The 72089-nt window shown below is 41.7% G+C and overlaps 1 protein-coding gene across 1 annotated transcript; it reads left to right on the forward strand.

Moving 5' to 3' along the window:
* The first annotated feature begins 28614 nt into the window (after window positions 1-28614).
* On the forward strand, window positions 28615-56027 carry CXH13orf42 (chromosome X C13orf42 homolog). The gene is made up of 4 exons (XM_023187283.1): window positions 28615-29041; window positions 51084-51231; window positions 53294-53534; window positions 54562-56027. The coding sequence occupies exons 1-4, from the start codon at window positions 28628-28630 to the stop codon at window positions 54734-54736; spliced, it is 978 nt and encodes a 325-aa protein (XP_023043051.1). The 5' UTR covers window positions 28615-28627; the 3' UTR covers window positions 54737-56027.
* Window positions 56028-72089: the final 16062 nt, after the last annotated feature.

Below are 72089 nucleotides of genomic sequence, written 5' to 3' on the forward strand. Positions count from 1 at the left end.
AATAAATCTCAGGTTCCCCAAATCACTAAGCTAAAACGAAAAGTCAAGCTGGGAACTGCTTAGGGCAAACCTGCCTCCCATTCTATTCAAAGTTATCCCTCTGCTCACTGAGATAAATGTGTATTTGATTGCCTCCTTTGGAACAACTAATCAGAAACTGAAAAGAATGCAACCATTTGTCTCTTATCTGCCGAAGACCTGGAAGCCCCCTCCCCTGTGAGTCCTTTGCTTCAAGTTGTCCTGCCTTTCCAGATCAAACCAGTATTCATCTTACATATATTGGTTGATGTCTCATGTCTCCCTAAATTGTATAAAACCAAGCTGTGCTCAGACCACCTTGGGCACATGTCATCAGGACCTCCTGAGGCTGTGTCATGGGCGTGCGTCCTTAACTTTGGCAAAATAAACTTCTTAAACTGATTGACAACTGTCTCGGATATTCGAGGTTCATAGCAAGAAGAGATTTTATTTGCATTTCAGGGGACACAATAGGCTTGTTTTGTTCCATATGGAACGTGACTGACAGATGAAGAAAGGGGTAAGAAATCCGTCAACACAAAAATGAGTTTCCTGTGTTATCTCTGATTGAGACAGGGATCTCAGATGTCCATTTATTAGAGGCTTTGGGTATCAAAGCTTTGGGCGTTCCAAAATAGGTTAACAAATTAGGGTGCCTTTTATATATTTACATTATCTTTTATTTGTCTTCTCTGAACCCCGAAAAGTTGAGACAGGTCTCAGTTAATTTAGAAAGTTTATTTTGCCAAGGTTGAGGACACGCTTGTGACACAGCCTCAGGAAGTCCTGAGACATGTGCCCAAGGTGGTCAGGGCACAGCTTGGTTTTATATATTGAAGGAGATATGAGACATCAATCAATATATGTTAGAAGTACATTGGTTCGGTCTGGAAAGGTGGGACAACTTGAAGCAAAGGCAGGAAGACTGGAAGCGGAGAAGGAGCTTCCAGCTCACCGATAGGTGATACACAAATGGTTATATTCTTTTGAGTTTCTGATTAGTCTTTTCAAAGGAGGCAATCAGATATGCACCTGTCTCAGTGAGCAGAGGAGTGACTTTGAATAGAATGGGAGGCAGGTTTGCCCTAAGCAGTTCCCAGCTTGAGTTTTCCTTAGTGATTTTGGGGGCCCAAGATATTTTCCTTTCACGTTTTCCCCCTTTTCTTTTTAAAAATCTTTTGGAGAAAGCATATTACAAGAAAATGAATCTGGTCTCAGGTTTCATCTGATCTCTCATGGCTAGCATGGTTTACTTCTAGATGGGTAGGTCTGGAAAGCTCATTTTTAGCAGGTTATGAAGTCTCATGTCCTGTGAAGAGAAAATAGGAAGAGAGAAAGGGAGAAAAAACAAAAACAAAAGAATAATCCTGGAAAAAAAATTGATATAGACCACATTACTCTGAAGTCCATACATTAATAGGCAGGTATGAAAGTGTTTTATGTATGTAAGTAGGTTACTGTAATTTTCTGCTGAAGTTAAATTCTCTGGCTTCAGTTCACAGAACTTAAACTTCAAAAAAGCACAGCTTAGTTTTCAGTGACTCCAAATTAGGAAAAATGAAAAAGAGAAGGAAAAAAATTGAAAACATTATTTTGAAGACTCATAGCCAAGAAAAATTAGAATTTGGTCCAAACTGTAAAAAATAATGAAAATTGGAAAAAACATTAGGCAAGACTAGAATCTAACAACAGGTGTACAATCATTTTGAAACAATTTTTTTTTTCTCTGTCCAGTTTCCCATTTTACTGAAGACAAATCATGGTAGGACTGGTTTGCTTATTATGCTTGGCCTAATTATTTGTATACAGTGCAGCAAAAATAATTAGTTTTTACATAAGCTTTTAAATTGGCTTTGATGGGAACTTTGTTCTGTAGGAGGAATCTCAGATAAGACTTTCCTAAAGCCAGGCCCAGCCATGGGTTGTGCCATCGAATACCCATGAGTTGGGTGAAATTTCCTCTCCTCTTGAGGTTCCAAGATAAACCTGGGGCTTCTACACCTGTCGGAAAGTGACATTCTTTAATTACCACAGGTCAGAAACCCTGTATGGGGACTGTGTACACAAAATATGAGGCCAGTTTTTCCAAGGGCTTTATTGGCTCCATAAATCAAGTTTGATTCCTTAAAGGAAAGGACACCATTCCAGTCAAAGCCTTGGTAAAATAACCAGTTTCTCCAGTTGGGTCCTGTTACAAATGAAAACAGATTCTTATTGTACTTACACAAATAACTGTATTGCCATAAGTTAAGAATACTCACAAGTAGTTTCCAATTCTGGAGAAATCAGGTAGAGAGAAACAAATATGCTCTAAATTTTGTTCATAAGAGTACACTAAATTGTTAAAAGCTGTCAATAGCTCAAAAGAAAAGTTTTAAGACTCTGAAAAACAAAACAAAGGATCAGCAAACATATTCAGCAAAAAGTAAAAAAGATTGGTTAACTCCATGCAGTTAATTTCTGTTCTGCTTGATACTCATGAACGTTTTAGCTCTCCATGAATCCTGAAAGATTTTCCTCTATTTTGATGTCACAGTCTCCAAAGTTATCAGAAACCTGTATTCAAGAGCACCTGTTGGAGATTTATAGTTGATTACAAAATCACCTTCTAAAGAGGACCAAAACAAGACAGTAATTGTCCATTGATGAAAAAAGTTTTAAGGCAGCCATAGTTAAAAAACACAATTGACAAGGAAATTAGTTACCTCCGTGGCACACAATTTTAATATAACAATTATGATTATTACTGAAAATATACACTAAGTTATATCAGAATTACAGGAGTTTCCCATAATTTTGGAACACATAACAATAATATATTTATACAAATACAGCCCAAAGAAAACCAAACACCATTTTGTATTTGACAATGCTTCCTATATAATTTTTTATATCAAATAAGTCAGATTATGTCATTTTTGAACTTTATAGAACCTAATGTCTTAAAGGATTAATTAGATTAGAAAAAGACATAATTCATAATTTGATTTTGGACAGTTGGTCAAATATAAAAGGTTTAAAACACTTTATATTACAAAATAGGATTACAGGTCATTGTAAAGTCATTTATTTAACCAAAGTGATAATTCAAGGATTTCAAAAAAGCAAAAACCTTCATTCTTTGAGAGAGGAGACTTAATTTCCTAAACAAGAAGCCCTAGTATAAACAGCACGAAGCCAATTACATTAGTTTTTTTAAATTTTGTAAACAATCTTCATTATATAACTTCCATAAGTCTTTTATAACCTTTATAACCTTTATTAAGGAGTTGGTTAATGCTTCAAGAAAATCTTGTTAATCTGACACAGGGCTCCATATACTGGTTTTGCGTCAGTGTGCCTTTGACATTAATAATTAATTTATAGAGAAACTGAACTTATTTTATCTTTCAAAATCGGCCCTGACAGTCTTATGCGCCCACCTCTTTCCCATTAGTCCCTGAGTCTTGAGGAGTTGAATAGCTTTCGTTTCTTGCTCTGTGTCTCAGGAATGCAGCTTATTTTGATCGGCATCTTCTATGGGGCCTGAAGATAAGCCTTTAATTGCTGTCAGTGTTTAAGATTTAGCAGGACTTGGTGTACTTTTTAGACCCAGGAGTTAAAAGCTCTGTAACTCAATGTTACAAAGACTTTAAAAGCATATGCAGGAGGATACGTGGATGTAATGACCTTAATTTAAAAAATTTTTCAATCTCAATTTTTTTTCCTGAGCAAACCAAAACTTAATAACAATGACAGCTTGATTATATAAAAGCTTCAGGTTTTTTTTTTTTTGTAATATATAGATCCTCTTATTGTGACTTATACTGACCGTTCATGACATTGTCAGACTTTCTGATTTGTTCTGAACATCCCTCCTTTTTAAACAACCAGTTACTTTATTTTAGAACTAAATTTACCATAGAAGATTCTTTCTTATATAAAATTATTTTTCTTTAAGCTTTTTTACCTAAAAAAATTACCTCTTTATTTTTATTACTTTCTTTACATGTTTTATTTCCTGGTTCCTTTTACCTTGTTTTATACATAACTCTTAAATAAGTTTGCATTAGGCAAAACTTGTTCACATTTTTTTATATAAAAAAGGACACACCTCTTGTTTTTCTTTCTTTCTTTTTTTTTTTTTTTAGCAGAAATGTTTCCCTACAATATATATTTATTGGAAAACACCCAAATAATGAAATATCTATTATTTAATTTAATATAACTTTCTATTCTAAATTATGACCAGTTTGTCTACAAGTATCTGTCCCATTACATTTACTTATTTTAGTTGTTTATGTAGATTATTTATGAAAACTGTGATAGTCATGATTTAAAGTTCTGAAACTGCCATTGCAAAATTATAACTAAGACAGTGAAAAAAAAGATTTCACCTAATTGGCTTCATGTTCCTCATAACTTCCAACCTATCCTTATTCATTTCTGAGCATAAGCTGAATTAACTTTGGGAGGAACTTAGTTTATAGTTTAGCTTTGAAAACAAAGGTGGTAACAGCCCTTTCCCAAAACAAACCTACTTATTGTCTGTGGACTAGGCTGCCTAAAGCCACAGGATTAGAAGCTATGGTAATCTTACTAAATTCAAGATGCAGCTATTTTCATTAAACCCATATCAATGTCTTATATATTAAATTACACAAGCAAAGATCATTTTGATTTGGGCTGGGTTTATAGTTTTGTAACCCCTATGCCAATTTTTGACACCTTATAGTATCTGGCAGGGATAAGTACAAAATTGCCTGATTAATAAATGCAAACAAAAATGTATGCTGGCAATTCTTAAGACATTTCTAATATTACTTTACCAACAATTTTAAAGCTGGCTTATTTATTAAAGATTTTACTTAAGTTACATAAACTTGAAAAAGCATTTGACTAATCTTTTTTAGTATCTAATTTAAGTGTTTTTTCATTTGTTTTTGTTTTTTTTTGTTTGTTTGTTTTTGAGATGAAGTCTTGCTTTGTCACCCAGGCTGGAGTGCAGTGGCGTGATCTCGGTTCACTGCAACCTCTGTCTCCCGGGTGCAAGCAATTCTCCTGCCTCAGCCTCCCAAGTAGCTGGGATTACAGGTGTGTGCCATCACATCCAGCTAATTTTTGTATTTTTAGTAGAGATGGGATTTCACCATGTTGGCCAGGCTGGTCTCGAACCGCTGACCTCATGATCTGCCCACCTTGGCCTCCCAAAGTACTGAGATTACAAGTGTGAGCCACTGCATCTAGCCTTTTATTTTTCTTTAAGCCAATTAGAGCTCTTTTATATATATTTAGTAGTGAAACATTCTGTACCCAACACATGAATACATATAAAAATGTATTAGGCCTGCTGATGGAAGTACATTTTATAGATTCATGGAGACCCCCACTTTTTTTAAACAGACATTTCTGAGTGTCTAAACTACATTCTTCCTTAAAAACCCAAGAGTATCCTCTGTTGCAGTACTGTTTTAGTCAAAAAATCAGGTGCAAACAGAATTCATTCAACTGAGAAAAAAATAAAAAATAAAAATAAAAATTTGGCTCAAAAAAAAAAAAAAAGACAAGGTCTTAGGAGAGAAAAACAAAAAATCCCCCCAAAATACAAAGGCCTTTCAAATACAAACATGCATACACACACATACACACACACACACACACACCCCTTCAATGTTAGCCTTTTAATCAAGCTGAATTTTAGCTATTGAGCTCCTTTAACCAAAAAAAAAATTTTTTTTTAAATCTTATTACCATATTTCAGCTAGGACAAAATGCTGCTAAACTAACAATAGTCACACAAATTTTATTATTTCTGAGCACTCTAAGTGTAAGCAGAAATGAACACCAGCTGGTTCTTAATGCTAACTTGAGTCGTTTAAAAAGAATTTGCAAGACAGAATCCCAAACCAGTTTTTTACCTAGTGATGGGTCTCAGTTGTAGATTGTCTCCACCATCATAGAAGCCAGAAAAAACCTTCATCTTCCCTGTTGGAAGCAAGCCCAAACTCCATAAAGGAGTAACTTCCCTTCCATCGTCATGGAAGCAGGAAAACTTACTTTCCTGTTGGAAGCAAGTAAAACTCCAAAATAATAATAATAATAATAATAATAATAATAATAATAATAATAATAATAAGAGGAGTTTTACAGCAAAATAAACTTTAGATCTCGACCTAATTTTGGGAGAGCAGGGATTCTCTGGAGGGGGTGCCCTCAGACCTCAGCAAATTGTCCTATTGGTTTGAGCCATAAAGTTAGCTCATGCTGGTACCAAGCATCCATAGAAGATTTGTCAAAGGTCAGGGGCATCTCCACTCAGAATCCCCCCATGGTTACCAAAATGTGAATCCCAAAAATTTGAGACAGGTCTCAGTTAATTTAGAATGTTTATTTTGCTAAAGTTGAGGATGCGCTCGTGACACAGCCTCAGGAAGTCCTGACGACATGTGCTGAAGGTGGTCAGGGCACAGCTTGGTTTTATACATTGAGGGAGACATGAGACATTAATCAATATATATAAGAAGTACATTGGTTTGGTCTGAAAAGCCGGGGCAACTTGAAGCAAATGCAGGAAGACTGGAAGCAGGGAGGGAGCTTCTAGGTTACAGATGGGTGATACACAAATGGTGATACACAGATGGGTTACATTCTTTTGAGTTTCTGATGAGTCTTTCCAAAGGAGGCAAATCATATATGCACCTATCTCAGTGAGCGGAGGAGTGACTTTGAATAGAATGGGAGGCAGGTTTGCCCTAAGCAGTTCCCAGCTTGAGTTTTCCTTAGTGATTTTGGGGGCCCAAGATACTTTCTTTCACACTTGTTACCAAAAAAGGGTCTCAATCCAGACCCCAAGAAAGGGTTCTTGGATCTCACACAAGAAAGAAATCAAAGTGAATCCATACAGTAAAGTGAAAACAAGTTTATTAGGAAAGTAAAGGAATAACAAAATGGCTACTCCATAGGCAGAGCAGCCCTGAGGGATTCTGTTTGCTCATTTTTATGGTGATTTCTTCATTATATGGTAAACAGGGGTGGATTATTCATGCCTCCCCTTTTTAAACCATATATGATAACTTTCTGATGTTGCCATGGCATTTGTAAACTGTCATGGTGCTGGTGGGAGTGTACCAGTGAGGACGACCGGAGGTCACTCTCATTGCCTTCTTGGTCTTGGTGGGTATTGGCTGCCTTCTTTACTGCATCCTGTTTTATCAGCAAGGTCTTTATAAGTTGTATTTTGTGCTGACTTCCTATCTCATCCTGTGACTAATAATGTCCTAACTTATTGGGAATGCAGCCCAGCAGGTCTCAGTCTCATTTTACTCAGCTTGTATTGAAGATGGAGTTACTCTGGTTCAAACACCTCTGACCTTTGGGAGGCAGAGGTGGGTATCACTTGATGTCAGAAGTTCGAGACCAGCCTGTCCAACATGTGAAACCCCATCTCTACTAAAAATACAAAAATTAGCAAGCATTGTGGCAGGCACCTGTAATCCCAGCTACTTGGGAGGTGGAGACAGGAGAATCACTTGAATTCAGGAGGCGAAGGTTGCAGGGAGCTGAGATCGCACCACTGCACTCCAGCCTATATGACAGAGTGAGACTCCATCACAAAAAAAAAAAAAGAAAAAAAAAGAAAGAAAGAAAACAAATGTCTTTGACATTCCCCCCTCTCTTTTATAAGAGAACCCTTAATCCTAAGGATTGCAGAGGGACAAAGGTCCATCTTCTGTAACTTCTCCAGGTTGAATAGCAGTGATGATATTCCCTGGGTAACTATGAGGGTGTCTTGTATTCAGGGTAGAGAGGAGCTCAGTCAGAAAGCATTAGTATGCTGAGGGCCATTCATAACTCTTAAGTTCCAACAAAAGGTGATATGTGGAAGATTAAAAAGTGTTCAATTTAAGAAAACATTGAGTAAGCTTATCCTGCATTCCTACACAAAGAGTACAACTGGAATATATTCCACAAGAGTAAAGCAAAATAATTAAAATTATCCTAAGTAAACTGAATCAGAAGGCTTTCTATGAACTAGGCAACTGTTGGAACCAGGATGATATGGGGTTGCCCATGTGCCCAGAATTAGAATATTGACTCCAGATTTTTACATTACCCATCCTTTTTGTTTCTTTTTAGCAGCAGCCAGAGATTACTGGTTGGTTTACAGGGATAAGCAGGGTTAGCCTAAATTGTGGGAAAAAACTCAAACAAACGAACAAAAAGGATGAGACTAGAATCTAATAACAAGTGTACTATAGTTCTTAAAATATAATTTCTCTCTTCGGTTTCACATTTATACTAAAGACAAATCATGATAAGACTAATTTGCTATATTATACTTGGCCTGATTATTCATATAAAGTACAGCAAGAATAATTATTTTTCACATAAGCTCTTTTTAAATTGGCTTTGGTGGAATCCTGTTCCATAGATGGAATCTTAGACAAGACTTTTTTAGAGCTGAGCCATGGGTTTGTACCCTTAAACACCTATGAGTTGAGTAAATTCCTCTCCTTTTGTGGTTCCCAGATAATTCGGGGCTCCTAGGCCATTTCCCAGATAACTTGGGGGGGTCATAGGTCTGTTAGAAAGTGACATTCTTTACTTACCACAGGTCAGGAACCCTGTACAGGGACTGTGTAGACAAGGTGTGAGGCCAGTTTTCCCAAGGGGCTTTTATTGGATCTATAAGTCAAGTTTAATTCCTTAAAGGAAAACACACCATTCCAGTCAAAGCCTTGGTAAAATAACCAGTTTTTCCAATTGTGTCCTGTTGCAAAAGAAACAGATTCTTACTGCAATATATTGCCATAAGTTAAGACACTCACAAATAGTTCCCAAATTCTGGAGGAATCAGGTAGAGAGAAACAAATATGCTTCAAATTTTGTTCACAGAAGTATAATTTAGTTAATTGTCAAAAGCTGTAAATACCTTAAGTTTCCTTGACTCTGAAAAACAAAACGAAGAATCAGTAACGTTTTAAGCAAAAAGTCAAAAAAGATTACTTTGATGTTTAATTTACAGGAAAACTGAATGCCCCTTTACCTTTAGCTAATGTGTTCACACATGGAATCTCTTTTACAATTAATTTTTCACAAACCTTCTACAACTTTTTCATACCTTCAGCTTTATCCTAACTTAAAACAACACTTTAACCCTGTAATCTAGGCAAAAAAAAAAAAAAAAAAAAAAAAAAAAAAATCCACATTTTCTTGACTTTTCTTAATTTTTTTTAACCAGAAACACATTTCACTTTCCTTTCGTGCCTTACACATAGAACTCTTTCTTTAGTAGTCTTAACTACATGTTACAATGTTAACTCTTAGTGACTTTTACTTTTGGTGAAAACCTTGGTAAGTCCAGGGTTTTAATTACGTACTAGTGTGGAGCCTAGGACCCAGTCAGAAGTGCAGATAAGGTCTGATTCTTTCCGTTGTCTAACTCCATGTGTCCCAGGTCTTACCTAGCTGTAAAGCAGGCAAGCTGTACATTTAAGAGTCATAGTGGCATTTTTTTGAAGCATTTAGGAGGCCTAATCACCTTTAAATTGTACATTCTTGCATAAATTCCCTTTATAAATTCTTTTACAATGTACACAGACCATCTACAACCCGCTTGGACTTTCTGACTTGTCCTAAGCATCCCTCTTTTTAAACAACCAGTCATTTTATATTAGGACAAAAATTTACCATACAAAATCCTTTCTTATATAAAATCTCTTTTCTTTATAACCTTCTTGGCATAGATAGGGGGCATGGCTAATTTCACATGTCCCCAGGCCGCATCTGGACTCTAATGCTCCAAAATAAATTGAACAATTTTTAAAAGTCAAAGAAGCAGTTTATGACCTTAAAGCATTTAGCAAACTTAATATCTGACCTGCATAATTTAGACCAAATGTCTTTGTTTTACCAATAATCTTTAAAGCTGTTTTTATTACCCAAAAATTACTAAAGTCATGTGAACTAAAAGGCATTACACTTTTTACTTTTCTGACAAAATATTTGATTTAAGCACTTATTTTTAAACCAATTAATCAAAGCTCTTTCATATCACATGCACAACACATGTAAATACACAGACATACAGAAGATAAAGGACTCATTCCATAAGCCAGGAATTGAACCCTGAACCTGGGCTGCCATTGTGAAAAGAGAAAGCAAGGCCATATGGTTCCCAAGGATATAGAAGACAGGAGGGAAACCCCATCCAGTTTTTTTTTTTTTTCAGGCATCTGCAGCAAAGTTTATAACTGACCACTTTGCTAGGCCATCTTGAACAGTAGGCTTATGGGTTCTAAGGCCATGTTCTATCCTAAGGTACCCCTCTTTATGAGGGAACAATACAGAAAGACACACAGAGCACACCAGATTCACTACAGCTTAAGACTAGGCTCACAAATCCTTTTTTCTATTAATCAAAACTTTACAGAGGAGACAAACAATGATTTTTATCATGGATTCAACTGGTTTGCACAGAGAAAGAAAGGAAAGGGAAGGGAGAAAAGCATTGTCTGTGGCAGGGTGGGGAAGGCAAAGTATTCAGGGAGGCCAGAGAAAGACATGCCCATTGCAGCCGACACTGAATCAAAATTTCAGGCGGTCCCTTGTTAGTCATGAAGGGATCTTTTCCAGCCATCCCATCAGCTCTCAAGTTTCCTTTTTTAGGGAGGAAAAAGCTCTCTAAGTCCCACGATCCTATACATGCCTAATTCTGTCACCCCCAGCTGCCAGCATGAAGTATTGCTTCTCACACTTGAGGGCATTAGCTGCAGGTGTCTGCCTGCAGACCGTGACCCAAACGATGGATGAATAAAATGTACACTGACACAAAGATATTCTGTTTTGCCCGTCTAGCTGAGTGTCCGACTGCCTGCACACCAAGAGAGATTTGTCACTGCTGCTTGTCCAAGCATTTATTTGGTATACAATTAACAACAAAAGCTTTGAGTAAACACACTTGCAGATAATTAACATGGTTAAGAGAGTAGTTCTAGGAATGATTAAAGCTCAGTTACCCAGGTTTAAAGTAAATACCATTGGGGGCAATATCCCTGGTCAACCGCCACCTGAGAGGGCCATCTAGCTCAAAGATTAGTTAATGGAGATAGGGTAAACAGACTTAACTGGGAAGCCTCTGTTGTCCCTAGTATTTACCCTATGACCTAATACTCCAAGGTAAGAACCGGCTGCCTTCAGTGTTCAATTATTGCAAGCTGTGTAATCTTTCGGCCTTCCAAAAGGTTTGTGACTATTACCTATAACTTTCCCTAATATTTACCTTTAATATTTCTGCCACCATTCTGAGTGAATCCCAACATTGGCAAAGAGTGCAAGGCAGATTAATTCAAAGAGAATAGCAGTTAACATCCCATAGTGCCAAATCCGTTCTTAGCTGAGAGGGACTTCACTGAGAGGGGCCTCTAACCCCCTAAATCTTAGGAAGGACTCTAACTTTCCTACGTTGAGCCTCAAACTCATGTTCAGTCAAGCATCCTTACCTTTGATTGAGTGGGGCCTTTAGCCCACTTGTCTTAGGAGAGACTCTAACTTTCTTAAGTTGGGCCTGTAACCCAGTCCCATCCTTTACCCAGGTATATGCACCCCACTTACCCAAAGTTGGCCAATCAGTGCTGTAGTCTATTTCCTTTGGGTAGGGGTTCTCCTCAGTGTTGCCCTTGCATGGTTCAACAGAAAGATATTACCAGAATAGAGTCTCAATCCAGACCCCAAGAGAAGGTTCTTGGATCTCACACAAGAGAGAATTCAGTGCAAGTTCATAGAGTAAAATGAATGCAAGCTTATTAAGAAAGTAAAGAAATAAAGAATGGCTACTCCACAGGCAGAGCAGCCCCAAGGTCTGGTAGTTGCCCATTTTTATGATTATTTCTTGATGATGTGCTAAACAAGGGGTGGATTTTTTATGCCTCCCCTTTTTAGAACATATAGGGTAACTTCCTGACGTTGCCATGGCATTTGTAACCTCTCTTGCTTCTGCTGGGGGTGTAGCAGTGAGGACGACCAGAGGTGACTCTTGTTGCCATCTTGGCTTTGGTAGGTTTTGGCTGGCTTCTTTACTGCAAGCTGTTTTATCAGCAAGGTCTTTATGACCTGTATCCTGTGCCAACCTCCTGTCTCTTCCTGTGAGTTAGAATGACTAACTGTCTGGGAATGCAGCCCATTAGGTCTCAGCCTCATTTTACCCAGTCCCTATTCAAGATGAAATTGCTCTGGTTCATATGCCTCTGACATAGGTACCTAGAATGACTGAAATAATACAGCATTTGTTCTTTTGTGCCTGGCTTATTTCACTTAGTGTAATGTTTTCAATATGTATAGTTTTTTAGAAATGTAAATTTTATATTACACTGTCTTATCAGCATATAAATTATTTAAATTATTAGCGTATTTCAAAATTTGAGGAAGTTATATATCAAACACCCAAGACCCCCACCACCTGGATTTCATGGAAGGTAACACTTTGCAGTGTTTGCCTCATAATTATTTTCGTGAAGTTTTCACTGACTGATAAGCCAGTCTTCCTTGTGGTTCACACACAGAAAAGCAGGGTAGTAGAGAGGATAATAAGAGACCCTGAGCTGCCTGTCTGAATTCACATCCAGCTCCCTTACTAGCTGTGTGCTATGGACAAGTTACACAGTTTTTCTGTGAATCCACTTCCCTTCTGAAAAATGGGGATGGTCATACTAATATCTACCTCCTTGTTGCTATCACCAGGATTGAGTGAGTCAGTAAATTGCCTAGACTGAGGCTGGTTGTTATTCCTTCAAGATGTGGCTACAACTTCTCTGTGGCCCTTTCCATTTCTTCCCCCTTGTCTCATATTTTTTATTTTTATTTTTTTAAGACACAGTCTGGCTCTGTGGCCCAGGCTGGAGTGCAGTGATGCTATCACAGCTCACTCTAGCCTTGTTCTCCCTGGCTCAAGCGATCCTCCTGCCTGAGCTTCCCAAGTAGCTGGGACCATAGGCGTCTGCCACCTGCCCAGCTGTCTTTTTGTATTTCTCTTCTGTAGAGAAGGGTTTCGTCATGTTACACAGACTAGTCTTGAACTCCTTGGCTCAAAGAATCCACCCACCTTGGCATCCCAGAGTGCTGGGATTATAGGCGTGAGCCACCACACCAGGCCCTTCTCATCTTTTAAAATTCCTCAGACACCTGGCCCTTGACCACTACTGAATTCTTCATTTGTCAGAAATAATAAGGTGTGGCATTGGCCTTGGTCCATCAAAAAGAAATGGCAACCATCTCCCCCAGTCTTGGGCAGGAACCCCCCTTGGTAATTCACTCCCCTTGTTCCTGGCCCTCAGTCCCTGGGTAGCCACTTCCCAGCCCAGGACAACACAGGCAGCACTCTCAGAAGTTCTTATTTTGGACCTGGTGAGGGGCTTCCTTTTTGCCTGGCACCTTCCATTTGTAAATACATCACTGTATGCAAATAAAGCATCACAGAACCCTGGGTGCATGTGGACAATTTAACAAATGGAGCCGAAGGTAATGCTTTTTAAATTTGTAGGTAAACTCTGGAATGTTTTAACTTCAAGGAAATAACTTTAATATGCCCTCCTGCATTTGTGTCTCATCCCCAGCTCATTAGAGTTTTGCCTGAATGTAATTAATTTAAAAATGTTATTCTTAATAGAAAAGGTGCTTTATAAGCCAATTAAATGGCAGTCAACAGATTAGAGGGAAATGCTTATTTTACTTAAGTGTCAAAACAAATACACCTCAATGCATTTCACTGGCACTGCTCTTCATATAAAATGCTAATTATAAATAAATTCATATTAAAGACAAAAACTAAGGCAAGTGGCACCAGTTTTGGCATATGGCAGGTGCTCAATGCATGTTGAACAAAATAGTGACAATGCCTTTGCCATAGCTTTTAAGATGTGAATATACATCCACCCGGCCACACACGGCACATGAAATTTGCACACATTCGCTAATTCTGACAGGCTTCCTCTCCATCTAGGTACACACGTTATTGTAATGGCCTGAATGATCCTTGCTTTGCTGTTCACACGGAGCAGGACCAGGGCTGAGCCTGTGGACGTGCTGCCCCCTGGTGGAAATAAGAAGACTTGCGTGGTCAGCCACATGAAAGAAAACAGTCACCATGTAAGAGCGCAGTTAGCTGTCGTCATTGCATTTATTTAATGACCTGATAGATGAAAAGAAAACTATGAAGGAGACGGAGAAGGAACAGCCCGAGGAAAACCCTCACAGAGCCTAGGGCAGTGATGAGCACAGAGTGGCTCCCAGCAAATATTTGTTCATTGATGGAAAGGATAAGCTTAGGTGCTGTAGATGTTGATTCACAGACACTGGGAGGTGGAGCTTGGTGCTGGCATCCACAGTGAACTGAGTGATTCTTCACAAACACTGAGAATCCTGCTGAGTCTTGAATTTTTTTAATATTCACTTTCAGCAATTGATTAATCCACCCAGCACTGTTAGAGGGGTGTGTGGCTTCTCTCCATCAGCTTTTTGAGTTACAGCATTGAAAGGGCCAGCCATTTTCCACTCAAAGGGCGTTTAAAAGTGTAGGGATAAAATATACACTCTCGACAAGCACAATCTATGCCCTAAAAACCTAGATTGAACCAGGCATCAATATTTGATGCGAAGTAGCAGTTTCACTCAGGTTCCTTCCAAGATGAAGAAAATAACACGCTTTGCTGAAAGGGGCAAACCAGGGAGCTGAGAATTTAGTGGGAAGATAATGCAATTATAGGTCAGGATAGACACGTTTGCCAATCTTCCTGCAAAGCTTGAAAGATTTACGACCTCTAGCTATACCTGTTCCTAATTTACTTGTCACAAATAAGACTGGCACTTTTGCCCAGCAGAGAGGCTGTTAATGAATGGAGAAGCAAGGCAGACTGCTAGCAGGTACTGCACCTTTAGAGCTCTGAAACGATCTTTAGGCCCTTTTTCCAGTTAAGACTTGAGAAGAAACACACTAGTAAACCTTATATAGAGGGCTTGCCTACAGAGTAAATGTAACAAGTTTCTTTGGAGTGTGACCAAAAGGAAAAAAATTTCGTTTAACTCTCAGAAAAAATAAAGGAAGACCCTGCATTAAAGCCACTCTGTGTGTTATGGGGACAACGAGGTTTAATATAAGAATTAGGGTTTATATGAAGGAACAAGAGCTGGGGGAGTGAAACCAGCTGGAAGGTCATGGAAACAGCTGGAAGGTCAGACTGAACACCTAAGCGGGTGGTTCTCTAACATTTGCCAGGAAACTGCTGCAATTTTCAATTTTCAAGAAACTCTGGAAAAACTCCTACCAAACCTGGTGCTTGACAAGAAGCCTAGAAGCCACTGTGAACCTTCTGTATGCTGTGGCCCCCATGACCTGAGGAGAATTGCCTCTCTTCACTCTCTTCCCAAGCTCAGGCAAGTTTCTCTCACTGGAAAATTGAACTCAACCTGTAAAAGGCAGGAGATTCTAGGAAAGGAAGATCCAGTGAGAAGCAGATGAAAGTGATGTAAAGCTGACAACTAACAACACAGCACAACCTCAAAGCACCTAAATTCCTACATTTGCCTCCTCATTATGTAACCGCCCAATGGGTTCACCTTGTCCGCAGCCTAGACAGAGCTGATTTATCAAGACAGGGGAATTGCAATAGAGAAATAGTAATTCACACAGAGCTGACTGTGGAGGAGACCTGAGTTTTATTATTACTCAAATCAGTCTCCCCGGAAACTTGGGGATCAGGGTTTTTAAGGATAATTTGGTGGGCAGGCCAGTGAATCTGGAGTACTGATTGGTTGGCCCAGGAATGAAACTGTAGGGAGGTCAAAGCTGTTCTCTTATGCTGAGTCAGTTCCTGGGTGGGGCCACAGAACTGGTTGGCAGGTCCAGGTGGGGCCATTCAGTTGTTAGAAATGCAAAAACTGGAAAAGACATCTCAAAAGGTGGATCCTAGGTTCACAATAGTGATGTTACCTTCAAGAGTAAGTTGGGAAGTTGCAAATCTTACAACCTTCGGAATAATGGCTGGTAATATTTAGAATTCCAGCCCCTCTTATTCTAACTTGGTGGCTGGTAGCTTTTCATTTGTTTTACAGGGACAGTTTAGCTTTAAACTATAAACAAAATTCCTTCCCAAGGCTAGTTCAGACTATGCCCAGGAATGAACAAGGACTGTTTAGAGATTCGAAGCAAGGTGGGGTCAGTTAAGTCTGATATCTTTCACTGTCATAATTTTCTCAGTTATAATTTCGCAAAGGCAGTTTCAATTATGTGGGACACATTGTTCCTTCATGCACTCAATAAATAGTACTTGCGGTGTGTCAGGAATTGGGTTAGGTGATGGGGCAGATTTAACTATGTAGAAGACTTTATTCCTGCCCCATGTGAGCTGACATTGAACTGAAAGGGGGAAAAGGTTTGAATACACAAACCGTGATGATACGCGGACATTTTTAGGGCTGTTCACAAATATTCTGGTTCTCCTCCAGGCACAGGCTAAGATTGTACTTCCCCACCTACTTTGAAATTTGAAGAGACCATATGACTTGCTTTGGTCCACAAAGTGTGGGCAGAAGTGATATGTGTAATTTACATTTGGAAGGTTTAGGAATGATCCATGATTCACCATGCTGTCTACCCCCTGCCATGATCAATCTGTTGAGATGAAGTTTGGGTCAGCCTTAGTCCCAAGAGGCTAAGCAGAGCCCCCAGCTGACCTGCAATAGATATGCAATATGATTGGGAAAGAAATCTGTGTAATAAGCCAATAAGAGTTTGGAGTTATTTGTTGTCACAGCAAAAGTAGCCCATCCTGACTGACCTATAACAAGAGTGAAAACAATGTGCGGTGCTGGGGTCCCTGGGGGAGGGGAGGAACTGTTTCCAGATTGCCTTGTACACTGGTTAATCATTCACCACGTGTGGCTTTGGCTTAGCTTGCTCTCTGGAGAAGATCAAAGAAAACAGATAAGCTAGGGAGATACAGCAGTGGGCAAAACAGACCACAAGTATCAATCCATCTTTCTAATGCTATCAGACATCTCCTTTCTCCCCCATTGTTTTCAGCATGCACCGCCCCTGCCTCTTGGTTTGACTTTAGATGACGGTGAACTGATCACCACGAGACTGGTGAAGATAGAATAACAGTGGGTGGGTGTTTTAAAAATTATTTCTAACATGATAATCAGAAACGAACAGAACTGAAGAAAAGAAATGATCAGAATAGAGATCCACAAGGCCCTAAGGATTTAGTATCCAATTTTAAGACTGGTCACAGGTTATTTCAGGGGAATTGATAAGGCTCTAGCTTGGTGTATCAGTCAAACCTACTTGTAGTGGGCAGGAATTGAAGCACAAAACAGCTGAGCTAGCACTTTATAACAAGATGACAGTTTAAAAAAATTTTCTTAAGCTTATACATGCTTTCTTTTCTTTTCTTTTTTTTTTTTTTCCTTTTTAGAACAGTTCTTGCTCTGTCGCCCAGGCTGGAGTGCAGTGGCACAATCTTGGTTCACTGCAACCTCTGCCTCCTGGGTTCAAGCAATTCTCCTACTTCAGCCTCCTGAGTAGCTGGGATTACAGGCATGCACCATGATGCCTGGCTAGTTTTTGTATTTGGTAGAGACTGGGTTTCACCATGTTGGCCAGGATGGTCTCAAACTCCTGACCTCAAGTGAGCCACCTGCCTCGGCCTCCCAAAATGCTGGGATTACAGGCATGAGCCACTGTGCCCAGCCCAATGCTTTATTTTCTAACCATATATTCTGGTCATATATATTTCTGATATATATTCTTTATATATGTAAATAATATTTTCAGCATTTACATTATACTGTATTTACTATTTATATATTTTTCAACCTTCCTTTTTCTCTTAATATACTAAAAATGTTTGTGTATTTAAATATTCTTTTTCTACATGACTTCAAAACAACACATTTGTGTACTTAAAAACAATACATGAAATATTTATTATACAGACACATAAAAGGGAATGTGTTGTATATACTGTTTTACATTGGACTTTTCCCACTTATTACATTGTGAATATCTTTTTACATTATTAATTATTGCTCTAAGACATCATTTTTAGTAACTGCTGTGTTCCATTATATGAGTGTAATTTATTTAGCTAATTCTCAGTTGTAGAAAATTTATGAGGCCAGATGTGGTGGTTCAGGCCTGTAATTCCAGCACTTTGTGAGACCAAAGCAGGTGGATCACGAGGTCAGGAGTTTGAGACCAGCCTGGCCAACATAGTGAAACCCAGTCTCTACTAAAAATACAAAAAAGTAGCCTGGCGTGGTGGCACATGCGTGTAATCCATCTCCTTGGGAGCCTGAGGCAGGAGAATTGCTTGAACCCAGGAGGTGGAGGCTGCAGTGAGCTGAGACTGTGCCACTGTACTCCAGCCTGGGCAACAGAGTGAGACTCTGTCTCAGAAAAAAAAAAAAAAGACAATTTTTTTCAGGCTAGATTACTAGAATTGGAATAGCCAAATCAAAGTGAATACACAATTTTAAGGATTTTGATATGTATTTCCAAAATACCCCAAACAAAAGTTATTCCAATAGATGCTGTCACTTCACTAACAGCATATTAGAGTAACTTTCCCCTGAAACTTTCTCCACCCTTGCAACCCCAGGTATTATTTTTCTCAAAGTCTGGTCTAACAAGTATTAAATGTAGTTTTATTTTAATTTAAATGTCTTTGGTCGCCAGTGAGGTATGCAGTTTGGAATCATTCCACACTTCCCGCGTCACTGTTCTAGGTCTCTGGGCTCTGATCTGCTTGGTGAATCCTTCACAGTGTTCCTCAGGACAGCTCCTAGCCCTTCTGAGTGCAGGAGGGCAATTCCATCCCGCCCTCAACCACACTATAGCTTGTGTGGCTCGAGAATCCTTAAAACCCAACCAACAGGGGGCAGAAGAGGGCAGGGTTTATTATGATGGGCATTTATTTGTTTATTGAGATGGAGTCTTGCTTGGTCGCTTAGACTGGAGTGCAGTGGTGCAATCTCAGCTCCCTACAACCTCTGCCTTCCAGGTTCAAGAGATTCTCCTGCCTCAGCCTCTAGAGTAGCTGGGATTACAGGCCCGTGTCACCACGCCCAGCTAATTTTTGTATTTTTAGTACAGACAGGGTTTCACCATGTTGGCCACGCTGGTCTTGAACTCCTGACCTCAAGTGACGTGCCTGCCTCAGCCTCCCAAAGTGCTGGGATTACAGGTGTGAGCCACTTCACCTATGACGGGCATTTTACTGAAGAAGAAACCAAAGGCTTTGCCAAAGTCACACAGCAATAATTGCCAGATCTGATAATAGAACCCAGGTCTTCTAACTCCACATCTGGTGCCTTTTCAGAACCTCTGAAGTTAGAGACAAATGAAAGAAGCTGGGAAGTGGTGGAAACAGTCTCAAGGCATTTCTCCTTTGACAAATATTCAGATAACCATTTTTTATGACCACAAAAAGGTTGAATCTCATTTAACACATATTTATAAAGCTCCTACTACATATCTAGAAAGGCAACGTGGATACAACAGGGAGCAAGAACACCCACGATTCCTGCCCTGGGGGAGCTTCTCATAATGTGGCAAGGATACCCACTTCCAGTGACACAGCTTCTGCGTTCACACCTCGGCTCTATCACACAAGAGATATAGGATGCTGGGCACGTTACTTAAAAATGTCCGCTTCTAAATGTCCCTATCTCTGTGGTGGGGACAGTAATCATACCTGACAGGTAAAGTTATAGGATTAAGTGAGATGACACATGTAAAAGCCCAGCTTATGTAGTCAGTGCTTGCAAATATTAACCATGATTACTACTGTGATTCTCAAGTGGAATGTCTACAGACGAAACCATTTACATTATTCATAACAATGGCAACTATTATTGAGCGACCGTTTATTGAGTGCCTATAAATCAGCGTGGACTTCAATACTTTCCTAAACTTCCTTGATGGTAATAATCCTCTGGGATGCTTTTTTTTTTTTTTTAAGGAAAAATTCCCAGCTTCTCCAATCTCCTAGAGTCGGGAGTTCCTCTAGAGGGCCTTGGGAATCTATTTGTTTCTAAATTTATCATTTTAGCCATTTTTAAGTGTACAATTCAGTGGCATTAAGTACAGTCACACGGTGCAGTCACCGCCATCCGCCTCCAGAACTCTTTTCATCTTCCCAAACTGAAACTCTGTCCACATCAAACACTACCTTCCCATTTTCCCCTCCCCTCAGCCCTTGGCAACCGCCATTCTTTCTGTCTCCATGAATTTCATTACTCTGGGCACCTCATATAAGTGGAATCATACAGTGTTTCTCTTTTCGTGTCTGTCTTATTTCACTTCACATCATGTCTTCAAGGCTCCTCCATGTTGTAGGATGTGTCAGAATTTCCTTCCCTTTTAAGGCTGGATGCTATTCCATGGCATGTATAGACCACATTTGGTTATCTATGCATCTGTTGATGGGCATTTGGGTTGCTTCCACCTCTTGGTGATTTCCCCTCTCACTCTATACACCATGGCAGCAGGAAAGCATTCAATGCTTTTCTGGCTCTGCTAGAGACAAGCTGATCAGACAAATGAGGACTCTTTTTGAGCATTTCGCACCCACTGATGTCACCTGTGAATTCACCAGGTTTAGTGAAGGTTACTAAATTCCGAACAAACACTCCTTTCCCAGTGCACCCCGGTGCTATTGACCCAGTTCTGAGACCTCTCGCTTCCTCTTGATGACTTGAGGGTCTGCAGCTCACTCCATTCTTGCAGCCACAGGGCATGCCTACACCTAGTCGTTCCATACACATGGGCATTTCATACACCTGGGCATGCCATACGCCTGGACATGCCATACATCTGGGCCCACCATACACCTGGGGATACTGTACACCTGGGCATGCCATACACCTGGGCACACCATACACCAGGGCATGCCATGTGCCTGGGCACACTGTACACCTGGGCATACTGTACCCTTGGGCATGCTGTACCCTTGGGCATGCTGTATGCCTGGGCATACTATACCCCTGGGCATACTGTATGCCCAAGCACGCAAATAAGACCAGGCTGGCTGTGTCACTAGCACCCTAGGCTACAAGATCATCTCTTTGGAGTGCTATTCATAATTATGCCATAGACAAGTAGTAGACAAACTGGATATATGGTCACTCTATGTGCAGGGATTGTTTCACCTACATATGTTCTGAGTTCTTGCTGCTGCCTGAAGAAGAGTCACCATTTCTCATCGATGAAGCAGATAGCTGAGGCTGCCTGTGTAAAAAACCACCACCTTGAATGCCCCCATCAGAGCAGCTTCACTCTCTGCCCCAGTGTTGCTGACACTTGATTCTAGGGAAGATTCACTAAGGCTAATCCATCAGCAAATGCCTGGTGGCCCAACACTTGGAGCCCCACAAAGCAATCAGTATCCCTCCATTGATTGAGGAGGTGAAGATGTGAGGAAGCGTGAGGTAGGAGTCCTGCTGTGCCCCTCTCCAGGTGTATTCTGGAGGACTGTTGCGGAGGAGGCAGCCAGACCAGTTCCCTGTCAGGGGATAAATAGGAAGACTTTGATCTTGTGAAAAGTTAAAAAGTTGTTTTTCCCTCGATGTCACTACTCGAGGTCCAGATGAAGAAAATGTCTTCTTCATCTTCTTTCCCTTCTCTTTCCTAACTCCACAAATGAAACTGAACGATCTATCAGAGATTGCTGGTTGCCTCCCCTCAACCCCAGAGCTGTTATAGCAACAGAAGTTGGAGCTGGACACAAGATCATCCCACAAAAGACCATATGTCTTAGCTCCCCATGCAGCTCTGGGTACCTTGTGAGTAGATTCTGGTCAATGGGAGGTGATTACAAGTGAAAGGAATGTGCAAAGCCTTTTCTTTCCCATTTTTCTATTGGCTGAAACAAGGATACTTCCTTCTGAGCCACTTTTGACCATGCAGGCAAGAGGAACATACTTAGGGAGTGAGGGAGCAATGACATGGAAGGAGCCTGGGTCCCTGAGTGTTCACGTGGAGCAGAGACATCTCCCCTGGATTAGCTTCCTCTGCACTGTTACACAAGAGAAAAATAAATACATATATTCTTATCTGAGTTATGGAAGCCAAACTGATATTCTAATATAATAGCCTTAAATTAGAGAAAAAAGAAAAAAAATAAGGGGAGAGGAAGATCTGGGAAGAGAGGTAGGTAGGAGGTAGGTGCAGGAGGTGAAAAAAATACTGGACAGCAGATACTTCATTTATTCCAACCCCAAAAGTACCATCAGTCTCAGCCTTCTACCTTGGGTTTGGAAAATCACACTCAATTTTTCTGTTGATTGTCATGTAAATGTTTGATAAAGAAGCATAAGCATTCATGAGAAGACTATATCTTTTTTCTACAAGTTCCAATAAAATGCTGCAGTATATTACTTTAAAATGATTGAGGATAAGGCTGAGTTCCTGAATATGTCTTTCCAAAGTATTATATAATCCACTCATAATTATTCACTTTCCTTTTACATTTTCGGAAAATGAGACCTATTCCTACAATGATTTATGAAACTCGATTTTGGGTACTATAATCTATTTTGCTACTAATCTTTGCTGAATACATTTAGAAAAATAAATTGACTAGGATATATAGTATTCTCAAAGTCAACTACAAATAATTTGGAGCTTATTCTTAGAAAAATCTGTTCAGTGGCTGCTTTCCAATGAAGTCCTCCCCACTTCCACCTGGATGGCCATCTTAGCTTCCTAAGGAGCTGTGGCAGTCTACTATACCTGTGGCCCCAATGAGCCATTCTCACACCCTTGTGTAGTCCCCTCCCCTTAATCTGAGCTGGTCCTGTGATTTGACTAAATCAATAGAATTGGGTAGGAAAACTAGGGCGCTAGTTCCCAGTTTCAGCCTGAAGGCTTGGCCGTGTCCACCTTTGAACTGTTGGATGCCCTGAGTAGCCATTTAAGTATTCCAGCCACCTCACTGGAGAGATCATGTGGAGAGGGAGAGGCTTCCCATTTGCGCCTAGACCCCGACAACCCACTACTGATTGCAGCCACACAAGTGCCACTGGCACACCCAACAGAAGCCCAGCTAAATTGCAGATTTGTGAGCAAATATAATGATCGTTGTTTCAAGCCAGGAAAGTCTTGGGATGGTTTGTACATAGTAATAGATAAACAAATCATTAGCCTTTCTTGAATCATATGGAGCTCCTACTTAAGTTTCCTAAATGGAATTTTCTCACAATTCCATTTGCCACATCATCTTCTGTTCTAAGTTTTTAACCAGCCAGGGTCACCATATACTGTTGTGTGGACTGTACACTGTACCAGGGCACCTGCCAAGGGAGCCAGTAGGGACTGCTTAGCTAGCCTTCACCTGGAGAGGGCACTTTTTCTAAATTGAAGGAAAATGTCTTATGGCTCCCAGAGGTCTGATAACAGGCACCTTGTAGAATTGAATCCAAAGTTGTTGAACTGGCCTTTAAGACCCTCCTTTAACTGCCTGCTGCCACCTTTGCCCTTCCCTTCCAACTTTCTCCAATCCAGCCTCTCATTACTCATCTCCAAGCTTGGCTTAGCTGGGTTACTCTACCTCCCACTGTCAGATGTGCCCATTCTGCCTGACGGGCAGCAATGTACACAATCCTCCCAAATTAGGGCCATGCGTTCTAAAGGTGGATATAGTTCCACCACCAGCCCTTTGTGTACTCAGGCACCAGGACATTTTTCAGTCTTGTAAACCTCAGAGGATCTAATGGCTTACAGGTACTTTTTTTTTTTTTTTTTAGAGGTTTCCAAACACGTTAAATTAAGAGGGGATGGTGTAGCAATGTGTTATTCTGCTTTTGGTCTTCATATGTGGAGGGCTTTGGAGCTGCTCTTTCCCCGGAGAACTGTGCTTCATCTGTCAAAGAGCTAAAGCTCAGGCCTTCGCTGTCTGAGCCAGGGAAGCTGGTCTCCAGGGAAAATTCTTTCCTCAGAATTCATATTGCAACCAGAAAGCTAAATGTTCCAATACACTGTGCAAATGGACTTCGTGACATGGGATACACGTTGTCGAACTTTGTAATCTTACCCTTCATTCAATATTCAACACATTTATTTGATCTCTTCCTTTTCTCAGCGTCCCCTTCTTCTGCACTCTTCCTTCGTTTCCCCCACCCCCACCTCCCTGCCTCTGGGAAGGGCTGACTCAGAGTCACCTTCCTGTCAGGGGAGTGGTTGAGGGGATTTCTAGATGTGCAATTAGGGACCAAGGTGTTGATTGTTTTCTTTGACTCGGGACTCTAGGTGAAGTACAGTTGCAGGCTAGTGGGATTAAAGGAGCCATGATCTTGAGAGGTGTGTGCCAGAGACTATTCCAGGTTACACCATGATACGAGGCAACGTCCCCAACTGTAGGCAGGCAAATGATGAGGTGCTCACCTGAATCCATGCCAGAAAGGGACAGGGTGCCTGGTCAAATGCCCTGTACGCAGGTGTGCTGTTCACGATAGGGGGAACCAATGAACATCTTAGGGAGACTTAGCACTATTCAGAATAGTGGGTGAAACTAGCAGTTTCTAGCTGATTGTTATTAAGGCCCATTTGAGCCTGTGATCTCTACAAATATTGCAGAATGAAAGGCCCTTTGAATTATAATTCGATTCCAAATATTTGCCTGGAATAATAGCTTGGCAACTATATGCTGGGAACTGTGAAGTAGAAATCATATTTTTATATTCCTATAAGTAATCATCACTGTGATTGAGCAAATATGCCTATTAAGTGTTCTCTATTATCTCATTTATTTTCATTGTTTTTTAATTGTATATATTTAAGGTAGATGACATGATCTTTTGATATACAAAGTGATATGGATACTACAGTGAAGCGACTTAACGTATCTGTCATCCCACATGGTTATCCATCTCCCTCCTTTTTTGACAAGAACGCCTAAAACCTATTCTTTTGGCAGAAATCTCAAATACAACACATCAATGTACTCCTCATGTTGTACATTAGAGTCCTAGACTTGTTCATCCTACATATCTGCACATTGCAGCATTATTCACAATAGCCAAGATACGGAAACAACCAAAGTGTTCGCTGATGGATGAATGATGGATGAATAGATGAAGAAGCTGTGTGTCTATCTATCTATCTATCTATCTATCTATCTATCTATCTATCTATCTATCATCTGTCTATCTATCATCTATCTGTAGTGGAATCTTATTTAGTTTTTAAAAAAGAAGATTCTGCCACTCACCACAACATGGGTGAACCTGGTGGACATTATAAGTGAAATAAGCCAGACCCAGAAATAAATATTCTGTATGATCTCACTGTATGTGGAATCTTAAAAAAAAAAAAAGTCAAATACACACAGATAGAGAATAAAATGGTATTTACCAGAGGCAGGGTGGGGGTGCAGGGAGGAAGGAGAAGATGTAGGTCAAAGGATATAGTATCTCATTTAATCATTACACCAGCTCTATGAAAAAGGTAGTATCTAGTTTTGGTGGTGATAGATCCAGAATTCAGAGGTTTTAAATAACTTTCTTAAGCTGGTAGGTAGTCGAGCTGTGATTCGAACTCTGAATAAGGCCCATACCCTCATTCTCTCCTGCTACCCTGGCCTGCCCTTCCAGTCATGAGCAGCACCACAAGACCAGGCTCATCTAGGAGCAGGCAGAGGCTCAGTCAGCTCTTCTACGCCTGCTGCCTGTAGCTGCCCCCGCCCAGCACTGCTACACAGCAAATCCTCTGGACTGCTCAGCCGCCACGCTGGGGTTCTGTACTTTACATTTGAGAAATTCTGGAATAAAGCAAGTTTTGTTACACAAGTCACTTTATGCAGATTCTCTGGCCAAGCCTCAAGGTTCTGACACCACCAGGAAGAGGAAGTCTGGTCTGAGCCCAGTGAGGAGCACATAGGCAGTGGGGCTGATGTGGAGGGGCTAGGCTGGGAGAGAGGATGCAGGCTCTTCTCTCTCCCTGCTTACATGTTTGTCCACATTCCACAATGTATAAAAAGAGTCAAGCCTGGAGAGCCTGATTTGGGGTTTGACGGGCATTTGTTGTTTCCTTGTGATACACTTTGTGGCTAGGTATGGTCACTCACTCCTGTAATCCAGGCACTTTGGGAGGCCAAGTCAGGAGGATTGCTGAGGCCAGGAGTTCAAGACCAGCCTGGGCAACATAGCAAGACCCTATCTCTACTTAAAACACACACACACACACGTACACACACACATACACACACACACGAAATACACTTTGAAAAGCCACAAGGTGATTTCACACTCATTTTTTACAGCTAAGGCCATGAGAAAATCTAAGTAAGATACGTTAGAGGCAGTCACTATTCTGGATGAATTTCTTCCACCAGCAGAGGTGACGAGTATTTTGTAGGGAGAAAGCATTCTTTCCCCTCACCTGACTAAGTAGGAGCTTCAGGAGGGAGGCGGCTTCAGGACAGGACTGGCATCGGAGGTGACTCACGGGAGTCAGCTGCTGGGCCATGGCTGCTGCTTAATGTCCTGTCCATTTCGTGTTCACGAAATGTTCTGCAGGGTTGATGTCAGTAGAATTTTCTCAATTTTCTTTCTAGGTCTGACCCTTGGGAAGAATCCAGCAGGAGGTAGGAGTGAAGAAAGGAGAATATAGAGGAAGACAGTCTTATTCCCTTTGTGATCAAGAGATTAGGTCGCTTGTGGCATTCTGGATATGGAGGGAGACTTCATCTTTATTGATTTAAACTCTCTAAATCCATGTAGAATAAGTGTAATCATAAACCCACTGGTACGAACTACTGAGAAAGAATGTGTAGTCATAGCCTGTGGATACCTCTGAGAAGAAGTTCAGTCAGCACTTATCCATCCCGGGTGCTTTGATATTATGCATTAGTTCAGGTAGAGAAGCGGGTCGGAGAGAGATTCCCCCTGGATACCTGGGAACTCGGTGACTTTATGAGTTCATTGCAGTGAGGGGGCATTGGGACCAGCATAATGGGTTGGAAGCCGGACAGTTGGGTCTGGGGACTGGTTCTGCAGTCGCCTGATTGAGACCACAGACAAGTCTCATAACCTCTCCAGGGCGCCCCTTCTTCATCTGTGAATTGATGACAACTAAAGATGATAATGGAAATAATGCTTCTCTGCCAAGGAAGCTACAAATATTCAATAAGTTAATATGTGTGGGAATGCTTTATCACCGCTAAAGCATGCTGCAACTGTAAAGCTGAAATGCTCCACATATGAGGGGCTGTGCCACCCCCGTGCTCAGAAGAATGCCACAGGCAGAGGATGCCCTCAACAGGAGAACATTTATAATGATATTTTACAGTCATATAAAGAAAAGTATGGTTATTGTTCTGATGCAGGATAGAAACATTTAAAAATGTTTTTATTTGCATCACAGACCTCTGAATATCTGAAAAAACCATGAATCTTTTCATTCTCTTAAAACACACACACCCCCCACACACAAAGCAAACAGCAAAAATAAACCATGCTAATACATTCATTCAGTAATGCTTTACATACAATTTCTGGGGGCTCATATTTTCTCTTAGCTCATAGCTTAAAAAAAATGACTGAACTAGAGACTGGTGCAGGCTTCTACTCTCTGACTGTAGTCTAGGAGAGAAATAGACTGCATAGAAGAATGAACAAAAAAAAAAAAAAAACAATGTTTAGCACCTGCCCAAGAAAAATGCTACAGAGAACATCTCTGGAATTCTAATAGATTCATACAACCCTCTTGAAAAAATAGTTTATGTCTCATCTTAACTAGTCGAAGTTAAAAACGTGCTCAGGCTAAAGAAAGGGTCTACCCCACATATGTGGCCACCCTTCAGCTCACTGATGCTTTTGTGCAAAAAGTCGTGGTCCGGATATCTGAATCCTCCTCCTGCCTCCACAATGGGCTGCTATCCGGTAACGGCTGCGAGGTCCCATTACCGCAGGGTGAGGCTCCTCCAGGACGCTCAGATGCCTGCTCAGAGCCCGGCTTATCGGGGGATCTGCGAGCTCCTGCCAACGCCCTGGTGTGTCCACCCTGGCCTATCTCGGGAGACTAGATTTTACCCTGAGCAACACATGAATTTTGGGTAAGGGCTGTCCCTGCTAAGTAGAATTTCATTTTGGATTCAGAGAATTCAGAACTGGAGCCAGCTCAGCCCAGGTGGAAATGTAAAAATCCACACCAAGATGAGCTCAAACTGAGTGAAACCATGGCCAGCGATGGAAAGTGAAAAGGAAAGAAAATAACTGAGCAGGCAAAGCTCTGTCCCACTTTCTCCATCCAGCTGGGGCCTTCCACGGGAGAGCACAGAAGCTATTTGCACCAAATGCTTCATAAAGCCAGCCAGGGCACTCGTTTTGAAGCTCACAGTGCACTACCTTCTATCTTCGGGTTGTTTATGGCGTCTTGGTCATAGGATGTAAACATCCCCCATGGGAGATGTGCAGGTCACCCACCTGATCAAGCCGGTGCTCCCTGGGATCCCAGAGATCAGAGGCCTCCTGGAAGGCAGATGGTGCGAGGCCTGGATGTCGGCTTCTCTCCCAGCATCTAGATCAAGTGGCGGCGGCAAGGCAGCTGGAAGGTACCCACAGAAAGAAATCGAGCGCTATGTTCAGAAAGATCCACTCCATCTTTAACTCCAGCCCGCAGAGAAAGACGGCGGCCGAGAGCCCCTTCTACGAAGGAGCCAGCCGCGCAGTGAAGCTGATTCGAAGCAGCTCCATGTATGTGGTCGGGGACCACGGGGAGAAATTCAGCGAGTCCTTAAAGAAGTACAAAAGCACCAGTAGCATGGACAGCAGCCTGTACTACCTGCGGCAGGAGGAGGACCGGGCGTGGATGTATTCGCGCACCCAGGACTGCCTACAGTACCTGCAGGAGCTGCTGGCCTTGCGCAAAAAATATCTCAGCAGCTTCAGTGATCTGAAGCCCCGCCGCACCCAGGGCATTTCCTCAACCTCCTCCAAATCCTCCAAGGGAGGAAAAAAGACCCCTGTCCGGTCTACTCCCAAAGAAATAAAGGTGAGTGCTGCTGAGCTGTACAATTTAGATGAGGGTTCTTCCAAGAGCCTTGGACAGCTGTTTGAAAGCTTCTTCCCACCTCTGCGTGGCTAAATTAATCTGACACATTCTGAGCCAGGCGCAATAGTCCTCAGATGCTTTATGTGGCCATCTCCCCAGCCTGGGGAAGGGTGGCTAAGCTCATGTTTATTACTCATTTATTTATTATTAACTTGATTTTAGGTTCAGGGGTACGCACACAGGTTTGTTATATAGGTAAATTATGTGTGACAAGGTTTTGGTGTACAGATTATTTTGTCACCCAGGTAATAAGCATAGTGCCTGATTGGTAGTTTCTTGATCCATGTTTATTTTGAATACCCAGGAAGCGAGAAGGAGCAGGGAACAGTGTCCACAGAGCAGCTCGGGGGGGAAGACCCGGGTTTTGGTGTTAGGCGGCACCGTATTCGCGTTGCACATCTGTCATTTACTGCCAGTGTTCTAGGTGAGATAATGCTCGCATGGCATTTGTATGACAGCAAATCATTTTTCAACAAATCATTGGTTTTTAAAAAAATTATTGTTGTCACATCTAAAAATCCTGGTGAAAAGGAAAATCATCATATGACTAGATGTTTTCAAATATTGAGGTGCTTAGCCCCATGCAAGCCAAACAACTGGAAGATTCCTCCATCTGTACCTCAGACCCAGGTATGTGGTGGCTCAGGTGTAGCCACAGGGAGAGTCTGTGTCTCTTGGGAGATTTCCGGATGGCTTCAGGCACTGGAGGTCTCCAGACAGTCACAAGCGTGAAATGAGTGAAAGAAATAATTTGCATTTATCTCTCTGTTTATGCTTATTGCAGTGTTTTGTATATATCATCTTTTCTTGAGCATCCCAATAAAGCCAGTACAGTAGGTGGGGAGGAACTCCTTCAGTATCACAGAAGGGCAAACTGAGGCTCGGTGACCCGCCTCTACGTGCTAGGTCGCCTAATTTTAATTATGAGCCGGCAATTCATTCCGTTATTCTTTCCTTCATTTCCTCAGACTTGTCTTTATTTATAGACAGAGTCTCCTCTGTTGCTGAGGCTGGAGTGCAGGGGCATGCTCATAGCTTACTGCAACCTCAACGTCCTGGATTCAAGTGATCCTCCCACCTCAGCTTCCCAAGTAGCTGGGGCTACAGGCACCTGCCACCACATCTGGCTAATTTAAAAAAATTATTTTGTAGAGACGGCAGTCTTGCTTTGTTGCTCAGGCTGGTCTCAAACTCCTGACCTCAAGCAGTCCTCCCACCTTGGTCTCCCAAAGTGCTGGGGTTACAGGTGTGAGACGCCAAACTCAGCCTGCTTTTATTTATTTCTAATGCCTGTAGGTTGAGGTGTTTTGCTGTATACTTCCATCAGTCATTTTCTTGATGACTGGATGAGATGTCTGAAGCAGCAGGCCTGTCTCCCGCTTCCTTGCTTTCTCCCCAGAGTGTCTTGTAGGCCGTGCAAGTTCCATTAATGTTGAATGACTGATTGGCCCACTATCAAATCTCTAGGGCTTGGCCTAACCCAGTTGGTTTCAACTGTCTGCATGTTATACCAGGTGGGAGCAGTTTAAATCATCATTTTAACTCTAAAAGTATGTCAGTGTTGGGGGCCCATACAAAAGGGTCCTAATCGCGTGTCCTGGTGCTGACTCTGTGGCCGGTGAGCTGTAGATTTGTGGGCCAGCCGCCTCTGATGACAGAGGGGGTTGCAGTGGTTTCTGGACTCCTTTCCAGCTTGGATATTCCGGGGTTCTAGGCACTGGCTAGATTTCCTTTAGGTGCTACATTTCCCTGCAAATGGAGCTCTTTCTTATAGGACCTACCTCCCTTCCTTGTTGAGCTATCTGAAGATAGAGGGAGGGAATAGAAGCAGAATGACCAGCTCTAGCCCTCTGAATGGCTGTGCAGAGGCACATGGGCCTGCTATGATGTAGGGATCTCCTTCAGAGATGCCTCTCCACCACAGCGCAATCAGGAAAGAGTTTTGAAAGGACACTGAAGTCAATCAGACCGAGATTTGAATGTTAGTTCTGCTATTTACCAGCTGTGTGCGTTTGTTAAGGGAAGGTCACCTCTCTGGGTCTGTTTTTCTGTCAGGTAGTAATGGAAATGATAATGTGAGGACTGGGCTCCTGCACGAAATGGTTCCTAGCACATACCAGGCACTTACTCCAGTGCTCACTGACCCTGAAATGTTGGGTACAGCAGGCTCTTAGCAGTCTTTTCAACTGCTCTCTTTCCCCATGGCTCTGACAGAAACAGCTGTATGCCAGGCCTGCCTGTGAAATGATGGGTTCAGGCTTCATGGCTGGAGGGGTGGCCCATGGCTGCCTGGGTCTCTGCATCGCCAGGGCAGGGGACCAGGAGGACTCCTTCACCCTGGAATGCCGTTACCCCATGCTTTGGGAGAAAGCTCTGCTGACATTCCAGATTTAGGGAGAACACCATTCTTTCCCCTGACTACCTACTGTGAGTTGAACTGTGTCCCCTCACAATGTATATGTGGAAGTCCTAACCCCCAGAACCACAGAAGGTGACCTCAGTTAGAAACTAGGTGATTGCAGATGCAATGAGGTCATGCTGGAGTAGGGTGGGCCCCTAATCCCATAGGACTGGTGTTTGCATGAGAAGATGACCATGTGAGGACACAGAGATGCAGGGAGAATGCCACGGACAAAAGCCAAGGACCTACCAGAAGCCAGGAGAAAGGTCTGGAACAGACCCTTCACCAGCACCTTCAGAGTGAGCATGGCCCTGCGGACACCTTCTGGCCTCCAGAACTGTGAGATCTGTAGCTCTAAGCTACAGAAGCCACCCAGTTTGTGGTGCTTTGTTACAGTGGCCCTAAGAAGTGAATATACCCCTCTATAGAATTAGCCTCTTCTCTTCTCCAGCATTGGTCTGAACGCACCTCTATTTTAGCTTTCATCATGTTCTACTGCGGTTTGTTAAAATGTGTGTCTCCCCTGGTGGACTGCAGTGAACTTGGTGAGCTTGAAGCTGAAACAGTATCTTGCTCATTTTTCTATCTCCAGAGCATAGGAGTGAATACTATCAGTTATTTGTAGATGCTTTATAGCCTTTGAAAGTCTGATGTCTTTTGTGCCATACAGAGGGGAGAGCCGGCCTCCATATAGGGAGGGAGCAGTGTTCTCTGTGGCTCCAGGGCACCATGTCAGGCCCTCGCTTCTGCCCTCCCTCCATCCAGATGCAAGCCCCTGGCCTGGCCACAGGACCTAAGTTCCCTTGTCTGTCCCTCTTTTGTGGTAAGATAGTGGCTTTTAAACTATTTTGATTAGGATCCATTGCAGTAAGAAACATATTTTGGATATTGACCCAGTTTACCCAAACACACAAACAAAACGAGTTTTATGAAATAGACTTACTCCTGTTCCTTGCTTAGCACTCTGATGGTTTCCAAAGCATTCTATGCTATTCTTTTTTTTTTTTTAAACATTGTCATGACACAATAACTTGATTTCACAAGCCATTACTGGATCAAGAAAAATGGCTTTCATACTCTGGAGTGAGGCTTTCTAACAGGTCCCATTGACATGTGAATGGCATCCAAGTCCAGGGTACCAAATGGTCTGTTATCCCAGCCCCCTGGAGATACCCAGAGCCTGGAAGACCACCCATGTGGGTCGATGGGAGGAGGAAGTCAGGACATGCTAGAAACGAGGTGAGCCTTGGGTGGGTCTGGGAGCTCCTCCTGGGACCCTGCATGGTGGGGGTCTCTACCGGGCCCTCTGGCAATGTACTCCTCCCTCACAATAGGTCATTATAAAAATGAATGAAATACACTTTTTGCAACATTTTAAAATAAAAAAAAACAACAAAAATCCATATCTGAGGATTTTTGTGTCAGCGTTGGGAATGAGCTGCACTTTGGGACTCATTGTTTGGGTGCTAAAAGATGAGAATTTCTAACTCAGGGCATAATGTGTGTGGCAGAAGGATGGTATGTTTGAAGTGTGTCTTGTCAAGGAATGTAGTCGCTGAACCAACAGGACAAGCCTCCTCCTGCTCTGGGCACCTTGGGTGTTTCTTGCCAGTGAGGAGGAGCAGTGATGTTCTCCTCTACACCCACTTCCCCTGCTGCTGTGCCATAGCCCAGGCACAGTCAGGAACAGTCAGCTGTTATTCCTGACTTCTAATCACCCTCCAAACCTGACACGTTGGCTATTAGCCCCATTCTACAAAGGAGAAAACTGGGGCCTGGGGGCATTAAGAGATTCGTGTAAGGCTATGCAGTTGATGAAGAGAAAGCCAGGATTTGATCCCAATCTGTATCGTGTCAGAACTCACACTGTAGTCAATGTATCCACAGCATCTTTTGACTGGAAAACATGTTTTGATCTTGTATAACATACAAGATTCAAGAGTGTGCACCTTAGGATGCAGTGCAGAGGCTGCTTTATCCTGCACACCTGGTCCAGGGACAGTCATTAGGGAGGCAGCTGCGTCATACTGCACATGGATTCTGTGTAGAGTGAAGCCCTCCCAAAGTGGGAGAGACTGGGCTTCTTTTGTTCAGGAGAAACCTGGCTGAAAGGGAGTGGCCAGAAGGTATGCTTTAAATTGTTTTCTTTCCACAATCCATGGATGAAATTTATCTCCATCTTGACTTCTCTTCACATGGCCACATGATTCCAGTTTTACTCTAGGTCTCCATGGCACTGAAATATTGAGTTTGTATATCATCTACTTTTGCACTTCTCAATACACACTAGGAAAAGAGCTGAGGAAACAGTGTAAGCACAGCTACAATCAGAACTTCATGATGGGTAGATATTATGTCCTGAAATCATTTTTCAACAAAATACTCTCATATCTCCCAGCTCATCCTACAAAGTATCTGATATGAAGTATCTATGGCAGCTGGATTAGCTTCTGCGTAGCTGAATTAGCTTCTGTATCATATCAGAACTCACACTATCAATATATCTACAGCATCTTTTGACTGAAAATGTATTTTGATCTTGTATAACATATAAGATTCAAGAGCATACAGAATTGTTAAGTAGCAACAGAAATTGGAAAATCGGGAGAGAAAAAAAATCATAGAAAATCAAGACCACTCAAAATAATATGCAGATCATAGAAGCTAATTCAGCTGCCATAGATGAGCCTTAGATTTGGCTCTGTCCTTGCTGGAAGCTAAGATAAAAAGAGCTGGACTTGTTTCAAAATTCTAATGATCTGAGAAGAACCATACCCATTGCTTAGGGGAGTGAGATTTTTCTTCTGGCTTTGAATTTCAAAATATCTCATATGGCACTTGACTAAGGGAGTCTTGTGTGATGTGGTTAGTAATGCCCTTAATAATATTTTAGTAACAGTTTATTACTATATCACTCACTTGTCCCTTAACGTATATTTATTGAGCACATACTATGTGTCAGGAGCTGTTCTAGATGCTGGTGAAGAAGACAAAATCCCTGTCCTCATGGGGGGAGTCAGTCTTGTGAGACAGCAAGACCAGAGTTCCTACGGTGATTTCTCAGAGTCCCAGCTGTAACAACACAGGATGTTGTCCTGAACTGCATCTTAGTGAGAGACTATAGATTGGCAGCTTAGCTGAGCTCAGTAGCTTCTGCCAGTCCCTTCTGAGCCCAGGGAAGAATTCTAATGCCAGAGGTATGGATAGATCACACACCCTTCCAATGGCCTTTGTCAAAATCCTTTGAAGAATTGGTTCACCCCAGGAGAGAAAAATGTCTGTGAAAAGTAACAAATTGTCCTGTGTGATTTTTGCTCTTCCCACTCCACCCTGCATCCTAGCATGTTAGATAGCCGATTGCTCCCTGTGCAGTTTGTTCCAGGGTTACGTATGGGGCGTGACTGGCTTCAGACTGTGTGTGTGCCTGTCCTCACTTTCTTGTTCTTGTTCATTTCTTCAAGCTGCAGCCCTCTCCTGCTATGACGAGCCCTGGGTTATTTTACTTCTCTCTTTTCTCACCTACTCATAAACATCACTTTTCTTAGCTTGGCTTTTTTTGTTTTTTTAAATAATAGCTTTAATTCACATACCTAAAACTCACTCTTTCAGAGTGTGCAAGTCAGTGGTTTTTAGTCTATTCAGTATTGTGTAATCTTCACCACCATCTAACTTGAAAACATTTTCATTACAAATTTAAGCTTTATGTTGGTGTGGTACAACAAATGTAACATAACTTTTACCATTTTCACACAGCACTTCATGGTTCCTGAAATGAGTGCTTTTTAGTGTCCTCAGATTATGGGTAATGAAGTCTATTACAGCTAACAAATTCTTAAGAAATTAAATACTTTTCTCAAACTCCTGAACTCAGGCAATCCGCCCACCTCAGCCTCCCAGAGTGCTGGGATTACAGGTGTGAGCCACTGTGCTCAGCCCAGAACTTCCTTTCTATGACTGATCAGTCTTGGTTTCAATGGGAGGTGAAGAGGAAAAGTTGAAGCCTGTGCTCTGCATCTGACCAGCGTGCTTGCTGGTATTTGGGGTCCTGCCTGAGGACAGCTCCCCACACTTTTAGGGCCAGAGAAACAGCAACAACCACAGGCCACTTTGAGAAACAGGCCACCTAAGTGAACCCAGGCCTGGCTAGATCACAGAGAAGAGGCTCGGGAGGCTGGCGACAGAGCCAGGCTGCTGTTTTGGGGTTGGCAGCAGAATCCTATGGAACCCCATGGCTCCCACACAGTCCAGATGGTTCACACTGGACATTTTCTCAGGCGGGGGTTACTTGTTGATATGGCTTGGCTCTGTGTCTCCACCCAAATCTCATCTCAAATTTAATTCCCACGTGTCAAGGGAGGGAGGTCACTGGATCGTGGGGGCAGTTTACCCCAGGCTGCTCTCATGATAGCGAGGGAGTTCTCATGGGATCAGGTGGTTTTAAAAGTGTGACACTTCCTCTCTTGCTTGCTCTTCTCTTTCCTGATGCCTTATGAAGAAGGTACTTGCTTCTCCTTCACCTTCTGCCATGATTGTAAGTTTCCTGAGGCTTCCCCAGCCATGCGGAACTGTGAGTCAATTAAACCTCTTTCCTTGACAAATTACCCAGTCTCAGTTATTTCTTTATAGCAGTGTGAATAAGGACTAACATGCTGGTCACCCACCACAGTCAGAAGAAACCTCATTAATTCTCTCATGGATCCCTGAGTAGCTTGGATTTCTGATATGTCTGCCTGGATGAACTAGTTGCAAAATATACACCCCTCCCTGACCCTCAACTAATGAAACTCACCTGTTATAAGAATGGTTTAAAAAGAGCCCGCTGAATTCTGAAGAATACCTGTCAAAACTGATTGATTTTTAGTGAAAATAGTTTTATTCTGAAAATAGTTAGCTTTCAGAATTAATTTTCTATTAAGGCCACTCAGCCTTCGTTCATAGAATGAGACCATATCAGCCTGTAGAGGCTCCTTCTCCTCTATGGCAGGAGGGTCTGAATCCAGTTCATCTAAAAAGACTCCAAGTCATCCATATATTAATTGCATATGTGATAGGAAGCAGGTTGTGGATCTGTTTTATACCATTGAGAATTATTTTTCAGATCTGTTGAGAATTTCTGCAAACACAGTGATATTAAAATGCAGGTTTTCTGTGAGCATCAGTTACTGGCAGAGGCTGGGGAGCTGTCTCTATCACTTGGCCAGTGTCTGGTTTACATAGTTGAAAGGCAGTAAAAATTCAATATGAATTGCAAAAAATTTCCTATTATGCTTGGCAGAGCTCTCCGCAAGATGGCAGATAGTATAATAATGATTGATAACCGTGCATATGATTCCTGCAGTCCCTCTCAGTCAAGCTGCAAGACGTGTAATTATATTCCTAATCTATCCTTTGAGCACAAGCTGTTTGCTCTGCCTAGAAACAATACTTCCTCCTCCCTTTTTTCTCTCCCCTACACCACCTTGTTCACCTGGCTAACTTCTTGTCCTTTGAGACAGCAGATACAGTACTTCCTGGGAAGCCTTTTCTCACATCCACAATTCAACACAATGGATTTCCCTCCCCCCTATGTCTGAGCCTTGTTTTAGCACTCAGCATACTGTAATTGTCTGTTCTTTTGCTTATCTATGCCACCAACTGTGAGCTCATTGAGCAGAGGCATTGTATCTTATTTATCTTTTTAACTCCAACCTCTAGTATGGTTTTAGGCACATGGCAGATGCTCAGTAAACCAATTACCTGAGAAACTCCAATTGTAATTTAGGAAGGAAACTGTTACAAACTTTGATGGAAGATCTGGAAAAGTCATAGATGTGTGGTTTTGATGAGTAGAGGTTTGCCTTTTCTTTTTTTTTAGTGGAATAGAATATAGTTTGAGTATATTCGTGTGGAATCATGTCCCGATAATTAAAACAGCCACCATGTAATTGATTAGAGCCCACCATCAAAAACACATGGTATACATTTTTTCTGATAATAAACTTATATTTGCTTATAAGATGAAATTCATAACACACAGAAAAGTATAGGGAAGAAAATAAAAATATCTTAGAACCCTACCATCTAGATAGAGATATTCACTATATAATTTTTAGGTGTATTTTCTTATAGTCATTTTTTTCTGTGTATTTGCACATATGTGCATTGAGGTTGTAAGATAAAATGAAGAATGTCTAGCAAAAATTAGAATTTTTTAGTATAAGGATGTCCCATGTAATATTTGACATGTATTTATATGAAAAATTATTCATTGTTTACCTGAAATTAGTCCTTCAACTGTCATGCTTTATTTTCATTTGTTAAACCTGGCAAACCTATGTCCATATATGTATAAATGTACTAAATTTGGTTCATACCATATATACATCTTTGTATTCTCTTCTCAGTTAATGTTATATATTATGGGTTCTTTTCCATCTCATTAACTACTTTTTGTAAACAAAAGCTTAAAAGGCAAATTTAACAACTCACCTTCTTTAAACAATTGCTAAACATTATAAATAAACACATTTTACTCTATGTCTATAAGGCATTTAGCAGAGATTCCTAAAGTGTGATTAATGGGTTGAAGGCCAAAGGTCATTATTTTTTAGGGATTCTTTTACATATGACTTTTCAGAAACATTTTACCAATTTATGCTTTTCATCAACAGTAGGTTTCTAATAAACTCTTCTTACTGCATTTTATCAGCATCAAGTACTGTCGTTAATTTTAAAAGTTTGCCAATTTGATAGATAAATTACAGTATCTTAAGGTACTTTTATTATTGCTTGCATAATTACCTTTGCAAAGGGTCATTGAAGAATGACCTTTTTTATCATTATAAAAATGCATACTTCTTATTTAGTGGATTGTTCATTCATGTCTTTATACATTTTCTTTTGGCTGTATTAAAGTTTTGTTATTCATTTATAGGGACTCTTCTTATATTTTGTTATTTACAGGGATTTTTAAGGATATTAGTGCATTGTCTTCCATATGTGTTAAAATATTTTCTCCGAGTTATTATGCATCTTTTCATTTATTTGACGTTTTCTGATGTGCAGATGCTACTTATTTTTTTGTCATCAATTTTCATCTGTGATTTCTTACATTGCTTTCATGCTAAGAATGTCCTTCCATGTTTCAAGGTCAAGTGCATATTTGCCATATTATCCTTTTTATAATAGTTTCATTTTTCTTTTTTCTTTTTTTTAAGCCAATCCCTTTGTCTATCAGCAATTTGTTTGGATATGTAGTAGGAACTGAGAACACAACTTGAATTTTTCCCAAATAGCAAAGTTTTCCAACACTATTTATTGACAACTGGCATGTATATAAGGGTGTACATTCCTTCTCTTAATGGATTGTGACATTTCACTTACTGTCTGTGAAGATTTTACACTATGCTTTAAGTCTATTAATTCAGTTCTATCAGTTAGGCTTCTAACAGTTTGATATATATGAGCAACATTTTATTAACTTAGTGTTTTGTTAAAGCCAAATGATCATTTAGATGACATATAAGGCCAGGAGTTACAAGGGGCTGGCAAAATAAATAACGGCTTTAAGATTATAAAGCTGGGCCAGGTGAGATGGCTCATCCCTATAATCCCAGCACTTTGGGAAACTGAGGTAGGAGGATTGCTTGAGGCCAGGAGTTCGAGGCTGCTGTGAGTGATGGTCACAGCGCTGCACTCCAGACTGAGTGACAGAGAGCTATTCTTCCTCTAAACAAACAAAAACAAATATTACAAAGCTGGGGAAAAAGTAAGCCTAAAACTGTCGGTTGGATCCAGTGAGTCTACAACCTCTATTATCAGAAACAAAAGATACGCAGCTGGTCTCCCAAAAACGTTTTAATGTTTAGCTATAATAGATAATACCATAGTTCAGTTATACTAGAGTTTCTGACAAACTTCTTATTTTTATCTCTTTGTGATAATTTTCTCAGCTCAATTGTCTATTTCACTGATTTTTCTTCAGTCCTGGCAAGTTGACTATTTAGCTCATCTGTTGAAAATTTGTACGTGGCTATGTGTGCTTATGTATTTAAATTTCAGTGATGATACTTTTTTCTAAGATTTTTTCTTCTCAGTTTACAGTTCTTGTTTCATAAACTCCCACTCTTTTTCTGTAAAACCCTATTCAATTATGAGCATACATTTCCTTGGGTGTTGTAGTACAAAAGAAATAGATAAGTATCACTTTTGACTTGGTCCTGTATCTCCATCCCAAGGATAGCAAGAGGCAAAAAAGATGCACTAGATGGAACTTTTAAGGTTTAAAACCAGAAAAACCTTATTTGGTAATATTAAATTGCTTGTGGGTACATTTGACTTGTTTTGCATTTAATTTCACCTAGCTGAATGATCCAAGTATAAAACAACCTTCAATTGGTCAGGACCAATTCTACATTTGACCCTGGAAATTTGATCACCAATATTGACATTCAGATTCCTAGGCATGATTATCCCAAGAAAGTATTATTAGTACTTCGTAGAAATCAGAAGTATAGAGTTCCTAAAAATTTGCCAAATTAAGTCCTAAAGTATAAATTAGCAACATATGAATTGGTTGGAAAATATAATTAGGTAATGGCATGTATATAATGGTGTACATTCCTTCACTCAACACATAGTTATTACTCCACATCAGGCACTGAAATAGATGCTTGATGTTCATACATAAAGACAATATATTTGCCCTAATGCAGCCCATAGCCTGAGGCAGCAACTCCCAGTGTCATTGTTTGAGCCACACTGGTGTGTTGAGGTGCCTTGGATGAGAAACAGGTGGAATTACAACCAGAACGTTGGGAGTTGTGAATATCCTACAACCTGTCTCATGTTTGCAGCTGGCAGTGTGCATTTATCAATAAGGGTATGTCATATTCATGAGTGTTATTTGCCAAAGTCATCTCACAGAAGAGGTTGAGGTCATTGGTCCAGTGTGAATTAATGCAGGTGTGCAATGTGGATCTAGCCAATGAGATAGAAAATGTGCATAGAAAAGATGTGCCTGGGTCTGTCCGTGGCAATTGGTGAAAGCTTCAGAGAGGAGTGACACATGAGCTGACCTCTGAGGAGATGAGGGGAATTGCCAAGTAGAAGAGGTGAGAGGGGGCTGGATGCTTAGCGGTGGTCTCCTTGGCATTGGCTGGGTTCTCCTTTCTGACAGAATGTTGCTGTTTACAACTGGAAGTTTATTTTGTAGAATTTAGATCTCTTGCAGAAAAATACTGACAGAGCCCAGAAGAAAATGAATAGACTGGAGAAGCGGGCAGCCCAGGTACTCAAAGGGTGGTGAAGACAAACAGGATGGCAAACTGATATGAAACGCAAAAGAAAAAATAATATAAAATTAGAAACTGCCCTCAAGGAATTAGAAATTGACATGAGAAATACAAATGAGTTTTGTTTGGAAAATGCAAAGGATTCCATCTGAGAAAAGTAATCTGAGGCTCAGGCCTGGGGTGGGGAGATGGAGCAGGGAAGACGTGGAAAATGATAACCCTAAGGCCATGGAGGGTTAAATGTGAAAGGCAAACTGGAGTGGAGCTGGCAATGCGATGCTCTTAGAGAAAGCTTCTCCCTGGGCTACTTCAGGGCTGATGGCAAAGGTGGACCCTGTGAAACTCAGCCAGGAAGGCTGCAGCAGGAAACATCTTGCATTACATTTGGCATTTCCAAAGACCAAAAGGTCTGGGCTAGGAAAAAAAAAAAATCAAGATTGGGAGGGAAGCAATCCACTTTTGCTTGGGGTTGTGAGTTCAGGGAGGGAAGACTATTTTGGGTTTCATCTAGGGGTGTTGATGACTGAAGTCTCATTTTGTACAACCACCTCTTTGTAAAGTAGATTTTCCTGTGACAATAGCCTGAGCCCTGAAGGAATCATTGCGGGAATGTCATAGTGTAGGTTAGAAAGCCCCATGGAAATTGTGAGAAGGCAGAAAAAACTGAGCTCAGCCTGAGTTCACTCCAGGAATAGAAAAGACTCAGCCCTGACTTGTAGTTTAGACTTGGTACTTAGAAAATCATCATACAATCCATTTGATGACCTTTAAAAGTGTAATTTATAAAAGGACAATAGAAGCTCTATTAACAAACCATACTTAATTAACTTACCAGATTACTTGATGCTCACCATTCTCTCAAGACATCCAGAGCAAGTTGGGTATTTATAAATGGAAGCCTATCTCTAACTATAGTATTACAGGCAAAATACAAAATGACATATGACAAGACTTTTCATTGCTGCAGTAATAGCCAAAGATTGCAAATTACCCAAAGATGTATCAATAGGGGACTGTTGTTTGTATCTATGCCTGTCTGTACAATGGAGAACTATGCGGCTATTAAAAGGGATGAGGAGGATTTCTATTTACTGCTATAGAGTGATCCTCGGGATACACTGAGTGAGGAAAGCAATACTCACAGGTGTACATGGTATGCTCCTTTTTGTTTTTTTAAAAGCAGTAAATACAAATTTACTTGCTTGCTTATATTTTTGAAGAAATGATAGAAAGATAAACAAAATACTAAAGCAAAGATAGAGGAAATGAAGAGAAGGGACTGACATGAAAGCAAGCCCTCTCTTGAGTGTTAGTTATAGTTTTGGTTTTGGAGCCATGCATATTATTTACATAGTTTTAACATATTAAAGCAAAAAGAAAAAGCAATCCTTAAAACATGAAACCCAACTGAAGCATAGGAATCTAACAAATTACCAAGTCAAAAGCATAATTACACAGCAAAACGTTATTTCAAGAGACTTTAAAACAGAATTTTCGTTTTTCAGTCCAAAGACAAAACACATAACACACACACACACGCACACAGATGTACACATACATCTTAAACTGCATTCAGTGGGCTTACTATTGGTAATGTTGGTGTTACTATTTTGAAATGATTATATATAGTAGGGTAAAATAAATAATATTATGAATGTTGCATGGAACTAAGATATTCAGTTTAATAGAGATACAAATATGAATTAAAGAAGTTAAATATGAAATCTCTACTATTCACTTTGAATTAGAGAGACTGTCAGTTTCTGCTCAGGATGTGTACAATGGGAAAGAATATCACTCTCAGCCTTTCAAGGCCATGGAGAAGGCCGCATCCCCAGGGACACAGCGCCTGCCTGAGGCCGGGGCTTTATCAGAAAACAGTGAATGCCCTCCTGCCTCTCACCACCATCCTAACAAGCATCAGGTAGAAACTGACAGTGGAATGCTGCTAACAGAGGGGCAAAAGTGTGGAGGGAGACCGTTTCTTTAGGAAAGCACGAAGGAAAGACCTAAAGCTGAGGATGCAGCAGACATTGAGGACCAACTCTCTGGAAAATTAGCCTCTACTTTAAACACAAGGTATTTCTGGAGAGATTTAAAGTCTGTGATGCACTTGGAGTAACCATAGCAACAACAGGCCCAGTCCCAGCTAAAATCTTATCTAGATTGACTCAAAGCCAAACTAAAGGCCTAGCCAAAGGAAAGACCATTTGCAGACATAAAAACTTCAGTGTCTACTGACCTTCATAAAATGCCTGGCTTTCAACAAAAAATTATGAGTTATATGAAAAAGCAAGAAAAGAACAATGCAGTGCCAAGCTACAAAGCAACTGATAGAACCAGACTCAGACATGAAATGAACATTGGAACCACCAGATGGGAAAATTTTTAAAAACTATAATTAAGATGTTAAAAGCCCTAATGGAACAGGTGGAAAACACACAAGATCAGATGGATAATTCCAGCAGAAAGATGGAAACCATAAGAAAGAACCAAATGAAAAGAGTAGAAATGAGCAGCCAGAACAGAGATGAAGAATGCCTTTGCTGGGCTTATCAATAGATTTGACACAGCTATGGAAAACATCAGTAGACTTGAAGATGGGTCCAAAGAGACGAGCAAAACTAACACAAAAAGAAGATATAGTTAAAAAACAAAAACAAAAACAGAGCATCCAAGAACTATGGGATGACATCAGGGGGTCTAATATAAGTGTAGTTAGAATCCCAGAGAAGAAGAAAGAGAGAAGGGGGTATAAGAAATATTTGAGGGAACAATGGCTGACAATTTCCCCCAAATTAATGACATACTTTGAACCACAGATCTAAGAAGTTAAGAAAACACCAAACAGGATCAATAACAACAACAACAGCAACAACAATGATAAAACCAACATATATCATAATAAAATTGCTGAAAAGACAAAGAGAAAAAAGACACATTACACAGTATAACTAAGATAAAAATTACAACAAATTTCTTAGCAGAGATGATGCAAGCCAGGAAACAATAGAGTTGTATTAGTCCGTTCTCACACTGCTAATAAAGACATACCCAAGACTGGGTTATTTATAAAAGAAAGAGGTTTAATGGACTCACAGTTCCACATGGCTGGGGAGGCCTCACAATCATGGCGGAAGGCAAAGGAGAAACAAAGGCACATCTTACATGACAGCAGGCAAGAGAGCTTTTCATGGGAACTCCCCTTTATAAAACCATCAGATCTCAAGAGAATCACTATCATGAGAACAGCACAGGAAAGACCCACCCCCATGATTCCATTATCTCCCACAGGGTCCCTCCCATGACACATGGGAATTATGGGAGCTACAATTCAAGATGAGGTTTGGGTGGGGACACAGCCTAACCATATTAAAAGTGGTATCTTTAAAGTGCTGAAAGAAAGAAAAAAAAATACTTGTCAACAGAGTTCTATACTCAGTGGAAATATCTTTTAAAACATGAAAGCAAAAGAAATATTTCTTAGACAAGCAAAACCTGTGAGAATTCATTTTTCAGCAGACTTGTAATGCAATAAATAGTAAGGATATTTTTTTGAAGAGTAAATGTGGTACCAGATAGAAACTTAGATCCACACAAAGAGGTGAGGAGGACTGGAAAAAGGTAAAAATACAATTTGTGGGTTTAAAACATTTTAAAATTCTCCAAATTATAACAAATTGTCTAAAGCAAAGAGGGTAGCAATGTATTGTGTATTTACAGCATAATTAAAAGTGAAATGTATTGTAGCAATAATACAAAGTGTGGGAAGAGGAACCGTGAACACGCTATTTTAATTTGAGTTGCAAATATCAGTATGAACTCAAGATGTTTTATTTCTAAAAAATTAGTATTTCCTCATTTTTTTGCACTGAAAAGGCCTAGAAGTAATGACAACCCTGTAGCAATAAAATCCCTAACATGTATATTGTGCTGTCTAAATACCACTTCCAACTAAAAATTAAGGTTTTTTTTGGAGCAGTAACAGAATCTAGGTCTGGAGTAGAAAATGTACAAGATGAATATTGGGCATTTATGTCTAAAAGTTTGGAGGTTCTCAAAGATACTAGAATTGTGTCAAAGAGACTCAGGATCCACCTTGAAAGAGTTCTTGCTATCAAAATACAGGACAGTGTGAGCATCAAAAAGGATACTTACAACAGATGAAAATACATCAAATATGTTAAAAATATGTGAATTTTAAATAATATCCCCCTCCAAACAAGCAAGTGAACCTTATTGGTTACCTTGAAAACTTTCTAGGGTATCAATTTATTATATGAGAGAAAAAAAGCAAGTATTCTGCCATTCCTAAACAGACCATGTGGTTGACGTGGGAAAGTTCTTCATACCAAAAGCACAGTTAATAAATGCGGGAAGGTTGAAGAACTGGAAAAGCAATATTTTGCAACTAGTAGTAAAATAATGAATCTAAATAATGATTGCTAAAAGCATTAAGTAAAAGGTAGATGGCAAATTTTCTAGTAGATGGATCCAAGCAACATCACATAAACCCCCAATCAATGTCAACATTGCATAAAACAGGAAAACATGTGCTGTGTGCCTCCTGGTGTGTGATACACAAAACCACTAACCTTATTATTAAAAAATTAAATCTGAATTGAATTAACCTTTAAATCTGAACTTTGCAATTCAGTAGCCACCAGTCACTATGGCTATTTAAATTTAAATTTAAGAATTAAAAGTTCAGTTCCTCAATCACGGTAGCCACTTTTCAAGTACTCAATAGCCACACGTGGCTAGTGGCTGCCGTGTCAGACAGTGCAGATGTAGAACATCCCCAGCACTACAGAAAGTACTACTGGACAGCCCTGCTCCAGATCTGAGTACCAGATATAGGGAATTTGAGGAAGAGAGAAACATGTGAACCAATACCCAGAAGAAGGAGTCTGTCAAATCTAGAATGTGAGAAAGTTTGTAGAATAAAAGACGCAGATTCTTCAATTAAATGACCTGCATAAATCATTAAAGAGACTTAAACAGGTAGCAACTAAATGTGGACCTTGTTTGAATCCTAACTTGAACAAACCAACTTGCACAAGACATTTTTGAGTCAGTCAAGAAAAATAGAACTAGGTGCTTGCTGATATTAAGTGTTTGCTGATATTAAGAAATTATCAGTTTTGTTGAGTATACGAATATTGTGGATAATGTTGCCAAAAACTCTTATCTGTTAAAGATACATTTTGAAGTATTTATGAGTAAAATTATCTTTAGGATTAGCTTCCAGAAAAAAAAAGTGAGAGGTTGATAGATGAACAAGAATGGCAGAAAGGTGATAGCTGTTGCTGATGATGAGTATATGGGGTTCATGGTTCTATTTTCTACAGTTTTTGTATTGAAAAATTGTTTGTAATAAAACATTTTTAAAACTAGTATATGTCTATGTACTTCTCAGCTTCACAAGTTGAATGACATGCTTATTAAAATTAAGTTATATTTGTTCCCAAACTGGTTTATATAATTTGGACTTATTATAATTTATAATCATTTATTTTAATTAAATATTATAAAATATGAATGATAAAATCTAATTTCTTTTATGGAAACTAAGTTGAGTGTTTTAGAAAGATTCACTAATAGAGAGTTGCTTTTTAAAAAGCAACAAAGTGAGGTTTGGACAAAGCAAATGTGACAGACTTGGAAAAAATATATAAAGAGCTAGGATTTTACACTCAAGTTTTTTTCTCGGGTGCCTAGATCACTTTAAATAAACCAAATCTGAAAATTTTAGATGAGATATTGTGGATAAGATTTAGGTGAAAACAAATGAATAATTCAAAGGAATAAATCCTATTCAAAAGATTGGTGATCAAAAAATATGGATTAAAGTGAAGAATTTAGGAAAATGTTATGCATATTTATAGTAACTTGATAATAAAATGCAGCTTATTGCAGGTGGTAACAGACTTGGGGGAGTCAGGAGGTGGCACAACTTGTGGTTTACATGATAAAGGACCAGGTGATTTATCCCCCAACTAGGGACATGTTGGAAGAGTGAAAAGAGGTACTATGCATAATCCCACTGGGATAACAGGCATAAACTGAGATGATTCCTCAGCACACCAGGATGTTTGGTCCCCTGGACAATAAGAGAGAGGATCAGAATCCCAAGCCATTTGTAACACATTAGAGCAGCAGCTGTTTCTAGCCAGAATGAAGTCTGGCAGGGATGAATGCCAAACATTAAATTCAGGAAGCAAACAAACCTGCATGAATATAAGCAGAGAAAATATCTGCCCAGGAGGTGGCTTAGGTAAAGTTTGGGAATGGGAAAGTGCGCCCCTATGGGTGAGATGTTCTCATACTTCGGGCCAACAGGAGAGAGCAGCAGGGGATGGATGGAGTCCCATTACCCGGGCCTCTCTGTGAGCTAAGTCATAGGAAGGACACAAAGACATGAGCAGTCTGGGCCTCTTAACCCAGAGTTTTGTTCTCATCCCTCAGTGACCTGTATCCTGTCCCCTTGGGTCATGTCCCTTGTGTTCTTGTCATGGAGGAGACACTCCTGTCTGCTCTTGCAAACCCAGGGAGTAGAACCAGGATTTGAGGTTTTCCACTGTAAACCAGACATTGAGGTGGAGATCGTGGGCCCCTTTGCTGTTTCCCCTATGTTTAGGTCCCTGTAGAGTGATAATTCAGCCACTGTGTATTAGAATCACTTAATTGTCTAAATTCATTGCTTTAGGAAAAGGGCAAGCATAGATATTCTTTAAAAGCACCCCAGGAGAGTCTAACAACCACTGGGATTAGGTATGACTGTTACAGAGTCACCCTGACACTGATCGGGGATAGCATTATCATTCTCAGGTCTGGGATCTCAGACTGAGTCAAGGGCCAGGGAAAGCAGGCAGGGAAGGCAGACAGGGCTAAGTAGGAGAATAAAACAATTTGTTTATTCACTTACATGTGTTTATGCCCCTGCCTTATCCCATAAAGGATTTGGGGCAAGGCAATGGGGGGACTAATGAAGATAATCGGACAAGTGGAGGAAAGCCCTTTTGTGTGACGAGAGTTAGTCACACAAGCGCATATGGGTCAGCCACAAATAATGTCACCAGTGTGCCACCACTGACTGACTCCCCAGCCACAGCAGGATCCAAAAGCTCTTTCAACAGAAACCAGTTTTATAATGACTGTGGATTGACTGGGCCAGCAGAGCCTGAGAAGTGGGACCTGGAAGAACAGGCTCTTCAGTGTCACCCAAGGAGCTCACTTGTCAGTGTTTCTGAGTGATCCTGGGATGGTAATTGCTGCTGAGCTTAAGCAGAAATGACAAAGTGTGGGAAAGTGACCCAAGTCTTGAATCCTAAAGCTGAAGTGTTTGAAATAGGTGACGTGTTTGAATATTTGAAATCTCACCTCCAGCAAAGGTGAAGCTTAAAGGGCTATTGTCTACTAGCTTGGATGACAGAGAGTTCAGCGGCTGAGGTGGTGATTTCTATGCTAGTGTTTTCTTTTTCTAGTTTACAAATGTTATCCTCAGAGGATAATATTTGAGGAGATTCAGGAGATTCACAACAAGACAACATTCATGTTAAGCTGCCAATGGCAGGATGCTTTTTTAGCCTTTAATAGCTAAGACACCAACATTGACTCTTTTCCTAACTCTTTAACAATTGACAGCAGCTGACTCAGGCTGCTTTGAGCTGCTAGCCAAACCCTCCCTCCAGAGACACTTAGGACTGAATCGTTTAAATCAAGTAACAGGGTAACCCAGATAAAAAAGAATATGATGAACACAAACAAGATTGAGACCTTTGCATTAAGCTAAACACTGATGATAGTTGCCTTCTGAAGACTTGGAGATGTCCCCTCCATGTGGAGGTGGGTTTTGAGGTGCAAAACCACCATGGACCTTGCGTTACTATTAAATAATACTCATCCTTCCTCAGGGGTCAAGCTGGGTTAGCCTGACCCTCAGGGGTCAGCCAAAGAATGACTTTATCCACTCTTTGTTTCTCTCTTCTCCACTTCACCAAAATCTCTAAAATGATATCTGTCATCATAGACTTAGGTTAGGTACTGAAACCCATGGGAACCTAGAGGATGGAAACTTAGCCCAGGAGAGGGGTAGGCTTCCTGGAGAAGGAGCAGTCTCAGCCAAGATTCAGTGGATGAATTGGAAGTCAGCCAATGAGAACATCCAAGGCAAAGGAAGCAGCAAGAGAAAATGCAGGGAGAATGAACAAGTGTGGACCTACCTCCAGGCATGAGCCTTCTGTCACTTGCCTGCAAGAAGGATGCCTGGCAGCTGGGCCCGCTGCACTCAGAGACTGGGCCTCCTGGTGTTTTAGTCTCATCCCATGCCCGGCCCTTGTTGCGCCTGGTGTCACCCAGTCTAGAGTGTCTCCACTTCCTGAAGGTTGAATTGTCCCTCTTCTCAGCTGCCACCCCACCCATGATGCTCTGGGACCTGGTACTTCTCCATCACATTGGTCACCTCTCCACCTGCTTTCTGACTGGCAGAAGCTTTTGGAAATTTTTCTTCCATGGATGGCCTTTCTCTTGTTCTCTATGTTCTTGAAGTTTCTACTTTTCCTCTCCTCAGTTTCATTTTAAAAGAGAAAGGCCATCCGTGGAAGAGAGATTTCCAAAAGCTTCTGCCAGCCAGAAAGCAGGTGGAGAGGTAGCCAGTGTGATGGAGCAGAAGGACCAGGAGACACGGCTGTAAAGATCCTGCCCCAGACTGGGTACTTTGTAAATAAAAGAGGTTTAATTGACTCGCAGTTCCGCATGGCTGGGGAGGCCTCAGGAAACTTACAATCGTGGTGGAAGGTGAAGGGAGAGTAGGCATCTTCGTCACAAGGCAGCAGGAGAGAGAGGGTGACCAAAGGGGAGGTGCCACACTTTTAAACCATCAGATCTCAAGAGAACTCACTCACTATCACTAGAACAGCAAAGAGGAAACCGCCCCCATGATCCAATCACCTCCCACCAGGTCTCTCCCTCGACATGTGGGGATTACAGTTCAGGATGAAATTTGTGTAGGGACACGGAGCCAAATCATATCAAGGTATATATTGTGATCCTTCAACATCTTCCTCTAAGAAAGCTCTTAGAGCTTTCCTTTGATATTTTGCAATTATAAAAGGAAAAAACTTCTCTATTTAAAAATGTTTCTTAGTAGTAGAAAATGCATACACTTAATAAACATCTTGTACAGATAGAGATGCTGTCATTTTCTTTCCTGACACACCTGTCTATAACTAAATCATATTCACTTTTAATACCATCCTATTTTCAAAATGCCCGTATAAAATAAAATTACATTGGATCAAAAGTGCCCATGTTAACACATCTGTCCCTTTTTTTCTCTCCCCAAGTCCTCTTATTTCCTAAATTCCTCAGAGAGTTTTTTATTAGTACACATATTGATTTGGTCAGTTCTAGAGACCATGAGTTCTCCATTGAAATCTATCTTGAACTTCCATGATGTCAGTCACTCATGACAGGACTATTGTGAAGATCATGAAGGGAATGGTCAGGAAAAAGCCTGGAACCTGGTTAGCTACTGAACAGATTCTTGAAACTCTCTATTTTATTATTCCTTGTACTTTTCAAACAACCATACTAATTTTAATTTATTCCATGATTTGAGTGTAAATTTGGTTCCTTTAGAAACTGAAAACATCTTTATTTAAAAACAAGTTTATTTTTAATTTTTGTGGGTATATAGTAGGTATATATTTACAGGGTATGTATTTATAGGGTACATGAGATGTTTTGAGACAGGCATGCAATGTGAAATAATCACATCATGGAAAATGCGGTATCCATCCCCTCAAGCATTTATCCTTTGTGTTTCAAAAAATCCAATTATACTCTTTTAGCTATTTTAAAATGTACAATTGAGTTATTATAGAAACTGACAACTCTTAGAGCATTTTCAGCATATCTGGAGATCTATCATTTATTTTCTGCTGTGAGCATCTCACCACCTACCTAAGGAACTGTACAATCTCCTAATTGGGTGTTTATCAGCAAGGAACAAGGCTAAAAAAAGACTATTTTGCCTAAGGTCTGACAGCAAATCTGTGACCAAGAAAGAAGTAGATCTTGTCCTTTCACTCTCCCTTCTTGAGATAATTAGAAATCCATTGACCTACAGCAATTGTGGACCTGGGGTATCTACTCTCCTTCCACAGGGCACTTATTCATAGTTACCTTTGAAACCTCACAAATCCCTAACCCCATGCACATTTCATTTTAGCAACATTTCACCCTTTTCTGAGTCTCTGGCTTACTGCCTCACGCAACTCTCTCTTCTCCCCTTCACCTCTAGCAGAAAGCAACCCCAAAGAAATACTCCCAGTTCAGTGCCGATGTGGCCGAGGCCATTGCCTTCTTTGACTCCATCATTGCAGAGCTGGATACAGAGAGACGACCCCGGGCTGCTGAGGCCACCCCACCAAATGAAGACGTGGACTTTGACGGTGAGTTCCAGGAAGGCAGTGGGAAGATGGTGTCTGAAGGTGGATGGGGTTGTGATGCTGTGAAGACGGGCTGGGGGCTCTGCGGTGGACTTATAGGGTAGGCCACCAGGAATCCCACCTCCCTGATTGAAGGGAAACCCTGCACCTCCAAGCTGGAGCCAGGCCCTCAGCCCATCCTCTGTGGGGAAATCTTACTTCCGTTGTCTCTGCTGCCACCGCTCCAGCCTGTCCCTCAAACACTCTGGCGCCATGTTTGGACAATGTTTTCTCTGTGGTCCACTTACCATGGCTGAGAAAGTTAAGACTTTCCTAAGACTCCAAGAAGGACAGCAATAGGGAAATGATGAAGGAAGGAGAATCAATGAGGGGTGTCATTTAAAGGGTACAGTTTCAGTTTTTTGAGATGAAAGAGTTCCAGAGGTCGCTTGCACAACGATGTGAATATACTGAACGTTACTGAACGGCACACTTAAAAAATGGTGATGATGGCAAATTTTATGTTCTGTACGCTTCACCACAACTTAAAAAAAAAAAAGGGAATGGACAAACTGTATTTGAGAATCTGGCTTCGGACCATACCTAGGTTAGGCAGTAGCGTGGTGCGTAGCGCAGGAGAGGCCCACCGTGGCTGCCCAGACCCAGCCTGGACTGCTAGAGCTGGAGTGGGGTGAGGCCTGAGGCCATGCTTCCCTCCTCACTAAGGCGTGTCCTGGGGCATCCCTCCTGATGGAGAGCAAAAAATCCAAACACATCAGCTGAGCCCCCTTTATATTCCGTTGTGAGACTGTCAGACAGTTTGTTTAATCTTTGACTTGCACCCCATGGTGTAAATTAATGATGGTTTTATTCAGGGGGCTCACTGGCCCCTTATACTAAGGTCAAAGCTTTTGGTACCAATATTAAATAATTCATGAGCATTTTCTCTAATGCTTGAAAGAAGCTTGTGATTTATTGTTGTTGTTCTGGCCTTGATAGATGTGTGTCTGTGGGATTTGGGGTTTCAAATTGGGTTCTTTGCAGTTTCACAGAAGGTTAACCCTCTCCCCAAGCTTATTCTTATCCTCCTCCTCTCCCACGCAGCCCCTCCAGTCCCTGACAGACAGCAGCCCTGCCCCTGGGAGTGAGGAGGCCTAGGAAATTCAGGATATTGGTGAAGGGATGACAAAATCCACTAAGGGTGCAAGGGTCATTTTCAGAGTTATGATTTTTAATAAAAATGAGTGTGACCAAGTCATTTTTATTCAGTTCATGAAATGGCCACTTTTCTCCTCTGATAACAAAAAACATACCAAAGCATAAAGAAGAGAGCAAAAGAAATATGACCTGGCAAACTACACCCAGAGATAATCATCACCGTTAACATTTGGGGATATGCCATTTTGAGTGTGGTTTTAACACACACACACACACACACTCTCTCTCACACACACACACAAACTCACAGACTCATTTTAATTTTTTTGAAATAAAACTAGGATCTCCTTTCATTTAACAATTTACAATACATCTTGGGCTACTTTCCAAGTCAATAAATACAGATCTGTGTCTTCACGTTTTTTTTTTTTTTTTTCTTTTTTTTGAGATGGAGTCTCGCTCTGTCATCCAGGCTGGAGTGCAGTGATGCGGTCTCGGCTCACTGCTACCTCTGCCTCTCGGGTAGCTGTGATTATAAGTGCCTGTCACCACGTCCCCAGTTAATTTTTTTATTTTTAATAGAGATGGGGTTTCTCCATGTTGGCCAGGCTGGTCTCAACTCCTGGCCTCAGGTGATCCGCCTGCTTCAGGCTCCCAAAGTGCTGGGATTACAGGCGTGAGCCCCCGCACCCGGCCTATGTCCTCAATTTTAATGGACATAAATTCCATTGCATTCCTCCTGCACCACAACTGCAGAGTCAAATCTGCTTTGCTTGGCTATCAGGCCTTTCTAAGAATTCATTATTAGGAACATGGTTGCCTATACCCATTTCCTGTGAGTGTTCAGTCCAATCCGCCCTCTCCTTTGCCTTATGTGCCTCCCGGTGGCAAGTCCTTCCTTCCCGGGTCACATGCTTTTCTCTTCTAGTGGCCACCAGCTCCCAGGAGCACAGCTTGCATTCTAACTGGATCCTGCGGGCGCCGCGCAGACACTCCGAGGATATCGCAGCTCACACTGTGCATACGGTGGACGGCCAGTTTCGAAGGAGCACCGAGCGCAGGACCGTGGGCACTCAGAGGAGACTTGAGAGGCACCCCATTTATTTGCCCAAGGCTGTGGAAGGGGCCTTCAACACCTGGAAATTTAAGCCCAAAGCCTGCAAAAAAGAGTAAGTGCTTGGGCTAAATAGCATGATCAAGATGTTCTCATGGCCTCCAGACACTTGGGGTGATCCTTAAGGTGCCCCGAGCCCCATCTTACATGCCAAATGTTATTTATATATATGAATATATATATATATGAATATATATATATTTATATATATGTATGTATATAGTGTTGGGGAGGTCTTAGTTTCAACATTTTTTTTGGTAGTCTGCACTCTAGCCTGGTGCACTGCTGTTGCCTGCTCCCAACTTGCTTCTTCCTGGGTCTGCCTCCTTTTCTTTCTGGCCCACTTAGCCCATGCACTGTGCCATCCATCTTCATGGATTCCCCCCGGTGCCAATGACGCATTGCGTGCTACAGACTTATAATGAGTTTGAGGTTGAACAGAGCATAGCACCAAAAGGAAACCAACATCAAATGAATCAGATGCCCCTTTCTAAAAGGCACCGGGCAGGCTCCGAGATGTAGAATTTCTTGCTGGCCAGGCCCCTCTTGGGCCATCTTACCACCATCTCCTCTGGCCTCTTTCCTTTTAGATCCTCTTCCTTCAGGCCTAGTTACCATTACTAACCATCAAATTCCTGTTATCTACTCACTCAGAGAGGTAAGTTCTTTCTGGGTTTGGGCAACCCAGGCCATGCTGCAGGGCCCCTTGCCTGTCACAATGGAAGGGCCTGTCAAGCCTCACCAGCTGTCTTTCTTTGCTTCTACAAAAGCCACTAAACCCTGTTGGACTTAGGAGTTTTCTAGATAGCATTTTCCTCCCACAGTAATAGACCACGCACTGGACATATTAAAATCACAACCCAGCCCTCACCACCTATCCTTCCCCTTCAAGGGGGGAAGGCCAAGGTCCAGCTGATGTCCACCCATGGCCCCCATGGTGACACCATTTGGTCCTCCCCAAGACCCAGGACTAGGGCAGCAATCTGAGGGTCTCCATGAGAATGGTGGTAATCGAGCATCCCTTCCCTCTGTGTGGCCAGCCAAGCCGAACTTAAACCTCCTGCCTCATTCCTTCCTTCCAGCCTGGGGAGCTCCAGACAGATCCTTTTCAACTTCTCAGGAGAAGATATGGAGTGGGACGCAGAGCTCTTTGCGTTGGAGCCCCAGATGTCTCCTGGGGAGGACTACTATGAGACAGAGAACCCCAAAGGACAGTGGCTGCTTCGAAAAAGACTTTGGGAACGGACAGTGCCCTGACCCCATCTGGATTCCTTGACGTGTCTCAGGCTGGGTCCCTGAGAAACTGTCCACTTTCAGTGCAGCACGAGGTGTTTGGTAGAGTTGAAAATGCAAATTGTAACACAGTCAACCCCCTTGGCACACTGCCTGCTGGTGCCGTGCTAGTGCCAAACAGACCTGTGGCTTCCCAGGGGACGGGTCTCAGGACACTCTCAGAGCTTGAGTTTCTCTGCATGGGCTGATGAGCAGGGACTTACAGCCTGGCTGGTCTTCAAGAGCTGAAGGAATGGAAGCTGTTGAGTGGAGTGTCTGGGCTCACTCCCCTGACCTCACCCGGCCTGTTCCTCATTCTCCACGTGTCTGTCCAGGTGGCTGCTGGCGATGTGCTCAGTACCAGAGATGAACTCACGCATAGATTTCTGGGCCAAAGCTTCAGAGAGGTAGCTCCTCTTTCTATGAGGCTCAGAGACCCGCTGGATCTGCACTGAGGTTGTCCTCTTGTGTGCAGAATGCAGTTGAGAAAGCAGTTCCCTTTGCTCTCTTTTCAGAGTTTTCCAGAAACTCCTGCATTAGGCTAAGATGAGGCTAATGCCCTGGCAATGGGGTGAGGGAAAGGGTATGTCAGGGGCCTGCCTGGGGGCCACACTGTTTCCGCAGGCCCAAAAACTTAGCCCCCTTCCCGTAGGCAATTGACTAGAGAAGAAGGAAGATGTGGTGATTCTTTTTCTTCTAATTCTTACCCAGAAAAATCTCTTTAAATATCCATGGAACCAGTTTATGACAGGCCATGACTTTCCCTTTCCCCAGTTAAGAGAACAATCAGAATCATTATGTTCTTTTGGTACAGAAAGGATTTCTGTATTTTAGGAAGTATCTGAATCAGAATTACATTTAAAATATATTCTTTGTATTTCTAAATACTTTTTGCATTTTTGTAATAGTTGTGCCCATTCAAGCTTGAGAACCACTGGTTTGGAGAATATACTGAACTTTATCCATTCTCACTTCCTTTTTTGGCACTTTCTTGTAAACCAGTCTGTGCATGTATAAGGGCCTTTGGGCAGAAGGAAGGGAGAGAGACTAAAAAACAAAAACAAAAACAAAAATAAAAAACAATCACTTAAATTAAGCCAAGGATGTTCTAGGCTAAGGTCAGGCTAAGAACTGAACAGAAGCTTCCTTTCTGCCATGACTGTGGGATGATATTCTTATTGTTCCATTTTTTAGGAAGAACCTTTTGTTTATGTGAACCTGATCATATGCATCTAAGAATATGTAACTCTTACAAATAAAAGACAGCTAGTAATTATATTGCATTCTTAGAAATTTCATCTCAACATGTTTTCAGAATGAAACCATGCTGGAAATGTTTTAATACTTCTCTTTATTATTTTTCAAGTGCCAATGTCAATGTTTGGAAGGATTCTTTCATTTTGTTGCTTGTACTAACCCAACTATAGCCAGAAGCTTGTCTGGAAAATAAATGTTTAGGAGATTTGTTTTATAAACTGCATTAAAGCACTGCCATTTATCACCACGGATCTTTTCTTTTCTCTAAATGTGGCCTTGTTTGAAACCCCATCTATAAAAGTTCATTGTTGGGGATAAACTCAGGATAAAGGTGTCTTTACTCTGCCTCTTATCAAACTACAGTTTATCATAGATCCACCCTGAAATTATGTAGTGAAGATACTGTGTACATTTTGTTTTCAAAGATAAGAAAAAATAAACATGGCTGAGAGGATATTTGGAGTCCTGTTTTTTTTTTTGTTTGTTTGTTTTTTGTTTTTTTTTTTAAAGCATTTATTGCTTATGGGACATGAAGCTGTGCCATCTTATTTTGCTTTGTTTTTCATTAGACTATACACAGACAACCTGAAAAAATTCCATGATTGGGAAACAGAAGGTTGTCTCATCTTTGGGGATAATTTTTAGGTGTTTGAAGTTGGTGATAAACCCAAGGATCTGGGCTCTGCCTGGGGAATCTTGAGATGGTGTCTGGTGGGGTTTGAGATAAATCAAATCTGAAACAATAAAAGTCAATTCAGAAAACCCAGTTGAGTCGACGGATTCTTTTCTTCCTTGGATTGGCCAATTATTCAATGGAATCAAGCTGGTCACTGGGACTATGTTAGCATCTCTGGCTTTCCCAGGATTCTGTTTTGATACATAAAAATCTACCTATCCCCAGACAGAATGTCAAAAAGAGAGGATGTGCGTCCCTGGCATCTGGCTTGTTTTTTAGTAGCCCCTGGTTTCTAGCTCCTGCTACAGACTGTCTTCTGCTTCATGGGGCAAGATGCATGGAGCTGCTAGTTCAATTTGAATCGTGTGTACCCAGCCACGAGCCATGCAACTGAGAGCATGGCTGCTAAGACTGACCTTCCTGGTGCCCATTCTCAGACACAGAGCCCAAAGTGTGTCTAATAGGACACTGTGTTCCTCTTACCATTGATCACCTTTGCATAGAGGATGTGTTTCCTGTTGCTGCTATAATAAATGACCACAGATTTTAATGCTTAAAACAATATATATGTATGCTCTTACAGTCGTCTGGAAGTCAGAAGAACCTAAACCAGTTTCACCAGATTAGGTCAAGGTGTTGGCAGGGCTATGTTCCTTCTGGCAGCTTTAGAGGAGAATCCATTTCCTTGCCTTTTTCAGCTTCCAGGGGCTTCCTACATTCCTTAGCTGGTGACCCCATCCTTGTGTCATTCCAACCCATTGATTCCATCATCATGTCTCCACCTGCTCAGTCTGTGTTCCTGCTTCCCATTTATAAGGGATTTTTTTCTTTTTTGAGACAGAGTTTTGGTCTTGTTGCCCAGGCTGGAGTGCAATGGGCTTGATCTCAGCTTACCACAACCTCCGCCTCCCGGGTTCAAGTGATTCTCTTGCCTCAGCCTCCTGAGTAGCTGGGATTACAGGCATGTGCCACCACGCCTGGCTAATTTTGTATTTTTAGTAGAGACAGGGTTTCTCCATGTTGGTCAGGCTGGTCACAAACTCCCAACCTCAGGTGATCTGCCCGCCTTGGCCTCCCAAAGTGCTGGGATTACAGGTGTGAGCCCCCATGCCCAGCCTATTAAAAGGATCTTTGTGATTACATCGCTCTCATCTGAGCAATCTAGGGTAGTCAATCCATCTCCAAATCCTTACTTTAATCAATTCTGCAAAATATCTTTTGCCATATAAAATGACATTCACAGGGCATTCGGATGGAAACATCTTTGGGGGGCCATTATTTAGCCAACCATACAGCATCACAAGATGTTCTAGTCCTTCTTACAGACCCAGCCCAATTCCCTTTTAAGCTTCATTATAAAAGCCTAATATCTGTGACTAATTCTGACTTTACATTTACATTCTCTCATTTACAAACTCCTTTGGTTCCAGCTCTTCCCTTGTAATCTGGTTAAGGTGAAATTCTGTCTTGTCTGACAGGTTCCAATTTCAGAAAGACTTTCAATTATACAAAATTCCCAAGTGGAAAAAACATGTCATTTCAACCCTATAAGGATGAGGAATGGGCAATGGTTCTAGATAAACATTGCTGCTGGTCAAGAGTGATGTTTTCCTTCAATGAGTCCATCACATCTTTATTAAGCAACTGCTATGTGCCAAGCAAAAGAACACTTGATCTGCTTTCTGCCCTTCAGCAGTTGGTGATCCAAATGGAGAAAACAGGATGAACACAGAGAATCTGTGCTGAGCTCCTTCTGCTTCACTGAGTGTCACTGTCTACCTACAAAAGGAGCTCTGGGAAAGGAGAGAGCCCACAGAGCTTGAGGTGTTAGGGGAGAATGTCATGGCTGGGGTGAAACCTTGAAAGATGGATTTGGACTTTAACAGAAGAATGCTGGTGGGGAACAGCATGCAAAAGCACAGCTATAGAAACAGTAATGGAAAGGGTAGGGGACAGTAAAGAAGTGCCCTTGACTGAAGGGCAGGGTTTCTATCGAGCAGCCATGGAAAATCAGACTGAAAAGGTTGGAGGAAGTCAAAGGAGGGGCATAGAGTTGGGCAGACAGGGATAAAGAATTGCACCATTATTGCATCTCAAGTTGGACAGTGGAGAGGTAAAGTAGAACCCGGTATAGTTAGGGGGAGGAGTAGGATCCCCAAGGCTGTCCCCTGAAACATTGTGGGCTTAAACCAATCCAAACTGCCCATGTCCCTAGCAGGAGAGACTCTCTAGCCCTTGTCCCACTCCTGACTGTCCCCTGCCTCCCTTGGTTTCTCCATCCTCTTTGACTTCTTTCCTCCCCAGGATGTGGTGTTTGCCCCTAAACTCCCCAGGTCTGGCCGGATCAGACTCTTATGGCAGCTCTTACCCGTGGTCCCATGTCATTTGCCTGCATCCTCAGGGACTGCCTTCCTCCAGTCGTTCCAGCATCCCGGATCAAACACTGGGTGCTCAGCACCCCCCAGTTCTTCATCAACACCCTGGTTCTATGCAGGTCTCCTTGCAAGGAGGAGGGAGAATGTGGTGAGATGAGTAGAGGTTTGGGCAGGCACACTTTGTAAATCAATTCACATAGTCATTCATAGCCATTTTGGATGATCTCACAGGCCACAGAGAATGCCAAAGCCTACTGGACATTCTCTTGGGAGAATTGCCTATGTTTGTTTATCCTTTCATCTGTCATTTGACAAATACTATTGAGCATGTGCTATGTCCCAGCCCTGTGTCTGGGATATATCATAAACAGAGCCTCTCACAGAGCTTCTAGTCTCACAGAAGAGACAGATGTTAACCAAAGGATTGCACCAACACATATGAATCAGAAATTGTAGTATGTGCTTTGCCACAGGCCCAGGGTGTCTCCAAAAGGTTGTAACAGATAAATCTGAGCTAGTCAGGGCAGGGTGCCTTGGGAAGAACATTCTAGATCCCACATGGTTTCATTTTTTAGGCTCCAGCACTCAACAGTTGCCTCCTCAGAGAAGCCTCTCCTATCCACTGGATCTCAAGCATCACTGCTTCATCCCTACAATGCTGAAGTTTTATTTGTTATGTTTACCATGATCTAATGCATGCACACACACACACACACACACACACACACACACATGCATCCATGTCTATGTCCCCATCAGACTGTGAGCCCCATGTGGGCAAGGGCTTAGTCTGCTCTGCTCACTGTATCCCCGGGACTTAGAACTACACCAACTGTGTGTTGACTGAATAATTGACAGATTGAGTAAATGAATGAAATGACCATGAGGTGAGACCGGCAGGAGACCATGAAGCATCAAAATGTCAAGTGTTGGAGGTCACTTCCAAGATGGCCAAACAGGAATAGCTCTGGTCTATAGTTCCCAGTGAGATTGACGCAGAAGAGGGGTGATTTCTGCATTTCCAACTGAGGTACCTGGTTCATCTCACTGGGACTGGTCAAACAGTGGGTGCGGCCCATGGAGGGTGAGCCAAAGCAGGGCGGGGCATTGCCTCACCCTGGAAGCACAAGGGGTTGGGGGATTTCCCTTTCCTAGCCAAGGGAAGCCGTGAGTGACTGTACCTGGAGGAACGGTACACTCCTGCCCAAATACTGTGCTTTTCCTATGGCCTTCACAACCAGCAGACCAGGAGATTCCCTCCTGTGCCTGGCATGGCAGGTCCCACACCCATTGAGCCTTGCTTGCTGCTAGTGCAGCAGTCTGAGATCAACCTGGGACACTGGAGCTTGGTGGGGGGAGGGGCATCCACCATTGTTGAGGCTTGAGTAGGCAGTTCTATGCTCACAGTATAAACAAAGAGGCAGGGAAGCTTAAACTGAGTGGAGCCCACTGCAACTCAGCAAGGCCTACCACCTCTTTAGATTCCACCTCTGGGGGCAGGGCAAAAGGCAGCAGACAACTTCTGCAGACTTAAACATCCTTGCCTGACAACTCTGAAGAGAGCAGTGGTTCTCCCAGCATGGTGTTTGAGCTCCGATAATGGACAGACTGCCTCCTCAAGAGGGTCCCTGGCCCCTGTGGAGCCTGACTGGGAGACACCTCCCAGTAGGGGCTGACAGACACCTCATACAGGTGAGTGCCCTTCTGGGATGAAGCCTCCAGAGGAAGGATCAGGCAGCAATATTTGCTGTTCTGCAGCCTCCACTGGTGATATCCAGGCAAAAAAGATCTGGAGTGGACCTCCAGCAAACTCCAACAGATGTGCAGCTAAGGAGCCTGTCTGTTAGAAGGAAAACTAACAAACAGAAAGGAATAGCATCAACATCAACAAAAAAGTCATCTACAACAAAACCCCATCTGTAGGTCACCAACATCAAAGACCAAAGGTAGATAAAACCACAAAGATGGGGAGAAACCAGAGCAGAAAGGCTGAAAATTCTAGACACCAGAATGCCTCTTCTCCTCCAAAGGAACACAACTCCTTGCCAGCAAGGGAACAAAACTGGATGGAGAATGAGTTTGACCAGTTGACACAAGTAGGCTTCAGAAGGTCGGTAATAACAAACTTCTCTGAGCTAAAGGAGCATATTCTAACCCATTGCAAAGAAGCTGAAAACCTTGAAAAAAGGTTAGACTAACGGCTAACTAGAATAACTAGTCTTGAGAAGAGGTTAAGTGACCTGATGGAGCAGAAAACCACAGTACGAGAACTTCGTAAAGCATATACAAGCTTCAGTAGCTGATTTGATCAAGCAGAAGAAAGGATATCAGTGAATGAATATCAAAGTAATGAAATAAAGCTAGAAGACAAGATTAAAGAAAAAAGAGTGAAAAGAAATGAACAAAGCCTCCAAGAAATATGAGACTTTGTGAAAAGACCAAATCTATGACTGATTGGTGTTCCTGAAAGTGACGGGGAGAATGGAACCAAATAGAAAACACCCTTCAGGATATTCTCCAGGAGAACTTCCCCAACCTAGCAAGGCAGGCCAACATTCAAATTCAGGAAATACAGAGAACACCAAAAAGACACTCCTCGAGAAGAGCAACTCCAAGACAAATAATTGTCAGATTCACCAAGGTTGAAATGAAGGAAAAAATGTTAAGGGCAACCAGAGAGAAAGGTCTGATTACTTACAAAGGGAAGCCCATCAGACTAACAGCAGATCTCTCGGCAGAAACCCTACAAGCCAGAAGAGAGTGGGGGTCAATATTCAAAATTCTTAAAGAAAAGAATTTTCAACCCAGAATTTCATGTCCAGCCAAACTAAGCTTCATAAGTGAAGGAGAAATAAAATCCTTTATAGACAAGCAAATGCTGAGAGATTTTGTCACCTTCAGGCCTGCCTTACAAGAGCTCCTGAAGGAAGCACTAAACATGGAAAGGAACAACTGGTACCAGCCACTGTAAAAACATGCAAAATTGTAAAGACCATCGATGCTAGGAAGAAACTGCATGAACTAATGGGCAAAATAATCAGCTAATATCATAATGACAGGATCAAATTCGCACATGACAATATTAGCCTTAAATGTAAATGGGCTAAATGCCCCAATTAAAAGACACAGACTGGCAAATTGGATAAAGAGTCAAGATCCATCAGTGTGTTATATTCAGGAGACCCATCTCACGTGCAGAGACACACATAGGCTCAAAATGAAAGGATGGAGGAAGATCTACCAAGCAAATGGAAAGCAAATGGAAAGAAAAAAAAAAAAAAAAAGAAAAGAAAAACAAAAAACAAACAAACAAAAAAGAAAACAAAACAGGGGCTGCAATTCTAGTCTGTGACAAGACAGACTTCAAACCAACAAAGACCAAAAGAGACAAAAAAGGCCATTACATAATGGTAAAGGGATCAATTCAACAAGAAGAGCTAACTATCCTAAATATATATGCACCCGATACAGGAGCACCCAGATTCATAAGGCAAGTTCTTAGAGACCTAAAAGAGACTTGGACTCCCAGACAACAATAATGGGATACTTTAGCAACCCACTGTCAGTATTAGACAGATCAACAAGACAGAAAATTAACAAGCATATCTGGGACTTGAACTCAGCTCTGGACTAAGCAGACCTAATAGACATCTACAGACAGAACACTCCACCCCAAATCAATAGAATATACATTATTCTCAGCACCACATCACACTTATTCTAAAATTCACCACATAATTGGAAGTAAAACCTCCTCAGCAAATGTAAAAGAACAGAAATCACAACAAACTGTCTCTCAGACCATAGTGCAATCAAATTAGAACTCAGGATTAAGAAACTCACTCAAAACCACACAACTACACGGAAACTGAACAACCTGCTCCTGAATGATTACTGGGTAAATAACGAAATGAAGGCAGAAATAAAGATGTTCTTTGAAACCAATGAGAACAAAGACACAACATACCAGAATATCTGGGACACATTTAAAGCGTGTGTAGAGGGAAATTTATAGCAGTAAATGCCCACAAGAGAAAGCAGGAAAGATCTAAAATTGACACCCTAACATCAAAATTAAAAGAACTAGAGAAGCAAGAGCAAACAAATTCAAAAGCTAGCAGAAGAAAAGAAATAACTAAGATCAGAGCAGAACTGAAGGAGATAGAGACACAAAAATCCCTTCAAAAAATCAATGAATCCAGCAGCTGGTTTTTTGAAAAGATCAACAAAATAGATAGACTGCTAGCAAGACTAATAAAGAAGAAAAGACAGAAGAATCAAATAAATGCAATAGAAAATGATAAAGGGGATATCACCACTGATCCCAAGGGAAAACAAACTACCATCAGAGAATACTATAAACACCTCTACACAAATAAACTAGAAAACCTAGAAGAAATGGATAAATTCCTGGACACATACACCCTCCCAAGAATAAACCAGGAAGAAGTTAAATCTCTGAATAGACCAATAACAGGTTCTGAAATAGAGACAATAATTAATAGCCTACCAACCAAAAAAAGTCCAGGACCAGATGGATTCACAGTCGAATTCTACCAGAGGTACAAAGAGCAGCTGGTACCATTCCTTCTGAAACTATTCCAATCAATAGAAAAAGAGGGAATCCTCCCTAACTCATCTTATGAGACCAGCATCATCCTAATACCAAAGCCTGGCAAAGACACAACAACAAAAAAAGAGAATTTTAGGCCAATATCCCTGATGAACATTGACGTGAAAATCCTCAATAAAATACTGGCAAACCAAATCCAGCAACACATCAAAAAGCTTATCCACCACAATCACGTTGGCTTCATCCCTGGATGTAAGGCTGGTTCAACATATGCAAATCAATAAACATAATCCATCACATAAACAGAACCAATGATAAAAACCACATGATTATCTCAATAGATGCAGAAAAGGCCTTAAACAAAATTCAACAGCCTTTCATGCTAAAAACTCTCAGTGAACTAGGTATTGATGGAACATATTTCAAAATAATAAGAGCTATTTATGGCAAACCCATAGCCAATATTATACTGAATGGGCAAAAACTGGAAGCATTCCCTTTGAAAACTGGCACAAGACAAGGATGCCATCTCTCACCACTCCTCTTCAACATAGTATTGGAAGTTCTGGCTAGGGCAATCAGGCAAGAGAAAGAAATAACGGCTATTCAGTTAGGAAAAGAGGAAGTCAAATTGTCTCTGTTTGCAGATGACATGATTGCCTATTTAGAAAACACCCCATCGTCTCAGCCCAAAATCTCCTTAAATGGATAAGCAACTTCAGCAAAGTCTCTGGATACAAAATCAGTGTGCAAAAATCACAAGCATTCCTATACACCAAGAACAGACAGAGAGCCAAATCATGAGTGAACTCCCATTCACAATTACTACAAAGAGAATAAAATACCTAGGAATCCAATTCACAAGGGATGTGAAGGACCTCTTCAAGGAGAACTACAAACCACTCCTCAACAAAACAAAAGAGGATACAAACAAATGGAAGAACATTCCATGCTCATGGACAGGAAGAATCAGTATTGTGAAAATGACCATACTGCCCAAGGTAATTTATAGATTCAATGCTATCCCCACCAAACTACCAATGACTTTCTTCACAGAATTGGAAGAAACTACATTACATTTCATATGGAGCCCAAAAAGAGCCTGCATAGCCAAGATAATCCTAAGCAAAAAGAACAAAGCTGGAGGCATCACACTACCTGACTTCAAACCATACTATAAGTCTACAGTAACCAAAATAGTATGGTACTGGTACCAAAACATATATAGACCAATGGAACAGAACAGAGGCCTCAGAAATAACGCTACACATCTACAACCATCTGATCTTTGACAAACCTGACAAAAACAAGCAATGGGGAAAGGATTCCTTATTTAATAAATGGTGCTGGGAAAACTGGCTAGCCATATGTAGAAAGCTGAAACTGGATCCCTTCCTTACACCTTATACAAAATTAACTCAAGATGGATTAAAGACTTAAATGTAAGACTTAAAACCATAAAAACCCTAGAAGAAAACCTAGGCAATACCATTCAGGACATAGGCATGGGCAAAGACTTCATGACTAAAACACCAAAAGCAATGGCAACAAAAGCCAAAATTGACAAATGGGATCTAATTAAACTAAAGAGCTTCTGCATAGCAAAAAAAACTATCATCAGAGTGAACAGGCAACCTATAGAATGGGAGAAAATGTTTGCAATCTATCCATCTGACAACTGGTTAATATCCAGAATCTACAAAGAACTTAAACAAATTTACAAGAAAAAATCAAACAACCCCATCAAAAAGTGGGCAAACGGTATGAACAGGTTCTTCTCAAAAGAAGACATTTATGCAGCCAACAGACATGAAAAAATGCTCATCATCACTTGTCACTAGAGAAATGCAAATCAAAACCATAATGAGATACCATCTCACACCAGTTAGAATGGCGATCATTAAAAAGTCAGAAAACAACAGATACTGGAGAGGATGTGGAGAAATAGAAATGCTTTTACACTGTTGGTGGGAGTGTAAATTAGTTCACCCATCGTGGAAGACGGTGTGGTGATTCCTCAAGGATCTAGAACTAGAAATACCATTTGACCCAACAATCCCATTACTGGGTATATACCCAAAGGATTATAAATCATGCTACTATAGAGACACATGCACACGTATGTTTATTGTGGCACTACTCAAAATAGCAAAGACTTGGAACCAACCCAAATGTCCATCAATAATAGACTGGATAAAGAAAATGTGGCACATATACACCATGGAATACTATGCAGTCATAAAAAAGGATGAGTTCATGTCCTTTGCGGGCACATGGATGAAGCTGGAAACCATCACTCTCAGCAAAATATCACAAGGACAGAAAACCAAACACTGCATGTTCTCACTCATAAGTGGGAGTTGAACAATGAGAACACATGGTCAGGGAGGGGGAACACCACACGCCAGGGTCTGTTGGGGGGTGGGAGGCTTGGGGAGGGATAACGTTATGAGAAATTCCTAATGTAAATGATGAGTTGATGGGTACAGCAAACCACCATGGCACATGTATACCTATGTAACAAATCTGCACGTTGTGCACATGTACCCTAGAACTTAACGTACAACAAAAAAAATGTCAAGGACCATGGGCCATGGAGAGAGACTCAGGCTGAGGGAATACCATGGTAAGGCATCTGTGCTGGAGGGATGTGGCTCATGTGAGGCTGCTCCAAGATGTCCCTTATTGATCTGCAGTGCATTACTGAGAACCTGTATTTGCCAAGCACTCTTCTAGGCCCTGAAGGCAGAATAGGACCAGATTCCTTCCTTCAGAGCTTTCAAATTTGGGGGCAGAGGTGTACAGGCAATTAGCAGTCATCTATGACAGGAATATGTATTTACATAGAATAAAGGGCCAAGGGTGAAATGCTGTGAAGTCTGGTGGAGAAAGGCACAGAGCGTAGAGAGGTGGAAGGTGGGGTGTTCAGTCAGTGGAGGCCTCTCAGAGATGGTGACACTTGAATGGAATGAAATAGGGGATTAATGGAGACCAGAAGGAGAACTGCCCAGGCAAAGGAAGAGGAGAACTGCCCAGGCAAAGGAAGGCTCCACGTGGAACAGCATCAAGGGATCTTGAGGAGAAGAAAGGAAGGTGCCCAGGAGTGCTCGAGGGTTCTGAGCAAGGGAATAACATAATCTGATCACGTTTTTAAAAGATGATTCTGGCTGTTGGGTGAGGTTTTGACTGTGGATGGGGGCGGGGTGGGGACAGCTGTTGAGCAGCTCTGTCAGGTCCAGATGGAGTAGCTTGATCAGGGTGGGGAGAGGGAAGTAACAAAAGACGATTGGATTTAGGATCAGCTCTGAAGGAGAACCTTCCAGTATTTAGGTTTGCTGTGAATTTGATATGGAGACATGGGGTAGTGATAGAGGTTCGCTTTATTGAGTTGAATGAAGGATGGGTTGATGGGCAGGGGTGTTTGGTGGAGAGGGAAATCAAGAAATCTGTTTTAGGTGTGTTCACTTAGAGCTTTCTGTAGACCTCCAAGTAGAGACGTCAAATGGGAAATTAGATACCTTTGTGTAGAGCTCGGGGGAGTGGCTTGGTCTAGGGTGTAATCCCGGGGCCATCCTTGCAGAGATGGAATTTGAAGCCACAGGGAGGTGAGGTCACCTAGGTGCTGAGCAGAGATGTAAGAGGGAGGAAGCTGACACCTGAGGCCTGGAGTACCCCAGCATGCAGAAGCTAAGCAGAGGAGGAGCAAGCAAGGTTTGAGGAAGAGTGGGCTAATGAGGAGGAAGTGCTCAAAGGGTGTGGACTGAGCCCAGAGGGCGACAGGGAAGCGGCTTGGGAGGCCGGCAGGGTTGGTGGAGCAGGCTCCACAGCCAGGTGAGAAAAGCAGTCTCAATTTTGATTCAAAATCAGACTATCCACAGCCCAGAGAGCTCACTAACCTGTCTCATGAGACACAGTCTGCACTACTTCTGACTCTTTCTAAAACTCAAGCCCTGCTGAGAGACAACTGCCTGTAGCAGGAGCCCATGGGCAGCTGAAGCGTCATTCATGACTTAGGTGCTCCTTTCACTGGGTGGCCTGCGCCAGGTGGGAGTGCGGACGGACTCTGGGTCCCGAGCACCCCCTCGTGCAAAGAACAAACTACCCAACCTCACCCCATCTCACACGGTCTCATCCAAGCTGCAGGCCTGAGGCCCTGGCTGTGTAAAAGTGGGCAGATGATTTAGGCTCTCTCTGCCTTATTTTTTCTCAAATGGGAATTGGGCATGATAATAACATTTCTTCTTTTTTTTTTTTTTTTTTTTTTTTTTGAGACGGAGTCTTGCTCTGTCGCCCGAGCTGGAGTGCAGTGGCCAGATCTCAGCTCACTGCAAGCTCCGCCTCCCGGGTTTACGCCATTCTCCTGCCTCAGCCTCCGGAGTAGCTGGGACTACAGGCGCCCGCCACCTCGCCCGGCTAGTTTTTTTTTGTATTTTTAGTAGAGACGGGGTTTCACTGTGTTAGCCAGGATGGTCTCGATCTCCTGACCTCGTGATCCGCCCGTCTCGGCCTCCCAAAGTGCTGGGATTACAGGCTTGAGCCACCGCGCCCGGCCAATAACATTTCTTAACACAGTGTCATGGTGAAAGTTAAATGAATTTACACTCGTTAAGGTGCCTGGTAGATAGTAAGTGTTAACTATTGTCATAATGAAAGAATGTTGATTTGCTATCACTTAGGATATTCAAAAATTGTGCCACACACTCTGAAAAGAGCTGTAAAAGAGAAATTCTCAAAATGTTTCCATTGCAGGAAGTATAGTCTCCTGAGAAAGCTGTTTTGAAGAAGACAGCACTGCTCCAACTTGTGGTTAAGATTGGGCTCTGTAGGCAGGAGGTCTGGCTTGAATCTTGGTTCCTCCACCCACCAGCTGGATGTCCTTGAATGTGCTACTCACCTGCTCCCAGCCCCAGCTTCTTAACTGTAAAATGAACAAAGCTCAAGTGCCTACTTCATGGGACCCTCATAAGCACCTGATGGGTGATTTACAAGGCCAATGCACGTAAAGCCCTTGGCCCTGTGGCTGGCAGAGTAAGTACAATAAATATTCAGTTAATATTTATTATTATTATTATCAGGGTTCTCAAAATACATAAATCTGCAACTTACATTCAGTTGGTTACAATGTGACAATCCTTTTTTTGTCATGCCTCCTTATATATGGTCCCCAGATCACCTGGTTTATTTGCAACTTTTCCTTTATCAAATGGAAGTATAGATTAGGTTAGATTTGAAGATTGTTGACTTTGGTCTTAAGGAGCCCTTACCTCGAGTGCCAGTGGAGTGAGACCTCACCTCCATTCTTGCCTGGGTTCTGTGCATAATGTGCAAAGTCAGATGTATATTCACTTTGCAGTTCTGGGACCACTGCACCTGGAGAAGGTTGTAGCCTTATTTTACACTGAGGGACACTATCACTTGGGGAAGACAGAGGACTTTTTCATGATTAATCCAGACCTCAAGTACAGTTCCAGGGTGAAGACTGACTTGAGCCCACTCCTCTGAGCCATGATCCTCCACCTGGTTGGTCAGAGCCACACATCTCCTGCCTCCCTTCCCTCGGGAATGACTTACACAGCGGCCTGTTGGCATGTGGGGCTTTGGCCACACGGTGGCGCTTTATACCCAGCAATCCCGCTGGTCCACTTACGCATCATTGATTTGAAAATCAAATTGGAAAGGAAAGAGCCCTGCCCTCTAGTTCTTCTTAGAATACACAGATAGCATTGTCAACGAGTATGGGACTGTTAGCAATGAAGGAGGTGAACTGGGTTCACTAGCTGGTTACCACCCTGTAGGAAATGCCTCAGTTCTTGCTGGTTTCATCCGTCCTAAGGGAAAATCAAAGGACCTCTTGTTTGAAATCAAAGGATTCAGAATTCCACATTCAGAGCCCATTTTCAGGTGTTTTTCACAACATTGTACTCGACCACATGTGTGAATCAAACCTCACTTTCCAGTGTGGTAGATGAAATAAAATGGGCCCACATAAGCCAGAGTTTTGATTTTCCTGGAAAGAGAGATTTTTCCTTAAGATATTGCCTGACTCCAAGACAGGCCTAAACCTCTTCCAGAAAAAAGAGAGGGGTTAATGGCAGCTGGTTTTATTCTTCTCTTGAAGGTGATATAGGACATAGGCCTGGGTGTGAATACCAGCTCCGACACTAACTAGTTTTGGAGCCTCAGGGAAGCTACTTCATGTCTCCGCACCTCAATGCTCCCATCAGTCAAGGGTGTTCACGATAATAGGACCTACACGATAGGATTGTGGTAAGACTGAACTAATATTAAGTAGAACCAAATGGAAGTGGTTCAATTGGTTCAATTCTAAAGTCTTTGACCTGTAAAAAATGGCAATTTCATGTGGCTCATTCTAAAACATGGAAAGTGCTTTGTGCCAGGCATATGGTGAGGCTTGGTAAAAGTGAGTGATTATTATCACAGCTGGCATGAAAAGAGTACAAGCACTTACTATGAACATTTAAGAAAACAAACCGCCCTGTCTTCTGGATATTTTTTTTCCTGCAGATTCTTACTGATCAATGACTCAGTTGTTCCTGCATACTAAAGTTTATAATACACAAATACGTGGAAAGAAATCTGACTCTTTATCATAGCTCTACCTTTAGCCAGGTTATCCCAGCCTCAAGACATCTTTCAATGAGATATTAAACCCACCAAGGGAGAAAACACAAGGCCAACCCAGTACCACCTGCCACACGAATAAAGCTGAACCCTTTCATTCTGTGCCTCCGCGGTCCCTAGTGATGGCGACCTCACTCTGCAGAGCCTGCCTCTCAGAGAGCACGCTATGCCTTGGACTGATGTAGAAATTGGTCCTCTCAGTCCCTCTGAAGCACACACATCAAAGTTGACCTCTTCTATGTCCTTTTCCTTCTTAGGTGAATACTAGCTAATCTGTTTGGCCAAAGGGATAATATTTTTATTCTGTCAGAAGTTTCCCAAGTTATAGCTAAAAGGAATGAGAATTTCAGAGACCTGGCAGGCCTTGGGGGTGGGGCTGGGGGGCATATTTTTTAACAGACGGGCCTCTGGCAGCCCAGCTTCAGCCATACCCTGTCTTGTGTCCGGGGACACTTTCCTCTGCTGATGTAGACCCTGGAAAGAAAGCCAGCAGTGGCTCAGGAGCCAGGAAGTCTGAGGTAGACTGGGGGCAACACATCAACCACAGGAAAGGCTTCCTACCAGGAATGAGGCAGCTGCGTTCCCAGAAATGCACAAACAAAACACCAAAAACCAGATCAGGGTTCCGTTTTCTTCTCACTCTTACCTTGTATTCTCCCTCTAGCTTCTTTCCTTAAATGACAGAGGTTTACTCCAGTGACCTCTCAATGGTATCCCGCCCTCCCCACAAGTATGAAAAAGAAAAGAGTTGTGTTTCTCATTGCACACAGGAGATGAGATGTGGTTTATTGGATCTCATCATGTATCACAGGACACGCATCAAATGAGGCTGTGTTTACATACATGTGTCTAATTTGGGGAATGATGTTTGAACCCTTCAATGCACCAAACGTGAGTTAGCAAGTTAAGCCAGGCACAGCAGAGAACGTACTGTATTCACATGAAGTTCAAGAGCAAGCAAAACTAGTCTGTGGCAATAATATGATAGTAATCTGAACAGGGGCAGCTGGGGGTGGTAGGGTTGATTAAGAAGGGGTACGGGGGAACTTTCTATGACCACAGAGATGTTCTCTATCTTCATTAAGGTGTGAGCTACACAATAGTATACATTTGTCAAAGGTCATGAAACTGCTCACTTAATATAGAAAAAGGTAACAGTGAAAAATATCCCTCAAAACGACAATCACAATATAGGCAAGGAGGTCCGTTATGTCATGGAAGAGAGAAGGGGAATTTCCATATAGTGAAATTTCCTCCCTGACTCCCTGACTGTCTATGCAATTGAAAAACATATAAAACGTCAGCCAATTTTCCAGACAGTTTCAAAAACTAGGGACTTTTTTTTTTTTTTTTTGGTACAAGCACTGTCTATGTCTTTTCAAATGTTTACAGAGTATTTACAAAAAGTAGTCCGTTGGGTGGCAGTTGTAATTAGGGAAACTGGCAGTGAAAATTAACACATACCATAAAAGAGGGATAATTACTCCACTGTCATATACAATATTATTATCAAATGGTATTCACCCAGGAATCCAATTGGTTCGTTCCCACTCAGCCTCGTTGTTACAGGAAAGACCCTCCCTTCCTTGTTACCCTGGGTATGAAGCTGCCACGTTCCATGGATGATATGCCATATGGTACTTAACATCAGAATCAAAATGAGCTTGTGCTTTTTGTGTGAGATGTTGAAATTTATTAGAAAATCAGAAAGCCTAATTTCCACCAAGTTCCTGAGAACTGCCATCTGCCGCATGAAAAAGAAAATGGAGATTTTTTTTTTTTAAACCATTTACTTATTGTGAAATGTGAGGGTGC

This window comes from Piliocolobus tephrosceles, chromosome X (assembly GCF_002776525.5).
Source record: "Piliocolobus tephrosceles isolate RC106 chromosome X, ASM277652v3, whole genome shotgun sequence".
NCBI lineage: Eukaryota > Metazoa > Chordata > Mammalia > Primates > Cercopithecidae > Piliocolobus > Piliocolobus tephrosceles.

What these genes read in the sequence shown, in the direction of transcription:
- CXH13orf42 (XM_023187283.1), top strand. Translation starts at nt 28,628, where the DNA reads ATGTTCAGAAAGATCCACTCCATCTTTAACTCCAGCCCGCAGAGAAAG. An exon ending in TGAAGACGTGGACTTTGACG is followed by an intron (nt 51,232 to 53,293) that starts GTGAGTTCCAGG and finishes TTTCTCTTCTAG; the next exon opens with TGGCCACCAGCTCCCAGGAG. An exon ending in CCCAAAGCCTGCAAAAAAGA is followed by an intron (nt 53,535 to 54,561) that starts GTAAGTGCTTGG and finishes CCTTCCTTCCAG; the next exon opens with CCTGGGGAGCTCCAGACAGA.